Here is a 67526-nt window from a genome sequence, read left to right on the forward strand (position 1 = left end):
CCACTCTACTTAACTACACACAGCTATGTAAGCGCTTTTATTACTATAATAATATTAATTATAATTTTCAGCAAAAACAACATTCAACATTGATGCAATAAACTTGACAGTGAAATTGTAGAGAGTAGCATTCAACATCCACAAAAAAAAGAGAAAGAAAAATAGATCGATAGACGAATCGTGTACTTGGACCTGGCGAAATCGTAGAGTTTTCTGGTGCTGGAGAAAATCATAACTCCGACTTTGAGAACGTGATCCTCCTTATCACGATCTTTCCTCTCCCCATACCATACCCTAACAATCAAATCCTTTCGATTTAGAAAAGCACTCGTTGTAAAACAGATCCACAAACAAAACTTCAATTAGACGAAGAAAAAAAACAAAAAAAGCAAAAATCAAAACAACACAGTTGCGAAAGAGAAAATAGAAGAGGCTTGGATCCACATGCGGTGGTGACGAAGGAAGACCAATTAAGTAACTAACTACTTAATAAGTTAGTAAGCAATGATAACAAAAACATGTTTAATTCAAGAGAAAACAGGGTAGTTACCTGTAAGTTGTGTTTAATCAAATTAATAGATTGGGCTACAGCGGCGATATGACTCTTCCAATCATCATCGTTTTCGTCCAAAATGTTCCAATTACTGGCCAGAAATTTTTGGACTGTGAGCCCATCAGAGGTTGAAGGCTCAGTGGCGGCGACCTTAGAGACCCAAAAGCGAATTTGGAAAAGTATCATTAGGGTTTACTCTGTGAAGATGCGAGTGATGGCTAGGTTAAACAAAGAAGAAATTTGGAGATTGGAAAAGACAAAGAAATAAAGGATTTTTAGAATATGTTTTTAAAGGATTTTCGAATTTGGGAGGATCAGGGGATGAAGATGAGAATAGGGTTTTGGGAAATCAAATATTTGAGAAAGTGTGGGAAATGTAGAAAGCGAACGAGTGACTTGCAGAGATGATGGAGAGTGGAGAGTGAAACAAGAGCGAGAAAACGGGTTTGTTTCAAAAAACTCCACCTCGAACGAAGTCGACGGTGGATGTGGTAGAGAGAAATGATGAGTGGTGGAGAGAATATGGTGAACTGCAGAGAGAAGATGGTGGATGTGGTAGAGAGAAGAGAGAAGGCAGAGAGAAGAAAGGAGGCAGAGAGCAGTAGGGAGAAGACAGTGAGTAGCAGAGAGAAGAAGAGAGGGTTTCGAAAAGAAGAGGGAGTTCAAAGGTTTTAGGGAATAAATTTGGGAATTATACGGAGGGAACGAAAAGTGGGAGAATATTTTATTTCGGAAGCTAATTATGGCACTTCTAAATGCCACATTTCGAAAGAACATTATGGCGTCTACGAAATTGTCGTATTATACAGCTAGTTGTGACAGTTTTTAATAACCGTCATATTATAACCGCCACCACATACACGTTTTTTTGTAGTGGCTTTTGGCTAGAAATAGTAAATGCTAAATATGGTTCATGGAGAAGTTTAGAAAGGATGTTTGATAGGTCAAATGAGTCATGGTGGTCGGGATATCTAAGGAGGGTATGTGAAGGAAAAAAGTGGGAGGTGATTCAATAAAAATATGAAATGCAAGGTAGAGGATGGGGAAAAACACTAAGTTGTGGCAAGATAAGTTGTTGAGGGAGATGCTTTGATGAACAAATATCCTAAAATATTTAGTAATTCCAACCAGAAAGAAGAAAAATAGAAAACGTTTGGGATTGAGAATTAAATTGGAGAATGGAATGGTTTGTCTGGGAGGTTGATCAAGTAAATGAGCTACAATATATACTGTCAAATACCAATATGAGAAGGTCATAAAGGGATACGTGGATTTGGATTACAAGTGGTACAAACACGTACACTGTAAAATTAGCTTATGAGTGTATAATGGAATCTGAAGTTGGGGGTAATAAAGAAATATATAGGGTTCTTTGGGATATCAAAGCCTCACCAACAATATTATTTGTTTCTTGGAGAGTATTACAAGATAGGCTTTCAACTAGGGACAAACTGGTACAAAAAAGGGTCTTGGTTCTAATCCTATGTGTGTCATGTGTGATGAGGCTGGGGAAACAATAGAGCACATTTTCTTTACATGTAGGGTAGCAATTGGGATGTGGAATATGTGTTATGTGTGGATAAAAGTCCAAATTGTACAACATTACAAACTTGATCCACATTTCAAACAATTCTTATCACCAAACCTAACCAAAAAGGCAATCTAATATGAAAGAGTATGTGGTAAGTAGTCGTATGAATCATATGGAAGATGAGAAATCATGTAATTTTTAAGGATGAAAAAGTGGATGAGGAGAAGATCTTTACCAAGGCACAATTAAATGTATGAGCTTAGATTGTCAACAAACATCATATGGTCGGATTCTCATATTCTGATTGGTGCTTATGTCCAATTGTGTGCATAAAATACTTGTCTTAAAGAATATTGAACTAAAGAACTGGAGGTAAGTCAATAGAATGTGATTCATATAAATGCACACATGTGAGTGACAGGTGGATGGTAATTAGGGAGTGATATCCAAATGTTGGAGTCCAACAAAGAAGCGTAGCAGGAATATAAAGAAGCTAAAACCACAATGCAAGCCCTTTGATTTAGTTTTTATGGGCAGGGGGTCTACAGTGTGCATGCTTGTGTAATTGGGGCAATTGAATACATCATTTGGAATGGAGGAATTGTATCAATGGTGCTTGTATATAGATTTCAATAAGTCTAATGTACTCACATATGGTTGAGGTTTTGGTTTTTTGAATGTAATATGTCACTAAATGGGACATGGAAGAAGGGTATATTACATGGGAATGATGATTATGTAGCCATATTATTTTTTGTATAAGGATTGAAATATCCCTCAAATGTTTGAATTGTAGATAAAGATTTGAATTTGATCAAGTTGATAGAGATAGAGAATGGAATGAACAAATTGGTTATGGCAATGTTGTGTGATGCAGTACTAGTGGTATTTTGTATTACGAGTTACAAAGACCGCTCCACCATCAAAATCTCCCAACACAACTCCTCTGTTGTCACAAAACCTATGTATATGTTGAGTCTGATCCATGTAATATGTGAGTTGTTGTCTTGTTGGTAGTGAATAGTCTTTTAAGCTAATTCAGATTGTTTTAAACTAACTAAAGAGCAAGTGAGAGACCATATAATTGGAGGAGACTATTTTTTATTTTAATAATAGTTCATGAGATTAGTGTTGTACTTTCATCGTGATTTTTTACATGGATTGAAGCACTCCTTTATACTTATTAATTTTATTAAAATACTTATTAATTTTATTATTTTAATGATAAAAAAATTAATAGTTATAATCTTTAATCTTTATGGTTAATAAAATTCTAATTTTTTTAATCTTAAACCTCTAACCGTCTTCACATAAAAAAAAAAACATTGAAATAACGTTAGAATTAAAGGAAGAACACTATTGGATAAATCAAAACAAAATAGATGTTAACAAAGAAACATTATTTCGATAAATCAAAAGAATCCAAGTGGTTATTGAAGCATGTTATATGCAACATGGGTACTACTAACCTAAAAAAACATAGTTGATTTGACATGTATCATCCAAACTTATTAAGAGAATTTATAAACTTATCTCTAATGATTATCTCAAATCCTTCACTTAACTGAGATTTTTTTTTAGAAATGTTTAAATTTTTTATATTAAGTTTTATGGAAGAACATTTTAAAGATTATTTCAAATATAACATGGTAAAATTTAATGAAATATTAAGTAAATTTCTTAATTAACACAAAATAGTTAATTTTATTTAAATTTGATTTCTCCCTCCGATCTCAATTATTAAAAAAAAAAACAGGCTAAAAGTAATTAATTACAATAGTTGTATTAAAAAAAACTATTGTGGACAGAGTGTCCTATTTTTATTATGTTTTTATAATTATATATAATTTTATTTTATTTATTTTATTATATGAATATAAAATAATTAAATATATATTGTATTGAAATTATGTAATAATTAATAAAAAAAATAACTGTAGCTATTTTATTTATTTATTTTTCTTTATTTTTTTTAATTGATATCCTTTTGTATTTTGTATTGTAATTTTTTTAAAAAAAATTAAGGCTAAAATATAAAAAAAAAAAATTGTATCAAATGCAATCATTCCTATTATATATTGTTATAAACATATTTTATTAAAATCATTTATCTCTTAATAAATACATTAATTTTATCTGTTTTAATAAATATATTACTTTTATTTGTTGTAAATGAAATCATTGCGATAATTTATCTCATGATAAATTAATAAAAAAATTATTTCGTGTTTCATGGAAAATAAAAAAATAAAATATCTTTCAAAGGTTAAAAACTTTATTAATTTTGAGACAGGGGTAAAAATGTTTATTCAATGAAAACACATAAAATGTTTGTCACATTTTTCAAGCCTTGGAGTGTGATCTAAAATTCCTGACACCCCATGACTTTCATCAAAAGCTATACTCAATCATTACAAAAATCCAAACTTCCCAAACAAATAAATCATTCTCATTATTGAAAATAAATAATTGAGCTAACATTAACACATCTTAAATTTAAATATGAAGCAACTAAGTCAATGAAATTTAAGTTTAAGTTTGAGTTTCTTCAATAAAAAAAATATATTTTGTGTTCAAGAGTAAATAATGAGTAGTATAATCTTCTTCACCAATTTATTATAGATAGTATTAATTATTCTATGATAGAAGAAATTAGTAGGTTAAATCATAATAGAATAATAATGTTAAATTATTATATTATAATTTTAAATAGAAAGAATGTTGGAGATCCACATCGACTAGAGATTAGAGCCTTTCATTATATATAAGTGGGTGCAAACCTCAACCTCATGAGCCGGTTTTATGGGGTTGAGTTAGGCTTAAAGTCCACTTCGTAATATGGTATCAGAGCCATTTTGAGTTTATCCTAGCGAGTATTTGTGTTGGACCTATCGTGTCACCCGCTATTGGGCCGCTATCGGACCACTTAACATATATAGTCTCACGCACGAATTAACAGTCTCGGGCGTGAGGGGTGCAAACCTCAACCTCATGTCTCTAGTCGATGTGGAATCTCCAACAAAGAATTTAATATACTTTTTATAATAATAATGTTAAATTATTATATTATAATTTGAAATAAAAAGAATGTAATATTTTTTATAAGTGAAGCAGAATTTAACTATTAACTTTGTTATAATAATATTTACTTAATTCAATATTTTTTGTATAATTTTTTATCAATAAATAAGAGTATTTAAAGATAATTCAACTTCATAAAAAAACTATTAAATATAACTTATCAAAGAATCTAGTACATATATTTTCATATAAAATCCACATTATCCAAATTTTTACAATTTTAAAAGATAAAATAAATTCAATAAAATTAATCTAAACTGACATAAATACCAATCAAAACTATTAAAAAAATATATACATCCATAAGAAATTAATATATCCGATGATAATTCAAAAGTTTTAATATTGATTAATTCTTTTGTAGACTCTGTTCTATCTTTTCATCTATTGCTACTGTGATCTCCATCAGATCAAAATTATGAGTTTAATCTATTTCAATGTTTAATTTTTTGCAAGATTATCCTTATGATGAAATCAAAATAGCATTAATAGCTTAATACATTATTTAAAATTTGTTACATGTAAATGTAAAGAATGAGAGGAGGGATTATCCATAATTAATGTACTCAAACTTGATCAATAAAATCCAATAAAAATGAGGATGATTATTAAAGCTCACAGATACTTAATTATTATACTTAATTATCATACTTAATTACACTAATTAAAGTGTTGATGAACAGAGAAAGTTTTTGAGTGCAAACTGGTTTGAAACACCTGCACTTGCCTTCTGTTCTTGGCCAACCTGTTCAACAACTCAACCAAGTTCTTCCTTTTCTTTGACCCTTCTTCGGCATCTGAAGATGGTGACAATGATGAATAAGATTCCAACGTGCTTTCTTTCGAAGTTTTGCTTATTCTAACGGGCTTCATAGCCATATCAGAGTCAATAAGATGAGGAAAATTCAGCTTAGCTTTGTTACCACGCATCTCAAATGCAGCTTTATCATAAGCCAAACCAGCTTCTTCTTCACTTTCATAAGTTCCAAGCCAAATTCTCGCACCGTTCTTCTTTGGATCCCTTATCTCTGCCGCGAACTTCCCCCACGGCCTCCTCCTCACACCACGGAAACGCTTCCACACCGGCGGCGCGTGACCCTCACGCGCTTTCACCTCTGCATCGTGGACACCCTGCAAAGTAGGGCTCGGGAACGGCTTGCACATTGGAGAGTAGAAAACTTGGGGGCTGTAAACAACGTTCATGAGGGTGTTGGAATCTGGTTCAAGCTCAAGGAGATAGTGTTGAATTGATTCCAACGATGAGAAATCGCATGATGTTGTTGTTGTGGTGGCCATGTTTTGGAAGGTGATGTTTTTGTTTATTTTGGTTACTTTGGATGGAGAATACTGTGATGTGTCTTTATACCACTAGGTTTTGGAGTTGTTGTTGTTGTTTTTTGTATTTTTTTATGTTTTGAAAGTTTGAACAACGTGATACTAATTTCTTTCTTTAATGTTGTTTTCATGTGGGATGTTTCTTAGAAGGTACAATGAGTATTTGAAATAGCTTTGAAACTTGAAGAACCAGAATTTTCCCCCACGTGTGGTTACTTCGTATTATGTTATTGTTTTCTTCTTTTTCAATAGACACGAATATTTAGATAGTGTCACAATATTATAAAATTGGTGACAAACAAATCTTATTTGACTCCTATATGAGAAAAGGCACACATAAAGAGAGAGACTAGTAGTATAATATAATATATAATTGAAAATTGATATGAAATGAGAGAGATATTGAAAAGAAATATTAATTTGAGATAAAAAAAAATAGATTTTAGTTATTAAATTTTTATCTTTCATTTTCTATAGTTTGATCTCTCCATTGGGTGAGAGTTAGTAATTTCTTTAAACTATATTTTGACCATAAAAAGTGGTTTGTGAACACAAAATATTCCTTCATGACTTAAAAAACACTCTTATGCTTAAAATGATAATAAAAAATGAGCATCTTTTGATGGCATTAGTTGTAGTTGAAGGCAAGTAATTTTTTTAATCATTTTCACCATTCACAAAGCAAAAGGTTAAGATGTCCAATGGAAAGAAAATGAAAACATTCCTTAAATGGAAGAAGGAAGCAACTTAAGGTTTAACACAATGTGAAAACTTCCCCCAAGTAGTCAACAAGATGAAGTGTGAATTATGACCCAAAATATTAATTGTTGACCCTTCAATGCAATCTTGTGTGCATTTTATATAATAATTAACTACATATATAAAAAGGGACATTCTTTCTAACCTTAGGGTTCAAAAAATCTTGCCCACCATTTTTGAACTATAAAATAGTAGTAGTCAATGGTTGACCAAGGGTCCTCTACAAAATTATTATGTTCATAGATAAACTTTTGATACAACAATTGATTGGTTTCAAGAAATATAAGAATATTATGCATAACAAACATGTGTGAACATGACTTTTTTTAATTATAAATATATACTTGTAGAATAAAGAGTGTTACTAAACATTAATTTTAAAATTATAAAAAAATAAAATCGGACTAATTGCCTTTAAATCTTTCATTCCAAATTCTGATCAGATAACTTAAAAGACTGAAAACGTATCTCAATAAAAATACGTTGGGAAATAAATATTGTTTACCCATAATTGGCTTAGTTGTAATTTTGATATTTACTATTTTAATTATCTTTCTTATTTTCAATTATTCGTGTATTTTTGTTGTTGTTTTGTACGTGATAATTTAAGAATGGAAGAAAAACACGTTATATTTGTGATGGTAAATGATTGTTGTTATTTGAGGTGTCAGCTTAACTGCGATCAAGTTATTTAAATAAAAATTAAAAAGTGTGTAAAAAGCTGAAAACCAAAAAGTACATTTAATTATAAAAACTAAGAAACTAAAAATTCAGAAATAAAAATTAAAGACCACAATTACAAACTTGATAAAATATTGAAACTATAATTACAATTAAGTCTATATAATATATATTTTGGTTGAACAATAATTTGAACTATTTATATTTTGTTTCACCTATCCTACTATATACGCGTCTTCTATAAATAGTATTTTGTCTTAGTTACAAATGTAGAAAATATTCCACTGAAATTATTTCTGTGTATTCACCATAGGAAGGTGTAAATATTTGACTAAATTAAAATAGTTCACTTACGGTTTATTTTAATAGTCATTATCACATATTTTATTATTTCCTAATTTTATTTAAAAGGATGGTAAATGCATTTATCTCTTAAATCCTTCCACCATTAGGATTCATCTCTTTTGCACCCAACCTCATTAAGACTTCTCCTAGAGCCATACATTAGATTCTAGTATGTCTTTCCACCACAATCTTTATTTCCACTTTTCCAACAATGCTTTATTAAAAGTCTCTGTATTTAATACCTAATCTCCCCCTTGGCACTTTTGGATTTGCATTGTTCTCATTTTATCCAAAATACCTTACTACATTCATTGCCTTTACTCCGTAGAAAATTTCATTGCCGAGAGTGACAACTCGTGTGTGGGATAACATATTATAGGTGATTCAATAACGGTTGACCTGATAAGCCCAACAAGCACTCATTAGGATAGACTCGATATGGCTCTAATATCATATTAAGAAGTGGACTTTAAGCCTAACTCAACCCCATAAAACTAGCTCATGAGGTGAGGTTTGCACCCACTTATATACAATGAATTGTCCTCATCTCTAGTTGATGTGGGATCTCCAACATGAACCGATTTGTGGGGTTGAGTTAGGCTTAAAGTCCACTTTATAATATGGTATCAGAGTCATTTAGATCCTATCCTGACGAGTGTTTGTTGGGCTTATCAAGTCACCAGAGGGTCATTATCAGACCACTCATAATATGTTATCCCACGCACGAGCTGGCTGTCACACTCGGCGTAAGTGGGTGCGTTGGAGATCTCACATCGACTAGAAATAAAGACAATTCATTGTATATAAGTGGGTGCAAACCTCTTCCCATATGCCAATTTTACGGGATTGAGTTAAACTTAAAGTTTCATTTGTAATAATTATCTACACCTAAAGTTATGATATTACTCTTATGAAAATTAACCTACTGTTTGCATTGACTTCTTTCTGCAGAATATCGTGACATCAAAAAAATGTGTGAATGAACAAAATTTCATTTCAAATTTGTTTACGAAAGCGTGTGACAGATCAAATCAAAGAAAAAGAAAGTCCTACTAATTCCTTTTGTTTTTTTTCAATCATCACAAAGAATTCCTGTTACTTCGTCATGATATCACCCAACTTTTTTAATTATTCTTAGTAGTAATAATTCTATCACCATTTTTTTAATTTGGTTTCGTTTTGAGTGATTTTGATTTAATTTCACTCCGTTTTGGAAAATAAGTTCAGATATTAATTTCTATCAAAATGATGATGACATATTATTACAATTTATATGTCATCCACTATTTTCATTGCATGTTATTTTCATTAATAAATTAAATTTAAATGATAAAACCATGTCCACTTTGAATATTAATGTAACAAATATCTTTATTATTAACTTAATAAAAAGTTATTTATTATATTAATTTTATTTTTGAAAAATATGAGATCTAATTAAAAACAGTGAAACAAAATTTTAAAAAAACTACCTAAAAATTAAATAAAAAAATTAACAAACATTATTATTATTATTATTATTAATTATTGTATATTTTTCATGCTGATATAGACGTTATAATACAACAATATAGTCTAGATAATAAATTCGTTTGTTACCTTAAACAAAAGCTCATTTTAATAGTTTCATCACTATAAATATTTAGAAGGTGTAAAAATAAAATTAATTTAATTATAATACATATATCATTAAAGAAAAACATGAAATAAAAACTAATTTTAGAGACAACAATAATTAATTGTTATAATAACTAAATTAAAGACCATTTTAAAAAAAATGGTTTATAAATTAGTTTATATTGTTAAATAGTTTCTAAATTAGTATCTAATTAATTATCAAGTTTTAACTACCAATTATTTAGTTTCTAAATTTGGTAGCAAAAATCTTGGTTACTAACTAGATACCAATTTAAAAATCATTTAACAATAATAAAAACTAATTTAAAAACCAAAATTTTTGTAATCTCTAAAATGTTTTTAATTTAGTATTATAATTATTGTAGTGTATAAAATATATTTAATTTTTTATTTATTTATTATTATTATAGCATGGGATTGAAAAGTTTTGGTGAGTAAAAAATTGACTAAAAACTCATTTGACACGTGCTTAAAAAGTCAAGGATGGTTCTACGAAATGCCCCCCAACAAAAGGCGAAAAAGCAACCACATTTGACTAACAAAAGAGCAACACGATATTTGGTATAAATAATAGACATCACAATACTCCTGAAACAAACACACTTCATTTTCAACTTCCAAAAGACCAAAATCAAATGAACTTCAACACCACTCTTCACTCCCATGATCATGCTCTTCTTCAATCCATTCAACATTTCCTCCTCGACGATACCCAAGACTTAAATGCTCTCGCGGCGGTTTTGGCCTCACCCGACGGCGTTTCACCTCGGCAGAGCGACGGCGGATCCACCTCCACCCTTTTCACCTCCGCCGTTAACTCTCCATCAGCCTCGCTAGGACAGTCAACAACCACCTCCACGGCGGCGCGTGGAGAATATACGGTGGCGCGTGGCGGTAACGCGCCTTACCAGAACTTCAAGGGAGTGAGACGCAGACCTTGGGGGAAGTTTGCGGCTGAGATTAGAGATCCGAAGAGAAACGGCGCCAGAGTTTGGCTTGGGACTTACGAGTCGGCTGAGAGTGCGGCTTTGGCTTATGATCGAGCCGCTTTTGAAATGCGTGGCTCCAAAGCTAAGCTTAATTTTCCTCATTTAATTGGAAGCCATGAGCCAAGCCATGAGCCAAGCTAAGATATAATACTATTTTTTTAATGAGAAAGGATAAAAATATCGATTCCAAGAAAATGATACATTACCATTCTATTCACAAATGCTGTACAATTATTTAAGTTAATCATTATTAGTTTTGTTAAGCAAAGGGCAAATGAATATTATTATTAGATCTCACTGGAGGAACTTGGGGAAGTATGTAAAATTTGAGCTTCGTTAATTTGAAAAGAATGCATTATTATTTTAACCTTAATTAAATTTTATAAAATTGATAAAAATAAAATTTATATTCATTTATATACTATCAAATATTATAATTTTAATATAAGTGAGATTTACAAATTGTAAATCTAAGTCCCCTAAAAAAAATAAAGCAACAGACCATCAGAACTTCATCACTTTCTTTTTTTCTTTTTCTTTTACGCCGCTCTCTTCTAAAGTTTCTCTCTTTTTAATTTCTTTCTCATATCTCATCTATTTCAAAATCTGATCACATTATACTGTAGCTGAGGAATCAAACTACATTTTTACTCAATCAGATTTTCAAACAGAGTAAGTTTATTTTTACTTTAAAAATCCCTTATTATCTGTTTTTCTCTATGATTTAATTATCAATCCTAGTGGGGTCAGTTGAGATAAGTGTTTTCCTCAACTTGATTAAGTTCATACTAAAATTTGGTAATTTTTGGATAACTTGCTTTAGATTCCTAAATTTTGTAGTGGTTCCCCTTGGTGAGGTAGAATTTCCATCAGAACAAGGAATTTCAGGTAAGGGAAACTAAATTTATTTTTTAATAGCACCCTAGGCTAGAAGAGTTGGATGTGGAGTGAACGTGGTCCCAATATTCAATTTATCTTGTAGGGATGTTGTTTCTTTATATATCATGTTTGTTTTTACATTGTTTAAACTTGTAAAAATATTAGATTTTGATGGTTTAGTATTTAAGTGTTAAATAAGATTTAAATATCGTGGATTGTGTTTTGAATGATACTATATGATGAAAATGATATGGAATTGAATTCATACATTTGGGACAATGTATAGACTGATGTTTGGTTGTGTATTAAGTATTGATGCGTATGTAGTAAGAGAGATCTCCGAGCTTCACTGATAATCTAAGTCACCACTACAAAAAAAATATGTTTATTAGGATGGGCCAAAAACGGACGCTAACCATAAAAAACGAACGCAACAGTGTAACTATCGTGGGCTTAACGTTAATGGAAATTTCGAAGCTAATGTGCTCGATGTAAAAATATTGGCGGGTGAGGGCGACACATTGATGTCTTTTTTGCGTAGGTCAAGCCTACAAGGAGGTGACACAATTTTTAAACTAGCGTGGGTTTGACCTACATGTTGTCCACACAAAATGATATTTATTTAAAGGAGCGTGGGCTTAGCCTTCAAGGTGTCCACACATTTTTAAAGAAGCATGGGCTTAGCCCTTGTGAGTGTCACACATTTTTAATGAAGCGTGGGCTTAGCCCACGTGAGTGCAACACAATTTTTAAACTAGCGAGTGTTAAGCCTTCATGTTGGCCACAAATTAGTGTGGGCTTAGCCTTCAAAATATATTTTATATTATTTGTTTAAAGAAGTGTAGGCTTAGCCTATAAGTTTGCCACACAAAGAAGCGTGGGCTTAACCTACACTTTCATAAGCTCAAATAACGGGTAGTCCAGTTTCCAGTTTCATCTGATTATAATTAAAAAGAAAAATATTTTTTTATTAAAATAAATCAAAATTACATTAACTAATGTGGTAAATAGTAGTCTACAACTGTTCTCGCCGATTGACTAAGCGACTGGTTAACTCAAGGTTGAATGCTCCCTCCTGAATCTATCCCTTCTGAAACTGAATTCGTGAATCTTTGTCGCACCAAAATTAGGCTCCGCTGAGACAGAGAGCGCCCTACCTGTTGATTAGACTCCGACGATCAAGTCAGTTAGGGCTCACTCAAAAGTAACTAGTCAAAAAAGTGCGTAAAAAATAATATACCTTTATTTGGAGACTCACTCTCCTTTTATTGTCGTACATGCCACATGAAACTATTCTCACTGGAGATAAGTAAATCTTAACCGAAAATATTCTAAACATATTAATCTTTTTACATGTAACAGAAAAACTACCTGCCATGGTCACCAGTGATCTTCAGGTACCATCCGCAGGCCCTATTCTATTACCTCCGCATAACCCTATTTCAACTTCAACGGAGTGAGTTACAACAACTAGCCTCGTGTAACAAATATGCAACAAAAAATATGCAATGGGAAATATCTCATATATTCACAACAAACATGTCAAATGTAACAACATTATATTTACTGCCCCCAAATATATTTATAAGCGGGTGCACATATAAATTATTATTGGCAACGTCCCTAACGTGCACCATGGTCCTTCCCTGAAAGGGGCCATCTGCACAGGTCCATCTAAGACCATCGATCGAGCTGACCTCTCATACCTCAAAGAATCGAGCACACGAAAATGGTACTGAGAGCTGAACACTGGTCAATACAACAACCAATAACCTAAGTTTTTTTTTTAAATTGAAAAGGTTATCCATTTCCAATAACATTATCGAACCAAACTTATCACGGCTAAAAAATTTTCAAAGCCAATAAATTTTCACCGTCCAGAATGTTTTGAACATAAATCTTCTCATTTCACACACTTTTTTTCCACTTTTTAATACACAACCCACAACCATTTCCTACATAATTGCTTTAATATATATTATATACACGCAAAAGTGTATATATAATATTGACACCTTTCTTATTAACATCATGATATTACACTTATTGCAAATATAAACTACTTTTTCTAGTTTAAAACGGGATTGCGGTGATGGGCCATGTTCTTGCCGGTTGACTTGGTCGTCGGTAGACTTCTGCAAACGAGCTCGGACTATGTCTGCATCGTGGTGGAACTTGTGCTTTCCTTAATGTCTGGATGTTGTTCCTGTTGAGACAAAGGGCGCCCTAACGGCCGATCGGACTCCGACAATCAAGTCAGTACAGGAGTTATAAGAAACAAGAAGTATCTAATATAATGCTTAATAAAGTGTTAGCCAAGCGTTAGAAACAATGTACCTTCACCTAGGGTTTCAACCCTTTTTTATAACCGCACATGCAGCAGTTGCACTTGAGATAAACAAATATTAACTGACAATAAGCACATTATCTTATATCTTTAACAGAAAATCACCTGCCACATGCACCAATGACCTTTAGATGCTAAACTGCAGGCCACATTCTGTTATACATACACCTCTCTATCTTTTTAGGGTTAACAACAGGTATTTTATGTGCAACAAACAGATAAAATATCTGTTTATCTTTTATCTCCAAAATCACAACAGATAAAATATCTCTTTATATTTTATCTTATATCTTTATAAAATATCTCTTTATATTTTATCTTATATCTTTATAAAATATCTCCTTATATTTTATCTTTAAACACATGCAACTTGAATTTAAATCATAGCACATCATTAGAAAACTAGGCCCATTAACCAAACAGGCCCAACACCGCTACCTTGACTCTAAGTCCATGGCCGAGTTGACCTTTGTCCTACCCGAGAACCAAGTAGTAGCCGGTCCAAGACCGAGGACCGAGTTCCTATCCGGTACAGGCCAGAATAAGGGATGAACCCTAGTTCTATTGCAAGACGACCATGCATAGATGTGTGAACTCCACGCCTAGCATTGTTATGTTTGATAACAAAATCATCCCTTCCTCTAGTCCTAGGCATTTCTCCTGGAAAAAAAATGGCATCATCAATTAAGTTAGGTACATTTTCATATTAGTTGTCGAATAATAAAAACATATTATACATTAGTCATCAGTGTTTTCAAAGTCCCAATTGTCCATGTCATTGTCATCATGTTCTTCATCATCTTGACTTGATTCATTGACCTCATCTTCATCGTCATCATCACATACTATTTCGATAACATCATCATTGACGAGTTCAACCATTAATGTGTCAGCTAAGTCTTCTACTTCCTCAATTCTTGTAATTGGTAACACGTTAGGCATTTCATCAAACTAATAAGGTAAATCATGTTGTATGTTATCAACTTCAACATGACCTCAGGGTTTTGTTGTGATTACCACGCTCCACCCACGCAAGTTCCTACATATCTTTGGATAAGGAACATAGTAAAGTTGTCTTACTTTTTGTGGAAGAATGAAGGGATCATATGGAATATATCTTCTACTCATCTTGAATGTTATATTCTGAATGAACTTTGGTGCCTCTATTATTGGTTGGATCAAACCAATCAAAAAAGAAAAGAGGATTCTTCTTACTTAAACCAAGATATTCTAATTTATAAATATGTTTGATGGGACCAAAGAAGTCATCTTGTCCTCCTTCAGTTACACCTTTTACATGCACCCCACAATTTGTGGTTTTCTTGCCTTCACTCCATGACTTTGTATGGAACTTGTATCCATTAACGAAGTACATGTTCCACGATGTTGTAGATGAATTAGGTCCCCAAGCTAATGCTTTCCTGTTTGGGTCAATTACCCTATTCCTCTCATCATAAACCTATGAAATAGTCACATAGTTGTTAAACTAAATAACACTTACTAAGTTGTTAATTAAATAACACTTACGTAGTTTTTAAACCATTCTGGAAAATGTCTATGTATACTTTCCTCTTCGTTGTTGTTGTTAACTTGTAAGAACAATCTTGAAATAAATAAGTAATCAATCATACACTGTAATTTAAACATATTCAATACAAATTGTGTTGTACTTAACTTACTCAAGTATTGGTTTAACTTCATAGAAATTGATGACGATATGTACATGGGCAAAATGATATTCATCATCATTTAGCCAATACTTTTTGCATGATCCACTAGGGCGGCCACATTTGTTGAGAACGAACAATATTGATTCAACTCCCTCATTTGAACTAGTCCGAGGATCATTTCTCAAACTTGTATTTGACAACAAACTTACATGTTGGAAATAATGAGAACAAAAATAAGTTATTTCACGGTGTACGTAGAATGCACATATTGAACCTTCTACCCTTGCTAAATTAGCCACTGATCATTTTGCATCTCTCATCAACCTACACCACATGTCAAGTTTTAAGTATTGAACAATAATTATGAACAATAAAATTGAGGATTGGGTGATTACCTTTCAAATGGATACATCCATCTGTATTGGACAGGACCACCAAGTATTGCCTCAGTAGGAAGATGAATAACCAAGTGTTCCGTTGAATCAAAGAAACCTGGTGGGAAAATTCTTTCCAATTTACATATAATGATAAATATATTTGCTTTCATTCGAATTAAATCATCCATCCTCAAAGAGTTACAACATAAATCTCTGAAAAATTGACTTATTTCAGCTATCGCACTCCAAACAAATTATGGTAATGACCGAAATGCAATTGGTAGTAAACATTCCATGAAGACATGACAATCATGACTTTTCATACTATGCATACTCCCTTTATCAATGTTTGCACACTTGACAATGTTAGAGGCATATCCATAAGGAATTTTTAACTTTGTAATCCATTTATAAATTGATTTTGCATCTTTTTTTGTGAAAGTGTAGTTTGTCTTTGGCTTTCCTAACTTCCAATTTCGTAGCTGAACCAATTCCAAGTCACCACGTCCACAAAATTCAGCAACATCCATTCTTGCCTTGTGATTGTCCTTTGTTTTATCCTTGACATCCATCACAGTATTGAAGACATTATCAAAAAAGTTTTTTTCAATGTGCATGACATCAAGATTGTGTCTTAGCAAATTGTGTTTCCAATATGGCAGATCCCAAAAGATTGATCTTTTTTTCCAATTATGATATTGTCCATACCTTAATAAGGTATTAAATGGACCATCAATCACCTTTGGAAAGTCTTGGATAAATTCCCACAATTGCTCTCCATTTAGGAAATTGGGAGGCTCATCCAATTCAATCTTGTTTTTCGTAAATCTCCTCTTGCTTCTCCTAAATGGATGATCAGTAGGCAAGAATCGACGATGACAGTCAAACCAACTACTTTTACCACCATGTGATAATGTAAAAGCTTTTGTGTCCTCCATACAATGTGTACATGCTAATTTCCCTTTTGTCCCCCATCTTGACAACATGTCATAAGCTGGAAAATCATTAATTGCCCACATCAAGCAAGCTCGCATGACAAAGTTTTCTCTTGTAGAGATGTCATATGTCATTACACCTTCATTCCATAATTGCTTAAGATCATCAATAAGAGGTTGCAAGTAGACACTATTTTTTTAGTTGGGTTACTTGGGCCAGGTATGAGACAAGTTAGAAACATGTATGGTTTGATCATACACATTTCAGGGGGAAAATTATAAGGAGTAAGAAATACTGGCCAACAAGAATATGGGGATGTTGAAGCTTGGACATTAGGAGTGAACCCATCAGAACATAAACCAAGTCTCACATGTCGCGGGTCAACAACAAAACTTGGATATATCTTATCAAAGTGCTTACAGGCTTCCCCGTCACATGGATGTCGCAGTATGCCATCTTCCTTTTTGTTTTCAAAATGCCATCTCATTTGCTTAGCAGATTCCACTGATGCATACAGTCTATGTAATCTTGGGATGATTGGCAAATAAAACATTATCTTCATTGGAATTTGTTTGTATCTTCCCTTGTCACCCTTAGGAGGAAAATACCGAGGAAGATGACAAAATTTGCATTCAGTTAAATGGTTGCCATCCTTGTAATATAACATGCACCCAACTTCACAACAATCAATTTTTTGGGCTTTCAACCCAAGACTTGATGCAATTTTTTTAGCTTCATAGTAGTTCTTTGGTATACAATTGTCTTTGGGAGCTACATCAACTAACAATTTTATGAAATTGTCTAAACATTTTTCAAGAGTATGCCAATTGGTTCTAACTACTAGTAGTCTGATGGCTATAGATAATTTTGTTTGGTGGCACCATCATAAATGGGTTCATTTGCAATTTCTAACATATCATAAAACCTTTGGGCTTCTGCATTAGGTGACTCTTCTACATATTCATCATCGTTGTCCATGTGACCATAATGACTTGTTATGTCTGCTTCTTGCATGTATGCATCATACACCATATTGGTCATTGAACCAATGTTATCAACAAGTATCGTTCTTCCATGGCTACTGGATGCATAATCAACATTGTCCTCACTTGACATCTCTTTTCCATGTTGAACCCATGCAGTGTAGTTAGGTTTAAAACCATGTTGTAGCAAATGAGCCCTCACATGTGATGGTGGAAGGATTTTCTCACATACACACTTTATACAAGGACACCTTATCCCTCCTTCTAAAGTATAAAAAGTTTGATCCATTACCTTTGAAACAAATTCACTCACTCCAGTAATGAATTGTTTGCTAAGTCTCCTTGAAGGATCAAGTCGTTCATACATCCAACTTCAATCCATTTTTCTACATAGAATATATGTATATAGTAGTGATGAAATTATTAGTCAATATAACACCGCTCTGTGAGTAGTGATATATAAGAATTATCAAACAAAACTATCATACCATATCCTAATGGTGTGAAATTAGCTCCAATTAAATCAGTTTTTTTAATTGAACGGGTCTTGTGAAGTCATAGGATTTGTGTGTTTGCTTCAATAATATATTAGATGGAATAAACAAAACCCAAATACTTATCTCACCAGAAAAACTACAAAATTGACCTAAAGGGTCTTACCACTGGAGGAATCTTAAAAGTGATTTTTGAAGGAGCTGAAGTCCTTATGTGTTTATGAGAGTCAACGGTCACTTCAAATTTGCACAAGCACAAACAAGATATATACAATTTAGCACAATGGAAAATATCAATTATATTCAACTTTTAAGTTTAATTATTAACCCAATTATAAGATCAACAACATGAAGTTCAAGGAAAGAAAGAGATATATTGTTGGATATTAAAAATTAAGGAGAAATAGATTAAATTTTGAAATAATTATATTATTATATTTTAAAATTAAAAAAATGCAACGTTAGTACAATGTTAAGATTGAGATATTGCATTGAACTTTTACTAAACAAAATAAAATGATAGAAGAAAGGTAAATAAGTCAAATTTTGTATCCTAGAAAAAAAAATTATGATCTAAGTTAGATTCTAAATAGCTAAACCACGCTGCTTTGAGGTCATTCTTTAATTTCATGAATAGAATACCCTAATCACATTCTTTAAGATAAATTTTGGAGTGCATGACATGTGGACATGGATACTCAATCTTTTATATGTCCTTTATTTGTGTTTACAGTGTACTAATATCACAAACTGCATGAATCATTTTTTTAGAGTAAACTTTTTTAGGTTTTTACTAAAAATAGTGATTAATTGATATTGAGAATGGATGGATTTTCACACACTCTCTCTCAAATCATTCTCTTAATATATACATAACTTTTTATTTATATAATCTTACTATATTTTCTAAATTTTATGTAGTTTGTGCTTACACACAGTACTTGCCATATGAGATTTAGCACAATTTAGGAGAATCACAAATTGACTAAAACAGATGTTGAAATAAGGGTGTAAATACTGCAGATTGATTGTACGGTAAATATAGAATGATTGAATAATAAATCTATATTTGTTTGTAAGAAATCCTAAAGTTAGGGAATTGGAATTATGAATTTATTTAGTAGATTTGCTCCAGATTTAAAGTCTTTATATCTAGAGATTATTTCTTTTATTTGAGGACATTTAATGCAGATTTTTTTCATTAGGTATTAGAGTTCTAGTCATTGTCTCTGTTTTTATCACTTATGGCCTTTAAGAGTGTGCAACCTTAATTGATGCACTTATTGTAACAGTCTTTATTGTTGTTTTCTCATAAAATCACCTATTACACAATCAATTGCTGATTTGCATCTCCATAATGTCTAATCCAAAATCAACAGAGGTAGGATTCAATATTAAAAAGGCTGAAAAACCTCCTGGGAACACTTTGAGAAACTCTTAAAAATATTTCCCTCACTTCAAGAAGATCCCAAATGGCCTCATTTATAGAATATTTGGGTTCACAACTTTTGTATATATCCACAATCCAAATAGAGACAAACTTCATCTAAAAAAGGTTGCTAGATTTCTTGGTTATTCAATTTTTTTTATCGACAAAGAATAAATCAAATTAAAAGGGGACACTTTAAGGGTGTCCCAACCTTTTAACATAAGTAATTTTAGGCTTTGTGATAGTATTATGAATGACACACATCATTCTTATCATAGATACATAAGCCCAAAAACTTACCCACCAACTTACTAAAAACACACCAGAGCAACCCAAAGTTACAAATCCCTACTGCATAGTAAGAATGCCTCTGCCTACATCAAGATATCATTGCAATAGCTATTACTTCATGGTTCTGCAACACTTTATGCAGCTAAAAAAAACATCTAAACACCAAAAAGCTTCTCCTAACAAATAGTAGACCATGCACCCTTCATACCACTACATTGCATCAATGTTAGACTTGCAGAAATGTTCAAAAAATCCACATAAAAGTCCTTGCAATCGGACCAAAAAAGATAATCTTCTAGGCACACTTAAACCTTGAGCGTGTGTCAAGACCTTCTAAAGAAAAGGCATGTAAACCACCCATATGCATTATAATCATCCAATACTACACCAAGAGCTACACTAGCTGTAGTAAAGCAAAACCAATAAATACCAAAAACATAAACCCCTAAGAATTGTTATAGCTGTAACGGGTATGAGCCAGAATATATACCATTTGTACTGGACCCAAAAAAGAGACATAACACCTATTGGTTATCTACTTAACACCACCAATCAACAAAAGAGGAATCAACTTGATGGTAAGCCAACTGGTCCACCATGCAAATGAACCTAATTTTTCAGTTTTCCTTTGTACTATACCACCAATAGCATGAATATAGGCTCCAGACATATGTTATTCCTTAATCTTCTATGCCTCTTAACCAACCCCAATCCCTTAACCAGCAAGACCTTACAACTTCTTGAACTAGCATTCTGGTCCATCTAGCTGCCCACACCATACAACAATATCACCTCATCAGCTTCTTACCTCCACAACCTCTTCTCATGAGCCATCCTGCACTAATCTAACCAGCGCCTGCACAATCTAACCACCCAACACAAATCAGCATGTGCACCAATCTAACCGTTAACATAGGCCTTCAATAAGTTCCACCTATACCAACCCCTACAAGGTGCATAACTCCATAGTCTAAGTTCACAACTCCAACCAATGTTTCGTTCAGCACTATGGTCCATCCATAACCTTCCTACTCATTACCCAACATAAGTAGCACCTGCACCAAGCTAGTTGCTGCCTTGGTAAACACTGCATGATCCTTCCATCAACCATTCCAGACCTTCTGATATCCCTCTGCTAGTATGGGAAAATGCTAAGGCTTCTTGGTTATTCAATAACTCATTCATAAAGTCTTTTGTTTTTCCATATGCTCCAACTAAAGCCTCCAAGAATAAACTTACAGTTAATATAATTATTGTTGGGGCAGAATTAGAAATTGAAACTAATAATATCATTGATGCTACTGAACTACAATAAAAAAACACTGGAATATGGCAACATATAAAAGCAAATATGCACCCTCTATAAAGAGAATATGGCAACACAAAAAAATTCACATATCCATCAAGTTGGCACCACAATCCTCTCATCAAAAAAACCAGCTTAATACTACCCCTCCAATACCTACACCAACCCCTACCTTGTCTTCTAAGCCCCTGCACAATCACACTTCATGAACCACAACACTCACTTTCTCCTTCAGTTCCCTAAGCAATAACAATTCTGCAGCAACCAAAAGACTAGAAAGCCTTCTATTTAATTGTTGCAACATGTCTAATTCACCAAAGGTCCATACTAGTTTCAAAGCCTTGCCACTGGTTTTGCTCCACCCAAAGAGTGGATCTCACAGTCCACACCAAACCTCTTCCTATACAAAATCCTCCGTAGCCTCCAGAACCCAAAATTCTTGGTCCAAGGATTAAGTTGTTTCTACCATGGTGAATTACAAACCTAGGGTAAAATAAAATTACACAATATACATAAAAAGAAAGAAATTGGGAAAACCTAGGGTTGAGATTGAAAAATGAAGGAAATGTGAAACTCACGGTCACAGTTCCACGGTTACACGGTCGCACATTCCCACGATCGCGTTCTCATGTTCGCACGCTCTCGACTACTCCATCGCTGTTGAGTACGAAGGTTCTCACGCACTGCTCAAGCTCGCACCACGCATTGCTCAACGACTCTGCTGAAGCTTCGAAAAGTTTAAAAGTATCGTGGAGTACAAACGTTTTCCACGCATCTGGAACATATTTGAAATAAATAAAAATTAATTATTTGCGTAGGCTCAACCTTCACAATTTTATTATTATTTAAATTTAATTTTAAAATGGATAGTGTGGGCTTAGTCTTCGAATTTTTAAATTTTTATTATTATTTATATTTTCAGGAGTGACGGTTTGACCAACGCAACCCTTTTTTTTTTAAGTTTACGTGAGTATAAGCCACGCTTTCTCACGTTTTATATGTTTTTTTAATAACGAAGGTTTGGTTGATGCTATTTAGTGTCCACATTACGACCCTCTTTTTTTTTTTTTTTTGCAGCTAAATCTAGTTTTTGGCGTAGTGCACATAGACTAAGATATCAGGTGGTGAGAAACTGATGGGGTAGTTCATGCACACCGTGACATATGAGATGCACAACTTGGGTTGTATTGAACTTACCCTTATCCTTTTTGTTGGATTCGCTAGTAATCTTTGGATTAAGTGTTAGTCTCTGGTAGGACTTACTTAATACGGGTCTTCTGGAAGGCGTTAGTTATTATTATGTTTGTTGAATATCCTGGATGTGTAGATCATGTGAGATTTATGTGATTGTTTTATGTTGGGATTTAAAGAAGATTGAATATTTCTGAAATTGATTCATGTAATTTGATTTTCTCTTTTGATTTAATTGTGCATATTATAAAATTTTATTTTCACTAGCTTACCATCGTTTTTCTTGTTGTGTTGTGAACTGGGATGACTGTACTATGTACATAAACAGATGATCATACAGGTGTAGGAGGTGTTGGAAAGCTTTAGGATGTTTTAAACCTTATATTGTAAATGTTTGTATTTCTATAAGCCATAATCTTGTAATGGAAATGTTTTGAAATACTCCAAGTTTGTATAGAAATATGTAGAACGTGTATTCTAATAGTTAGATGTATTTTCTGGGTGTTACATCCATACTCCTCTTCGTACAGATATATTTATACTTTCAAATATTAATTAAATAATTTTTAATAAAAATTACAACAACAAAAATTTAATATTATTAAAATATTTTTAATGTTAAATATTAATAAAATTATAATTATATCAATATATAATAATAAATATTAAATAAAAATTGAATAAAAATTAAATAATTAAAAATAATAATAAAATTGATAAAATATATGATAAAAATAAGTTAGAAAACTAAGGACCAAATAAAATTTAATATAATTTTTTTAAGTTATATAATAAATTAAAATTATATTAATAATTTAAAATATAGATGTGTATGAGGATGAGAATATTTATTAAGACGAAAATTGGTATTAGGATAAGTATGAGGATGATGAGAAGAGGTGAATATGTACATATTCATTTTCATCCTAATATCTAATTTTAAAAAACTAGGTATTATCCCGAGTCTAACATATATAGTAAATGTAGGAATTCTTCATCAAAACAAGTTCAGATAGTATATATAGGAACAAGTTCATTTATTATTTCTACTTACAATGATTTGAGTTTCTACATAAAATATATATATATATATATATGAGAAATTTATAATTACATGTGAGAAATATTCTGGAGATAAATAAGTTTTTTCCATGAAAAAATATAGTGAGAAATATTCTATGAATAATTTAATTTTTATTGTAGTGTATATATTCTGAAAAATTTATTCTAAAAGGAATTTGGAATTGGTAATTGAAAAGAGTGTTATATCTGATTGAATGAAATAAGAACAATGTTTGGAATTGGTTCACTATTATGTAAGTATATTACAAGAAAATCATGAAATAAAAACCAATTTTAGAGACAAAAAATAATTACTTGCTATAGTGACTAAATTAGAGACCATTTTAGAAACTAAAAAAAAAACTTTTGGTTTCTAAATTAGTTTCTATTTTAGTTAAATGGTTTCTAAATTGGTATCTAATTAGCTACTAAGGTTTTTGCTACCAAATTTAAAATCTAAATAAGTGGTAGTTAAAACTTTGGTAGCTAATTAGATATCAATTTAGAAACTATTTAATCATAATAGAAACTAATTTAGAAAAAGTAGTCTCTAAAATGGTTTCTAATTTAGTTACTATAACAACTAATTATTTTTTTGTTTCTAAAATTGGTTTTTATTTCATGATTTTCTTGTAGTGTTAGGAATGAATTACAATTTGAGTAAAATATGAGTGATGAATCCTTTAAAGAATTTTAGATTTTAGTGATACTTGTGTTATGGTTTTCTTTCTTTTGATAACTAGTGTTTATTAGAAACAAATGATAATATTAACAAAATAAAATTACTAGAAAAAAAAAGTACAAAACCCAATTAAGGCCTTCAAAGTACATGAGCACAATAGTTTGTAAAAAGTATATAATTCATAAAATTACAATCTAATATTTTAGACAAAATTCAAAAATTCGTTCGACTTAAAGTGACATATATAGAGCAATCTATTTGACATTTTAGGAATTTATTTTAATCTTTTAATTTAAAATATGAATGTAATAGTATTCTATTTTTTTAGACCAAAGTTGTGTTTTACTAAAAACAAATAGGGAAATGAATGAATTTTTAATTGAGATTAAGAATTAAAAGAAAATAAACAAATTGTAATGAGTATTTAGATTAATTACTATATTCATTAAATTGGATATTATTTTAGATAAAAAAAATTATTGATATATAAATTAATCTCTAGTATTGATAAATATAGTTTCTAAATAAGTATTTAATTTACTACCAATGTTTTAACTACTAATCATCCGGATTTTAGAGTTTGTAATTAAACTTTACTAGTTAATTAGATACAAATTTAGAAACTTTTTATTAATAATATAAACTAATTTAGATATCAATATTTTTATTAGTATTCAAAATAATATCTATGGCAAATATAATAACTAATTATTTTTTATTTTTTAAAATTAATTTTTATTTAATTATTTTCTAGTTGTCTAAAAGCTTAAAGTATTACACGAATACTTGAAAATGATTTTTTTAATGCAAAATTTTAAAGAAATCACTTTCCCCCCATTTTAATAGAATGGAAGGTGAGAATGATTATGTTATGGATAGTTTCATAGTTTATTGTGATGTACTTATCACCATATACTATTTCTTGTTTTTATTTGCATCACCAAATTCACTTAAGAAAGAAAAAATATTAGACGATTCAAAATTATTCTATCTCAAAAAATAATATTCAAAACTTTCAATTTTATGACAATTTAATCATGGATTCACCATTTTCTTGACTAATTTAGCTTTCAAATTTGGTCAAAGACACTAAATTATATATTTGTAAATTTTCAAGATTAGATAAACTTTTGAGGATGAAATTATAAAATATTTGTCACCCAACAAGTTGTAAGCACAATAATGGCCTTAGATAAGTTCTAGGTTATTTTGGAACATAGTGTTTTAATATAATGAGACTATTTTTAATAATGTTTATAATAACACAACTATTGACATTACATTTGAGACCATTTTTTTAGTTCAAAAGTGATTTTTTTGTCATATTCTTTTCCCTTTTTTGTTAGTTTGTGGTTGGACACAAGATCAAGATGGCAAAGAAATTCTTGTGAGTGTTGTCTATTTTTGGCATGGTTCTTGTTGAAAACAAAATTAGTATATTAGAGCTACATAAAATAATGTATAAATTCTTATGAATGCATTATTTAGTGTTGTATTGATGGTATCATTGCGTGAGTTTCTATATTGAATTCAAGACACCACTTAGCATTTTCTTCAATTTATTTTACTATTTTTCAGAAGCTTGAATACTTTAACAATGGAACATCTTGAAATGATCGTAACAATCTACCATTTAGAGACCTAAACACTTGGATTTTGTCACATTATGAGAGATACCGTGTTGAATAAATACTAGCATCTTATTTATTTTTTCAGAATAATAAAATAAAAGTGTTATTAGTTCATTATTATTCTCAAATTGTATGAGAACTCCAAGTTTAGTTGCCAACTTTTTATTTAATGGAACATTAGCATTGCCATATTTTAAAGTAAAATACTTATACATATTTATAACTATAGAAATTTAAAATAAACTTGATTTTGACTATTCAAATAAAAATATATTTTAGTCTCTTAAATTTAAATCAAAATTTATTTTTTAATTTATAAATTTATTGTTTAAGAGAGTAAAATAGTTTCAATTATTTTCCTAATTTAGTGTTTAGGGATTGAAAATGTACTCTCTTTTTTTCTAAATTTGAGAGAGTAAGATATTTAAAATTTTTTTTGAAGAATTAAACCACATTCATTCTAAATTTTAAGAACTAATTTTTTTTTTAATAATATATAATATAATATTTTAACTTCAATGGAAAAATAATTGTCATGAAAAATTATAGAAATTGAGTTTGACGGAATGAGTCAATCTAATATAATAAATTCAAATTTTCATTTGAATGTGTGTCTATCATTAATGTTAAAATTTTCATTAATTAAGATTATATATATATATATATATATATATATATATATATTAAAAAGCACATAAAAATAAATCTAATATAATATAATAAAATGCTATAAAATTTTGATTATCTATTATAAAGTGAATTTTAAATCTAATTCAACTCCATAAAATTGATTTATGGGTTACCTCACTTCTATACAATAAAATACTATAATCTTTAGTCGATGTAAGATCTCCGACATTATCTAAAATAGTTTTTCAACTTTTTCTGTACTTCAATTTACCCTCGCCTCAAACTTACATACTTGTGTGTCTATTCTATATAGTTAAATTAATATAATAATTTTACATATTGTTAAACACCATTTAAGCAAAGAAATTTCAAATATCTTTGCTTTCATATCATTAAACACCATTTAAGCAAAGATATTTACTTTTTTAGGAACTTCATCCTTCCATATATCCTGAAATATTTTTTTTTCTTATTGCATTCACATTTTAGCTTAGTTTTAAAGTAGGATGATTTAACAATGGATATTCTCCTCCTCTCTCTCTCACTTTGTTATCAAGTGGACTTTAAGCCTAACTCAACTCCATAAAACCGGCTCATAGGGGTTGAGGTTTGCACTCACTTATATACTATAAAAGGCTCTAATCTCTAGTCGATGTGGGATCTCCAACACACTTATACCCATTCACCATCTTCATCTCTTACTATTGTTGTTCTTTGCAAATTTAAGAAGGTTTTTCCTTCTACATCCTAATAATTTCTAACTGCATCTCTATAAGTTTTTAAAATGATCACTTTATTTTTTGGAACAAGGTTTCTGAAATTTCTAGAATATAATTTTTGGGATAGAATTTCTGGAACAAAAATACATGATACCTTTTGAAAGGAGTTTTCCATAATAAACTTTTGAAAATATATTAAATGTGTTTTAGAACAAGCTTTCTGGATTCCATGATGAGTTTTTTTTTCTCTCGAACGAGCTTTCTCTCCTCTTCTTCATATTAAAGAGTGCAATGAAGAACAAAAATTCAATAACAATGGCACAACGGTAGCATTGATGAAAACAACAATGATGATGGTGATGTAGTGAAGGAGGGTATTTTTATCTTTTTATGTTAATATAGGATGGAATTAGTAATAATGGGATTCAAGAAGAAAATGTCATCTAGGAATATGTTTTGTAGTGCAACCCAATCCCATTTAAATAACTCTTCTCCATGCAAACCCCGACCCCCAATTTTTGCCCATTCATATTAACCCATACTAGCCATAGATTCCTCTTTTTTTTCATATATCAAGTAAAACTTTTTTTTCTTTTTCCACAACAGTTCTTCCATATGAGTCCTTATAGAGTTTTTTTTTTATAAAGTTTTCATGTTAGATATTATTATGCAACTTGACATTCCAGATATGCTGACACTCTAATTAACAACAATCATCTATGAAAAAGTATTATTAAAAGAAAAAAAAACAAAAAAATATGGGGGATTAGACCAAAACTCGTATGTTAACAAAAACGATATATACGTAAACTATATTTATTCATAAAGAACTCTAAGAATAGACTAGATGGAAACCTATTATACCAATGAAAATAGTCTCTATGAATAAATCCTAAGTTAGCCAGCTTATCCGCACACGTATTCCCTTCACGAAAAAATATGAGTAGCCTTAAACCTTATTTTCCCACAGTAATTAAGACAAGTGTTCCACCAATTACGAAGCATCCACGAAACCTTAATCCTAGTAGTAAATGCACCACTAACCAAGGCAAAATCACATTCAAGTCATACATTAGTAAGATCCATCTTTTGAGTTTTCTTCATAGCATATATAACTCGATAAAACTCAACAACCAAAGCAGTTTGAACGTTAATAAATGCAGAAAAACTACCAATAAACTCTATCATACGACCACAGAAAATACCTCCACAAGTAGCAAGACCAGGATAACCCCTAGCTGCACCATTAGTGTTAATTTTAACTCAGCCTGGTGAAGAAAACCCCCATCTAATAGGAAGAGGACGAAGAACTTTACCACTACGAGTATTAATACCAAAAAACTTAATCACGTTGAAATCTAACATATCATTTTTCATTGAAGATTTAGACGAATTTCCTATTAAACACGTGAGATCTTTAATGACCGAAATAGTCACGTGAGATCTTTATAGAGATTAATTTAAAATTTAAAATAGTTGATAACTTATAACCTTTGTAACTAATGTTAAATATCAATTTAGAAACTAATTTATAATTTTTTATTAATAATAAAAATTAGTTTAGATACCAATATTTTTTTAATTTATAAAATAGTATCTCATTTGGTTAATATAGTAATTAATTATTTTTCTTTATAAGATTAGTTTCTATTTAGTAATTTTTTTATATTGTAAATATGTTTTTAATAGGTATAAATATGGTTCCATTTATTTTTAGCCCTGTAACTTATTATTTTAAATTATTGACATTTTCAAGTTTTCATTTTTTAATACCTATAACTAATAATAGTTAATATAAAATTAAAGATGAAAAATGTTGATTGACATAATTAATATAATAAAATAAATTCAAATTAACTAATTATTTGTGAGTATGTAATTATTCCATGTCTCAGTCATATAAATGAAAAATAAAGTTAACATGACATGTTTTTTTTTAAATATGCTAAAAGATGCATTATTTGATCATCCTTTAACTATTTTCTAATCTTTAAAATAGTTGACATGAATAATTATGATAATATAAAATTATAACTTAAAGAGTAAAATTCATTCATATAAAATTATTGACTATGTGAACATATTGTTGAAAGAAATATATTTATATAATTTCATACGTTTTAGGGTGTTTCTTCCTGCACTCCCAACAAATAATATCATTTTTAAAAATATTTCCAAATTACTTTTTTTGGAATGTTTCTATAACATACTTTTTCGAATTCATGAAATATATTTTTAGAAAACATTTTTCAAAACAGAATTTAGGGAATAAACTTTTTGGAATGTACTATATACATTCCGGAATAAACTTTCCCGAATAATTTTTTTTTCAAAGTATAGTTTAGAAAGAACTTCCAAAATAATGACAAATTAAGCATTTTGATCATTTCAGGTGAAATGGGTTGCAGGAATAGATTTGATGGGGGGTGGAGGAAGAAACAGCATCTCTTTTAAGTATATGTGTGTGTGAATCCTTGAGACATTCTTGTAAAACATTGGAGAAGAAGATATGCAACACTTGATTTAAAAGCAGTGTATGTGTGACTGGTTGAATTAAAATGGTATATTTTACTAACTATACAAATATATATATATATATATATATATATATATATATATATATATGTGAGTGATAAAGTACAGATGCAAGAATAAGATGTACGGATGAATATTCATTATTTTATTTCATTTGATTTTGCATGGCCAAATGGCAATGAACTTTGTATTCAAAAGTAAACAAATTAAGATGGCGGCAAAAAAAGGCCAATGTTTGAGTGTAACTCTATAGCTTTGTTTAATACACCCATTTTCCATTGTAGAAGCTGGCCGGCGGAGTTACACATGCATATGCCACTTTTTGTACCTTTCTACTCCTTTTCTAGTTTCTGTCATTCTTGTTATTCTAAGCTCATCTTGTTCACTGTGTCACATTTCTCTCTTTATGTGTATATATATCTATATATAAACATGTCATTCTTAAGGTCATCTTTCATTTGAGTTTCACAGAGTGTTCTGAGGATTTGGAGAGATTATCAAACCTCTTTGAGAGGTGGATTTCTGGTAATGCTCACAAACTCTATATGTGAACTAGGAAAGTTGTAAATCTGCATTTTTATCTGTTGTTTCAGATCTTTTTTGTTATCTCAACTCAACTGCAATATGTTGTGGGGCATTGGCACATTTTTATCATATTTTGCTGATATAGTTCATCAATATCTACATTTAAAAGTTTCTAATTGACTCAGAGCTCAAAAGTGCATATTATATAAAGGAAGATAAAGCAGCTTCAAAATGGGAGAGGGATCTGTGGAACTTGATGCTATTATAAAGGAAGCTGTTGATCTGGTATGTGAATAAAAAATAAAACAATTGTTGCATGATGGTTCTTTTGTGTAGCAGTTATTTGTTCCTCCTCAATTTGGAGATGAAAACATGTTTCAGTTTCTTAAATGCAAAGTATCAGTTAGTATTTCAATGTTGGTTAATCAGCTGGGGAATTACTCAGAAGCTGTTTGGCTTTTGTTAAAAAAAAATGTGTTTGAATTTCTTGTTGCTAGCTTGGAAAATAAAATAATCTATCTAAATGGATGTCTTAGTGAGAAGAGGAGATTGCATGGTTTATTCTTGTGAAAAAAAAAGGAAAGAAAGGTAAAAACGAAAATTAGAGAAATCTTCAACAAAAAAATCTCTTAATGAATAATATCTCTAACTTTGTGTTTCGGATAGGATATTTTAATAGGATAAAATTTATTCTTTTTGAAATGATTTACGACAATATTTTGGGTAAGAAATTCAAATTTTAAAATTTTATTAAAGTACTTAGATTACTTACATTTAAAGAGTTTTAAATTTCGCACACAAAAAAAAAGTAATAATTTGAAATTCTTCGTATTCTCAAATTTATATTTTGGTATTCATAGTTTGTTTTGACTTGGACTTGGACTGATTTGACTCGATCTAGGTTCGGGTAGATTTGGCTTGTTGGATCAACTCAACTTAGTTTGATATGACCCTGACTTGATGTCTCGATTCAACATGAGCCCAACTTGATTTGATCAAACCCAACCTGATTTGTCTCAATCCCACCTAGATCCAACCCAACCTTGACCCAATGGAACTTGACTCGACATGGACCTAGCCCAACTCGACTAAACGTGATCCCTGCTCCACTCAACTTAACTTGGGTCCAGGTCAACTCAACTTGACATGGACTTGGTGGGTCAACTCTACTCATATGAGCCCATACCAACTCAAGTCAACCTGTGCCCAAATCATCTTAGCTTGACCTTGGCCTGGGTCGACTCAACTCGAATCAGTTTGCCCGGGCCGACTTGACTCGACCTGGGCCAAGCAGACTCCATTCGATTCGACCTGAGTCTAAGCCAACTCAACTCAATCTAGCTCTGGGCCAACTTAGTTTGACCAGGACCCGAGCCCACTCGGCTCAACATGGACCCAAATTGACTCGACTCAATATGATACTAGCTCGACTAGACTTCACTCGACTTGGGTTCGAGTTGACTTGGCTTGACTCTGACCCTGGTCGACTAAACTCAACTTTGCATGAGCCCGACTCAGTGCTATTTTACTTGCATCTACCTAATCTAGCATTTCATAACTTGAAAGTAATCTTGTTTAACGTAAATTCAGAACAAGTTTTGCAAATATAATATGAAAAAATATTGAAGAATTTAAAAAAAAAATAACATCAGTCAAGATCTACTACAAAAAGATTATCAATATTGATATTTTTGAATTTTTAACAATTATTTGATATTTAAATAAATTTTGAATTTTCTAGCAATTAAAATACTTTATCCAAACAAAAAAAATTAAAATTTATTAAATTGGAATTACCTTATCCAAACCAAACATTTAAAAAATGAACCGATGTGAAATAAGATCAATTCAAGTTGTATTTGAATGTCTTATAAATTGTACCAAACTCCAAACACGAGGTAAGGAGTTGGTCTTTCAATAGAATCCAATGGCATCATGTAACCAACCTTACTCAATGGGATAAAACTTATGTTGTGTCGTGTGTATCTTCTAGAGTCCAAACTCAGAAGTTGAAGAAATATGTATGGTGAAAATTTTAAATTTATTTCTATAATGATTAGTAGTACATAGGAGGTAAAAACCAATTTAGTCTAGGCATTTGATGAACTTGGAATTTGAAATGCAGGAGAACATTCCTCTTGAAGAGGTTTTTGATAATCTCAAATGCACAAGAGAAGGTTTAAGCTCTGAGAAAGTACAAGAGAGACTAGACTTGTTTGGATACAATAAGCTTGAAGAAAAGAAGGTGAAAAGCCAAACTTCAATGCTTTTTAGTTTCTTATTTCCTTTTCAAATTGTTGCTCAGTTTTCTCATGAAATGCTTCTGTATAAACTTTTTAATGCTTGAACAGGAAAGTAAGATACTGAAGTTTTTGGGCTTTATGTGGAATCCTCTGTCATGGGTTATGGAAGCTGCTGCTATCATGGCCATAGGCATGGCTCATGGAGGGGTAACTCTTCACCATTTCTTTTTTATTTAAAACTATTTTCCATGATTTTGCCAAGTTTAATTCAATTAATGAAGAAAACAACAATTTAACAGCTATGGATCAATTTGGTCCCTAATCTTACAATAAAAAAAATAAATAAATTTTGTTTATGACTATTTGACAATTGTTAGAAAATTTGGTTCTTGATGTTACAAAATAAAAATTTAGTACATGATTATTTGACAATTGTCAATAAGTTTGATTCATAACATTGACATCACTGGTTCATTTGATTCTTAACATTACTAAATCAACCAACACAGACCCCAAATTTAAATACACAATCTCTGACATGAGGGACAAAGTTGGCTATGAAGTTGGCACCAGTTTGACTAAAGGTACCAAAATTAGGAATTCAATTGGCAAACCCTAATGTCAGAGGCTAAAATGACTAATAGTTTCCAATTTCATGTTTTTATTTTATTTCAGACTAAAATATCAACTATTAAAATTTCAAGGATAGATTTGATGTTTTACACTTTTCATGGCAAATTTTATTCTATTCCTTTTGCTACTTTTAATTTGGAAGTTATAGATACTATTAATTTTCAAAGGACTGAAGATTAATTTTTGGTGGTAAGTAGTTACTATCATAGATTTGAATGTAAAAGTCATATTTCAATAATTTTCTCAGAACTGTTTTACAATTTATAATCCATTATTCAGTACATTTGATTTCACAATAACAAGTACTTAATTCTGCAGAATGAAAGAGGAGATTATCAAGATTTTGTTGGCATAGTTCTTTTGCTACTTATAAACTCCACCATCAGTTTCATAGAAGAAAACAATGCTGGCAATGCAGCTGCTGCCCTTATGGCCAGATTAGCCCCTAAAGCAAAGGTCCTTTCCTTTCCCTCTTCAACTGATTTAACTGTGGCTTCCTGCATCATAATTGCATGTTTTTTTTGTTTTCCTTTCAGATTTCTCTTCCAATGTCTTTGTTATACTGTTTTGTTTACATTTCCTTTGACATCCAATTACATTTGCAGGTACTTCGTGATGGAAAATGGAGTGAAGAAGATGCTTCAGTGTTGGTTCCTGGAGACATAATTAGCATCAAGCTTGGTGACATCATTCCTGCTGATGCACGTCTCCTTGAAGGTGATCCTTTGAAGATTGATCAGGTAAAATTGGCTGTCAATGGCTGAGGTTGATTCATAAGGCTCTTCTTATTGTTGTTGATGCATATATAGATGACATGTGACATTAACTTCATCATCATTCCATTCCATACATGCCCAAGAGTTGAACTAAGAAATAGATTTTAGAAGCTAGAAAAGGGTATCCTATATAATTTCAATAATAGGATTCATTGATATTTTTAGTGATATCACACATTCAATCATACTTAATTCGATGGAGTTGTTTGATATGAAAGGGATCTTCTATAATTTTGCACGTGACTCAGTCATTAATAACTTGATTCCAGGAGTCCTATTGAAACCAAGAAATATAAGTCTGTCTGCCATCCACACCATAATAAATGAAGTTTTTCGAAAAAACATGCTAGTTCTCCTTTGGATAAGAGAGATAGGACTAAAGAGAGAGTCAAATAAGGATCTTTCGTGTATAATTATATATGTTTATGTGTTTTTCAGTCTGCTCTTACTGGAGAGTCACTTCCTGTCAGCAAACATCCTGGAGAAGGAGTGTATTCTGGTTCAACTTGCAAGCAAGGAGAGATTGAGGCAGTAGTTATTGCAACCGGAGTTCACACCTTTTTTGGAAAGGCAGCCCATCTTGTGGAGAACACAACACATGTTGGACATTTCCAGAAGGTTCTCATATATAGGATTCTTAGTGCTGTTAATGTTGTGCAAATGAATGTTGTCTCAAGTAAAGTCATTTCCTTGTGAAATATTGTCAAGATAATGCTGAATGACATCACATAATTGTTACAGGTTCTAACATCTATTGGAAACTTCTGCATCTGTTCAATTGCTGTTGGTATGGTCATTGAAATCATTGTGATATATGCAATCCATAGAAAGGGATACAGAAATGGTATTGATAACCTCCTGGTTCTATTAATTGGTGGCATCCCTATTGCAATGCCCACTGTCCTTTCTGTTACAATGGCTATTGGTTCACACCGCTTGTCTCAGCAGGTTTGTGATCCAAATATTTCAATGGCTTTTATAAGACCATTAATCTCTGTGCTGTTGAGGTAATAACTAACATGGGTGTATCCTTTGCAGGGTGCCATAACAAAGAGAATGACTGCCATTGAAGAGATGGCTGGAATGGATGTGTTATGCAGTGACAAGACAGGCACATTAACTCTTAACAAGCTTTCAGTGGACAAGAATATCATTGAGGTCTAAATTTTTTTCTTAGTTCCTACAATAAAACTGAACATAGCAAATGGTTTGACATAAATTTCATATGGGCCAAATGTCTGGAAACATGTAGATCAGAATTCCAATGTCTTGTAACGTGCAAAGGTGAATTGGACATGACATGGGAGATTCCTTCAAGCAATGCTAATAATTAGACTACTCAACTTCCTAAAGAAACATATTATGGGAAAGTAATGAGCAACGCTAATAATTGACATCAACTTACAATTTATGATAAAGCACTCAAAAAATCCTTTTCATATATTGCACCTTTAAATTTTGCATACATAAATAGATATTAATGAATATGAGTGATGGTGTTATGCTAACTTTGTTTTTCCAAACAACTATCAATATCTGGTAGGTTTTTGTTAAAAACGTTGACAGTGACATGGTTGTACTTATGGCTGCAAGAGCATCAAGGCTTGAGAACCAGGATGCAATTGATTGTGCTATAGTTTCAATGTTAGCAGACCCAAAGGAGGTACAAGTTTAAAGATACCTTATTACTGAAAATACTAAAGCTTTTTTGCCATTGCATTTTCCAAAATTTTATAAATTTGCAGATGCTAGCTTAACTAATATCCTATATTAGCAGACACTAAATTTTCAATATTCTAACTGTAGCATTCAGCAAATCAAGTTTCCACCATCTTCTGTAGTTGAAATTTGATTAGTCTACTAATAGGCCTTTACTTTTGCTAGGCACGAGTTGGAATAGAAGAAGTTCACTTCCTTCCATTCAATCCAACTGATAAAAGAACTGCACTAACATACCTTGATGCTGCTGGTAAGATGCACAGGGTTAGCAAAGGAGCACCAGAGCAGGTAGTACATAATCCAATTCTAAAGAATCATGTTACCAACTAGAGTAACATTGTTTGATCATTATTTAACTATGTTTTGTAGATTCTCAATCTTGCACATAACAAATCAGAAATACAACAAAAGGTTCATGCAATTATTGAGAAGTTTGCAGAACGTGGACTTCGTTCTCTTGCAGTTGCCCGCCAGGTTTAAGCCCTGTGAATTCTCCATCATCTCGTTGGTATACAGTGTGTGCATTTTTTTATAGAAATTAAATTTTTCTCCAATTTAGGAAGTGCCTGAGAGAACTAAAGACAGTCCAGGAGGACCATGGGAGTTTGTTGGCCTTCTCCCTCTTTTCGATCCACCTCGTCATGATAGTGCAGAAACAATCAGAAGAGCCCTTGATCTTGGCGTGAGTGTCAAAATGATCACTGGTATGTGTCACTATTACTTTATGTTCATTTATTAAGAGTATTGCAAATATCTTGATTGCGTTTACAATATGAACTTTATTGTAAACTTTAAGGAAATGCCTCTAAGTGAACAAACAAGTTCTAGACATAAAACTATGTAAGTTAATTAAATTGTGTTGAGTGGAAACTGGAAAACATTATAAATGGCATCTTCTGTTTGGAAAAATAATTCATGCATTATCACTGTTTAGTGTTCTTCTTACTGTTAGTTTTCTTTAAAGAAATTGTCTTCATGCATAGAACGACTAAATAAATAGTCTTAATTGTTACCTTGATTTCTTCTATGCTTTAATTGTTATTGTTTAGACTGTTCTTACCAAACAATGTGTCCTAGAAAATGAAGAAGTGAAGAAAATGCATTATCAATTTAAAATTGCATGGCTGAACATGACATCTAGCTACCTTTCCAACACCCTGAATTTTTCAAATTCTAAACTAAAGCCTATCTCATTGAGTATTATGGTGAACATAGAAAAAAGTCTGTGATGGTTTCTATCTACTAGTGAGAGATTCTACCTATATAATAGAGTTGTCCTCGTATTCTTCACTGTTTTATTTCTAGTGTACACAAGAAAGAGAAGCTCATGTTATGTAACAAAAAACCCTTTCAGGTGATCAACTTGCAATAGGTAAGGAAACAGGAAGACGTCTCGGGATGGGAACTAACATGTATCCTTCTTCATCACTACTTGGTGAAAATAAAGATGGATTGGGCACTGTCGCTGTTGATGATCTCATTGAGAATGCTGATGGTTTTGCTGGAGTCTTTCCTGGTAAGCCAATAAAGCAGTAATAAAAAAGAAGCTGTAGTTTAATGTGATGTTGTTGATAATGTGTGTTTCCCTCAGAGCACAAGTATGAGATTGTGAAGAGGTTACAAGCTAGAAAACACATTTGTGGGATGACTGGTGATGGGGTGAACGATGCACCTGCCTTGAAGATAGCAGACATAGGTATTGCTGTAGCAGATGCTACAGATGCTGCCAGAAGCGCATCTGACATAGTCCTAACAGAACCTGGGTTGAGTGTGATCATAAGTGCAGTTTTAACTAGCCGTGCAATTTTCCAGAGGATGAAAAATTACACAGTAATCCCACAACTATCTACATATGTAAAAGAAAATATTTCCAATTTTTCTGTGTGACAACAAATCATGATTATTATATTCCTTTTCCTTTGCAGATATATGCTATATCTATCACTATTCGTATTGTGGTAAGCTTTTTTGTACATGAAGAGTATATTCAGAATAAACCTGATCACATCATCGACCTTCTTCTCATTTTCAGTTTTTTTTTTTTTCATTTCAGCTTGGTTTCATGTTACTGAACAGCTTTTGGAAATTTGACTTTCCTCCCTTTATGGTTCTTGTCATTGCCATTCTCAATGATGGTAATATTAACTTCTTTCTAGTATCTTAATCTCAAGTCTCATTATAATTTGATGGTTATTACATGAAATGCTTTCTTTCTTGTCCACTTACTCGTTAGCATCCTTGTAGGTACCATCATGACAATATCTAAAGATAGGGTTAAGCCCTCTCCAATTCCTGATAGTTGGAAGCTTAGTGAAATTTTTACAACTGGGATTGTTCTTGGAAGCTATCTGGCTCTAATGACTGTGATCTTCTTCTATATAGTTGTTGAAACAAACTTCTTTCCTGTAAGTATCTTCTTTCCAGTTGTCCACTACTTCGTTTTTCTTTCACTCAATGATATGATATGAAATATTTTGCCCCAGAACCATTTTGGCGTGAGACACTTTCATTATAATCCAGATGCTGAGGACAGTGATCCAACAAATAGAATGTTGGGATCTGCTGTCTATCTTCAAGTTAGTACCATTAGTCAAGCCTTAATTTTCGTGACAAGGTCAAGGGGTTGGTCCTACACAGAAAGACCTGGTCTTTTGCTTGTCATTGCCTTCATCATTGCTCAAGCGGTACATGGTTTTCTTAACCTCCCTGAATTACTTATTCAAACCTCTAAAACCATTTGAACTTGCTTATTTCATTTTGCTATAATTTTGACAGATTGCAACTGTTATATCTGCCACTGTCACTTGGGATGTTGCTGGGATCAAAAGTATCGGTTGGGGCTGGACAGGTGCCATTTGGCTATACAATACTGTAACTTATTTATTTCTAGATCCTTTGAAGTTTGCAGTTCGTTATGCACTAAGTGGAAGGGCTTGGAATCTGGTGGTAAACCAAAGGGTTAGTACTATGACTGAACCTCTCATAAATTCAGCAAAAAAATTGTGGAGAATGAATGAAGCTATGTCTAACAAGAAATAGGTTGAAAACATAAAGAAGTCTGCCACATGATTTATCATATATTTATAATCTCTAAGACTCAGAATGACTAGAGTGCTTATATAGTTATGTAACATCTTGCTGATGCAAATTAACAGACCGCATTCATCAACAAAAACGACTTTGGTAGAGAAGCTCGTGAGGCTGCATGGGCTACTGAGCAGAGAACCTTACATGGCCTCCACTCTGCTGAGCCAAAAGGGTTTACAGATAAGCACACCTTCAGAGAAATTAATACATTGGCAGAAGAGGCAAGGAGGCGAGCAGAGATAGCAAGGTCACTGTCTTTGTTCATCTTCAAACTCTTTTAATTTTAATTTACCTTTAAATGGTTTTTCTTTTCCCCCTTATTAATATTTTCTTCCTTGTGATGCAGGCTGAGAGAGCTTCACACTCTGAAAGGTAGAGTGGAATCATTTGCCAAGCTAAGGGGGTTGGACATAGATGCGATGAACGGACACTACACTGTCTAAGACTTCATGACTATTATCTATCATGATTGTTATATCATGTGGTTCTTGTATTATGGCTTTGTCTCGAGTCAGACTACATGTTTTTCTTCAACAATGTATCTGCTGAATTTTCATGTACTTTTCATTCAAACCATTGGTTGCTGTTTGCTCTTTTTTGTCTTTCTTCTTCGGGATAATTGTATTTATTTTTATAATAATGTTATATACACATATCACTCTTTGAAAAGTAAAATATTTAATTTGTAAACTTTTCTTAGTTTTACAAGAAAACATGCATGGAAATACTTCTAAACAATACATTCAAGTAATATACAAATCATTGGGTGTCATTTTCTTCTACCAGAGGTGTAAAATGGTCAAAACTTCTGTTTCATGGCATGATATCAACTCAAATTAAAAGATTTTACAGCTGACCCAGAATTTAGTGGCAAGTGGTTTGTGATAGGAAATAATATTACGGTGGCTTAATAGAGAAAATATTCGGAAGACAGTGCTCTGATAATAACAAAGGTAATGTGCAGAAAATAAGGAACTGAGAATGAAACAACAAATCAGAGAAGGAAAACTTCTCTTCCCTGAGGCAACAACTAGCCTCAACTACCTAAATGATCATCAAACCCTTTTCCCTTGATCCCACGCAGACTCTAGCTTTATCACCATGCTTCTCACAGGTGTTGCCAGATATGCAAATTTGTTATAGACTGCATAATCTCCTTCTTTACTCGTACATATATAGGAGTGTGTAAAATTTTAACTTTTAAGTGTCTGAGGTGCAGTTGAGTTGCTATCGGGTGAGGTTAATCACAAGTAATAAATGAAATGACCTCAAACTAAAACTGTTACTGTTAATAGTTTCATATGAAACACATCAAGAACACTCGCTGTGAAAGCAACATCCTATGGGTGTTTTTACAAATACATGTATGAGTTATTTAAACTCTGCATTTTACTCTCTAAAGTGCAGGGTTCAAGTCAGAGGAGCCAAATTCATACACAAATGTACCAGACGTAAAATAAGATAACCTAATTGCTAGAATGAGCAATAAGATCTACTACATCCCATGTAGCTCCTACGCTTTCTTCTAGTTGATGAAGTAATTGAACAGTGAGGATCTCTCTGGGCATGACTTATTCAGAAAGGTCTTCAGATCAACATCTCTTATCTTCTCTTGGAGCTCATTCACCAGAGGCTTGGGGACTTGCTGATGCACATAATAAATGGAAGACACCAGAGAAAGAAATTCAACTAAGCAATCTTAAAATGGAAAGCTTAATGGACATATAATCTACATACCACTTTCAACCACAGAATGTAACAGGCAGAATGTGCAGCTTGTGCTTGGACATCCACAAAATCATCATCAACAAAAGTTGAGCAGGAGTGGAGAAGACACAATTCATTCTGCAGAAAGGTGCCAAAGTCATGATACAAGCCGGTTGCCTCCTTCGAATGGTAGGACTCATCACCAGAATCAGGTACAAAATTATTTATCCAGCACATGGAAAGGAAGCGACGATGAAGCCATAGAGCCTGTTAAAAATCAGCGCCATTAAACATCTAATTCTAAACCTTTAAGAAAACTACTGAGGTAGAAAAACCACTTGCATTCAAGGAACCAAAAATCACTAAAAGGCAACAATCTGATGGGATGTCATAAGACAAGAAAATGATATTCTCGAATTTCAAGAATCCAAAAAAAATCCTGTAAATAATGGATAGAGATTATTTATAAAACTCCAGTTAATCACTGACTTTAGTGAGTAATATGATGACCAATTATGAAATTAATAACAAAGGTCACCTACCTCTCTTCCAACATAACGTTTTATCAGTGTTTCATTCCAATCAAGCTCGTCCTGTCAAACCATAGTTGTCACATAATTAAAAACTAAATTTATGTGCATCTCATATAAGGTCAAGGTGATACAGTAATGTCAATTACATCAGTCAACGTGCAGTTCTTGTATTATAAAAGAGGTACATGCTGCATAATTTATTGTGCAGTAAGTAGTACATTGAATATTCCATTGATAAAGAGTTGTCAAAACCAAGGCCCGACATAGATTACTATCATCAATACCATAAATTGAAGTAGCAAAGCAAGTATGCAATAACAAAAATTATGCAAATTCAGAAACATGACCAGTATGATCATGATGTTATAGTAAGTGAAGCATATATTGCAGGTGGGAGCCTAATAAATTGAGGTATGATATGATTGTTTGGAGCAGTTCACTAGTTTGCAAATTTTACAAGCGTTATTGTCTTCCAACTAACTTGCCTTTCAGTTTTCAATTAACAACTTTTTTTGCATAAATCGTTTTCAGCCCTAAAAAATGTAATTAATTGTTAAGACAAATATTGTGTGAATAATATTTCTAAGAACTTGGTCCCTAACAGAGCCCAATGATGTTGTATAATCCATGTGGCCAATCCCATCAAGTGGGATAAGACTTATATTGTTGTATAAGCACTAATGAATTTTACAATAAACCCAAATCAGTCATTTGGTAAAATGCCATATCTCATATTGTTGTTTGAGTTGTTCTAAAAAAAAGTTCTGCTGCTTTATGTCACATTTCTTGAACATCTGGAACTCGTGGCTCTTGTAAAACAGAACTGAAAGGGAACTTTTTAATGTCTTCGCACATTCTGCTACCATTTCTGCCATTAGATGAGATTGAGGCTATATTTGAATATCAAATGACAAGTCTAATTAAATGGAAAGAAGACTGGAACAACCATAATCACTGCCTATTGTCATTCTATTTCATTGCAAAGCATACCTTCCCTTTCTTTCAATTCAAACATAGTATGACAGACTCAAAATAAAGATACTACCAGATCATGCACAACATTGAAATAAATAAGCATAAATATTACCTTCAAGGCTTGGACTATATTAACATTATGACCACAAGATACAACATCATCCAGACAACTTTGACCCTCCATCATTTTCAGTAATAGTTTCTGCAACATAATGGAAACCATGATTGGCAAAAGAGAAAAATTCTATGCTCGTCAAAGGACACACAACATACTGTATTTTTACTCAATGTTTTTACAGCATGGAAACTATAACTAGTCAGGTTAAAGAAGGTAATCAAAACTTACTCTGCGATAATGAAAACAACAATTATCAGCAACATGCAGTGCAGCCCAACTTCTGGATTTCTTTAACTCACACAGAACCTAAATAGATACAGCTTCATGAGAACCATTCATTATATCATTGACAAGCAAGGTCATATTTAATTTAATTAAAAAGATTTATGGAATGGCAATGGGAGAGGAAATAGGAACGGAATTGAATGTTCAATTGTTGACTCAACTTCATTTTTATATTTGATATACTATAATTAAAATAAAAACACAATAAATAATAATTTAAGATTTTTTTTCAGTCAAATATGCTTAGCTCGTAACACTTGCAACAAAAGAACATCACAGAATCAAAACCTGTTCAATGGTCATGTATGAGACTAACCAGCAACGGTGATTCCATGCACGATAATTCATTTTTGATCTCTGCAAATGATGAGGTAACAAAAAGGAATAAATCAATATTTAATTCAAAAATGAAAATATGATGTCACAATGATGGCAAAAAGGTGAAGCATTATATAAATCCACAATTAAAATCATCACCAGTCCCCCTCCCCATCATTTTCCTTCTCTAGGATGATGTTTTGGAGATTATTTCACATTCACAATACATAATGGATTGAAATAGCAAAGGTGTTAAGAAGATAATGTAAATTATACTGTCAAATGTTACCATAGAATCTTGTATAATATGTCCTTGTATTGAGAAAAGGTCAGAACAAAGGTAAAAGTAACAATTATCCTTCTCTCATGTATGAATGCCCACCAATCATACAAACATAAAATAAAACATTTCCAATTTAAACAGCATGATGTTCCCATACTGAAATTAGACCTCAGCTATTTTTTCCACCAGCTCAGATTCTTTTCCCAATATCTCTTTGAAATTTGAACAGTTTCCAGAGATTGACTTGATCACCCATCGCCTAAATAAAATACTTCTATACATTAGATTGCTATTCGTGTTCCAAAGCCTCAGGAGGATCAATTATTATTCAAAATTAAAACCTATACAAAACTAATCTAGAAAATATTCATTCTTTTAGTGATGAGGACAAAGCCATTAGAAGAGTCACATTCAATACCTATGATTCCAAGCTTGTTCGCTTTTGGGTGAATATGAGAGTACAAGTTCTGACAGGAGAAGTTCATCTACAAACATTGAGAGCTGCTGCTTCTTGGACACTATTAACTTTCTGCAATTGCACAGAAAAAATTAAGAACTTGGTAACAAAAATCAAATTCCTAACAAATTCCCTCAGTAGAGATTATCCCTACTTTTTCTTAGTACGTTCATTACAAATCCTATCCTGTATGTTCCCTCATACATCACAACACTTTGTGTAACACTAAGCTTATGTTGTTGTTGACTCTTGAGCACCTAACATTTAGACTATATAGTACCGCAGGTCTTGTGACTGCAGTAAAATTTTACTTTCATCTCTCAAGAGGCACGTTTCTATCATAAGAAGATTATGCGATCATTTAGACATTTGAACAAAGGAAAATGCTGTCAAATAAATCTGTTATCATGAGCAGTTAAAACAATTCACTGGAATCTATCAACTTACAAGATCGTCTTATAGATCTCAACAACAAAAACATTAAAAAAAAATCATTAATAGATAAGAGGAGAACCTGCAATTCCAAGCTGTCATAAAATCACAGCTTAGCACCAGAAGAGACTTGCTGTGTCTCAGAAGGGTACTCTCAAGATGATCACAAGAAGAGGCAGGTAAACAAATTCCAACTTTGTCAGATTGGTTGTCACACATTCTGTATTGTTTAAATGTAATCATAAATGCATGTTTAACTGTTCTATATAACGGTAGAAGAACATGAGTTGAAATTCCCAATTTATGATCTCTGTTCCAGAAATATATGTTGTCTTGTTTGGAAGATTCCACGGAGCTTACTATTCCATCTTCTGATTGATGGCTAGCTTCATAAGATAAACTAGACGAAATGTCTGATTCTTCCTTTAGCAAGGGAAATTGTGAGGGGTGAATAAAGCCCAGCTCGTCACTAGATAAAAAAACATAAGGTAAAACATATTTAAAGGAGGAAACATAATATAGTTAAATCAAGCAACAAAGAAACAAGATTGACCTTAACCAAGTGACATTGCTTACAGGGTGTTATTCCATCATCAAGGTTATATTTTACAATATTTTATATCATCCAGAGACTTCATATGAAGGAAGCTCACAAAATTTACTAAAATAAATTAGAATTAGTTTTTATACAAATTAAAAATCTTACTATTAGGCCTCCGTTATGAAAAGGTTAAAACTAGAATAGAAAGCAGCATATTGATTAACGGGAATGATAGAAAAATTTACAAGTTTCTAAAGCAACCATCAGGGCAAGTATTATACGAGTTTTTATGCATGAAATCACTAAACCTTACATTAGAGCATCAGATTCAAGGATATCCTCCAACTGGCGTAAGAGATCCATAGCCTCAACTTTAGAATCAGACTCTTCACTCATATTTGTTAACCTGTATCAAGCCAAAGGTGCTGACTTCAAGCAAAACAAAAAAGGATGGAATCAATTGTCAAATCAATCTCATTAAATACTAGATGAGGAACAAAGTCATTACATCACAAAAAGAAAGTCTTCACACGTAAGAAGGAAAATCATTAACTATCGATAATCCATTTCTTTTAACTAAAGCACCAGTTACAAATAGCCTCAAACTCACAGAAACTATTTACAAAACCAACAAGGCAAATAAAGCTCACAAGACTTGCACATCCCTCAATTTTTCATACATGAAATCCATTTCATACACTACTGCAGCAATGTCTTACGGGAATTTTCACAAGCAGGTCACGGGCACTACCAATTCACACTTTTTGAGCAAGACCCAGATGAGATTATGAGCACGTGAAGTTGTTTCGGTTTCAAAAACAAAAAGAAAGAGTTTTTTTTCTTCTGGGTTTCACAAACTTGCAGGTTCCTTTGGGAATAAAAGGGTTACCATTATCATTCAAACTAAAGCAAACCAAATTGTAGACAAACAAAGCAAATTGAAAAGCAGTGATGCAATTGCAAAGAGAGAAAGATAAGAAATGAATCAAAGTTCAGTTTGAAAAAATCACCTTTCCCACTCTGATCGCTGTTCCTCAACAACTTGACCACAAATCATACAAACTCACCAAAGCTGAATTAATCTCATAATAATTAACTAATCATTTTGAAAACAAAGGAGTTTAATTTTAATATTTGGTAAGTGTATCAAGTTATTAAAAATTAATTTAAAATATAACTTTTGAAGTAACTATCATAGTTGGTAAGAAAAAATAACTATGATGAGAAAAGTAGCTGAAAGTTATCAAACCAAAAAATTATTGAAAGATTATCAACTAAAGAAACTAATAAAAGTAAAAGACAAAATTAAATATATTTATACAAAAAAAAAATCTACAAATACTAACTCTTATAATATTTTAGTTATATTTGGCATTCTGTATTTATTAGTAATCTTATACTATATTTTTATCATATTTAAAAAAAACTTATTTTTAAATAGACATAAGATATTTAAAATAAAGTAAAAATGGATTTGAAAACACAATCTAATATGAAAAATGTTTTAAAAAAATAAAAAAAAATAAAGGAAATTTACCAACAATCAATATTAATATATTAAAATATAATTCTAAAATAATAAAGCAAATATTTTAAATGATATGGTAGTTAAAAGTAAATTATATAGTGTAAAAGTACCTAAGTAATAATAATAAACTCATTTTCTATTATTTTCAATGACTTATTTAGTAAAAGATTAAGAGAAAAACAAATTTACTTTATTCAAAAAATAAAAAATAGGGAATTAAGAAAATAAAATAATTTCTCAAGTAGAAAATATTTAAAAAGAAACTTAATAAATATTTGAAGAACAAAGCAAAAGTAAATAAAAAAGTTTAGAAGGTTAATTCTAATTGTATTGTAGAAAATGTTACAAGCTAATAAGACTTCTTTAACAAACCTAGTAATAGAGTTACACAATTTTTTCGGTTAGTAAAAAAGTTTTGGGTATTTTTTCCTGCACCCCTACATTCTATACAATACAAGAATTATCTTGACAATTTTGGATAATTTCAAAATAAGGGTTTTTGTAAGCAAAAGATATTTATCGAACAGGAGTTCTGTAAATTTTCAAAATATATTTTTTTAATTTCTTAAATGATAAATCTAAAATCCATAAAATTTATTTTTTTAATTTTTTAAATGATAAATCTAGAATTCATAAAATGTGTTATGGAAAGTATGTTTCAGAAATAGTAATCCATGTTATTTTTAAAAAAGGTAAAATAGTCTTTTTCAAGAATAATGGAATGCAGGAAATCATTTGTTTGGGTGCAGGGAGAAACAACCAAAAGTTTTAAACTAACTAAAATGAAATATCAAACATATTCATAAAAAAATAATATAATTATTACTTGAATTTTTTCTTAAATGTAATTAGGATTGGATTTAGTCACATGAAGCACACCTAGGTCATGCTTGCAATGTGACTATATTTACGTGTCATTTTCAAACCCATTACATTTGAATTTTCCCACCTATTTTTGTATTGAATGGTCAAACCTAGGGGTGGCAAAGTGGGGCGGACTGTGCGGGCCGGCCCGCGACCTGCTGAAAAAAACGTAGGACGGGGTTGCTTATTTTAACCCGTTGGCCCGCTTAGGCCCGTCTCGCATAACCCACAACCCGCGCGGGGCGAGGCGGGTTGGCCCACATAACTCACATAACTTTAAAATGTATAATTTTTTTTCTACACCCCATATTTTCTTCATGTAGTCTCATATTTTACATTCCAAAAAATTTAATAACATCTTACAACGCATGTTTCATGAAAATAATATTATGAGACCGTTTACATAATACATCTAAATAAAAAAAATTCAAAAATTTTATTTAAAAAATTGTTTTTAATAAATATTTCTTATGCGGGGCAGGCCAACCCAGCCCGCTTTTTGCGGGCTAAGTGCGGGGCGGGCCAGCCACGCATTGCCACCCCTAGTCAGACCTCTAGGCTATACAAGTGAATTGTTATTAAGATTGCATTTTTCTCACTTTCTTAACTAACCTCTCTAGGATATATACCTTAATCTTCTTTTTCACCTTTTTCAGGTGATATGGCCCAACCAATCACTCTCCATACCTCTCGTGCACCTTGAAGGAAATCATAGCTCCATTGGAGCCATCCTTGTTCGTTCCAACCATTAGCTTCCACCAATCCACATCTCAATTCTCCAAGGAACCAATTCGGAAATGGAGCCAACACCATCAACATCTTTGACAAATATTAAATGCGCCCAACAATCACATCTCTCCTCGGGAAGCCCAAACGACCATTTTACGTCTCTTCAGAATTTAATCTCTTCGAGCCTAGAGGCAAGTGTACCAGTCCGGACGAGTCAGTTTCTGGCCTGGTGACTGGCCGACCGAGTCAAAGAACACCTCAAGTCACACAATAAGTAACAATAACAACAGTTACAGTAACACTTAATGATTCATATTCATATCCCGAATATGTGGGAAATATCTTCGACAAATCAGCTAAATACTAATTAACTAAAAGATGTTACAAATATTCTCCAGATATTCCAACATGCCAATATATCTCCCTATTAATCAGGGATCACGATGCATATCAGTAAATAACTGATATTCGACCCATCATGACAAGGGCCCATAACCAACACTATAAATAAAATCCTATGTGGAAGGGTAAGGTACGCTTGAATCAGCTTTACAATATACATTTTTTACACAGAGTACTTACTTGAGCATCAAAGTATATTTTTCAGTCCATCCCGACCGAGTACTAATAACAAAAGGAGAAGACTTGAAGAAAGGAACGAGAAGACAACCAACACATCAACAATTGTACAATCAGTTCCAAGTACTATCTAAACTCATCTTTATCCATACAAGTAAAATTGACATAAATAAATAAATAAATAAATAAATAATTTTAGAATTTTTGTAACCTCTCGTTGAGAAAGGATAAAAAAGAGGTAGTTATTGGAAGGGAAGCACGTGAGCTACATCAACGGCTACCAACTCGTCGTTCCATCACTTTCAATACTTAAATTCATTTTGTCTTTTTTCCACCCCAGCCACAAGATTATGTTACAACTAGGATGAATTTAAAAAGTAATAAATATTAAAATTTTAATTTATATTAAGTATATACTTTACAATTTTAATACTTTTTAGTATTTTCTTTCTTTCTAATTTTTTAAAATTGATTATCATTATTCTCTCAATAAAAAAATATAATGAAGCACGGATTAAATGAATATAATTTATGACATATGAAAATTTTAATTTAAGTTAGTTTTCCTCTTCCCTTATGATATTTAAGTTTTTTTCTTCTTTTAAATTGCATGTCAGAAATGGTGTAAGAATATAGTTTGATTGATTATATTATTATAAAAAAATCATTAAATAATAATTAAATTTAGAAAAAAATAATTATTATATTAATTAAATTGGATATTATTTTAAAAATTAAAAAAAAAATTATTAGTATAGGGTTTAAGATTTAGTTAGTAGTTAAAACTTTAATAATTAATTAGATACCATTTTAGAAATTAATTTATAAATTTTATTAGTAATAGAAACTAAGTGAATTTTTTCTAAAATTAATTTTTATTTAATAATTTTTTTATAATGTAATTTTTTTTATATATAATATGAAACTTATAAGTTTTTTACCCATAAGGATACGATTAATATAAAGTTTGGAAAACTTGCATTTAGGTTCAAATCTTTGTTGTTGTCATTACAACAATTATACATCAAGAAAACTTGCAAAATTTTATGTATAATATACATATTTTTAAATTTAAGTAAATTTATAAAAAATCAAAGAAATATAATTTATATATTTCATACACATGAGATTACGTAACACATTATTTATAAAACTTATATCTAACTATACACACCAAACATTAAAAAAATGACATTTTCGTAATGTCATCAAGCATATGGTCTTAGATTTATATATAATAAATATTTACAAAACAACACAAATAAAAATGATAAAGTAACCATTTCAAATATTTCTTATCAATTAAATAAATTGAAAATCAACAAATATTCACCTTCCAAATGAATAAAAAAACATAAATTATAATTTGCATTTAATTTATGTTTAAACTTAAAGAAGTTAAAGTTAAAGTTAAAGTAAAATTAAAAAATAAAATATTCAATGTAAAAGAAGTTACACAACTTATTAAATAAAAGATATTAAATATTTATTATTTACTTACAAAGACTTAAATTTATAATATAGAAGCACGCAATAGTTGAATTCGAGTACGATCACACTACTAATAATTAGGTCATGGGATTAAATTTTGATAGGTGTTTTTTAATAAGTCATTTTGAAATGATACAACTCTCACTAATGCTATGTTGCTTCGAGTAAAATAAAATTTCATTCTTAAAATTAAATTTTGGATTTAATTAGTATTATGAATAAAAAAAAACACAATTAAAATGATATTTCATATTAAATATTTTTTCATAAATTAGTCATTGACAATATATATATATATATATATATATATATATATATATATATATATCCCTACAAGAAAATTATTAAATATAAATTAAATTTTGAGATAAAAAATAATTAATTATTATATTGACTAAATTAGATACTATTGTAGAGAATAAAAAAAATAGTGGTATTTAAATTAGTTTTTATTGTTGATAAATAGTTTTCTAAATTGATATTTAATTAACTATCAAAGTTTTAGCTACCAACTTTAAAATCTAAATAATTGATAGTTAAAACTTTGATAATTAATTAGATAGAAATCTATATATAAACTATTTATTAATAATATAAATCAATTTAGATATTAATAATTTTTTTATCTCTATAATAATATTTAATTTTATTAATAGAATAATCATTTTTTTTCTAAAATTGATTTATATTTAATGATTTTTTAGTCTGGAGTTTGATTTTTTTTTTTTTACTTTTACTACATATGAACTTTATATTATAAAATAGTAACAATAATAATATAATATAATATTTATAAAACAATAATAGTAATGAGTTGAATGAGACAAGTTGAAGTTGGCCTAAATTATTAAGAAAAAAATATTATACAAATAATATTTGGATGCAATGAATAGAAATGAGTGATTGAATCTATAAATAGCAAGGTGGAGAACAATTTTAGAGTGTGTTGACATAGACAAGAGAGACATTATTGAGAAGAGAAGAAATATAGAAGAGAAGAACTCAAAATGAGTAAGATTTTCTCTCCTTCATTGTAAATTTTTTGTTGTTTATAGAAGTGCTTTTCAACTTTGTGAGAAATAGAAAATGAAGATGTGAAGGATGAAAATGCTCCACCCTTTAACAAAGTCCTAAGAAAGATTAGAAAATAAAGTATTATTAATTTTATATCATATTGAAACATTTATCAGTTTGGCTAATGATTAATCTTTATTAAAGAATCTAATTGATTATTTTTTGAGTTTTTCTTTTCTTTTCTATTAGAATTCGTCTCTACTCTTTTTAATATATATTAAAAACCCTTATATTAAAAACCTTATTAAAGAAAATTGAATTTAGAACATTCAGCCAATAATTTATTAGTATATATCTAATTCTTTATATGTTCTTCACTTAGGTAATATACATTAATATTTAATAACCTATATAAGGTTTGTTTTTATACGCTTATTATTTTTTTCCTTTTTATATTAGAATTCGTCTCTACTCTTTTTAATATATATTAAAAACCCTTATATAATTTCTTACCCTGTAAACAAGTCATACTCTTCCAACCAAATTATAAATACTCTCAAAATATTTATTATTTTAATAACAAAAAAAAGTAATATTTTTTAAATGTGAAATGTCTAAAAGGAGCCCTCTAAACATGCCACAAATCATCATTATAGCTTAATCTCTTAATGGATGATTAAAAAATTAAATTACCATGTTGTACCGTCATCTCTTAATATTTTTGCTCTGGTCTTCTTTTCTTGGTTATTCTTTATTTATCTATTGTGTTATAAATGAACTTAAGGAACAAAGTATTTTGAATTATACAATCTAGAAGGTACTTTTGAATTTTGTAATCTAAAAAGTACTTATGAATTGTGTAATCTGAAATGTACTTCTATATTTTGTAATAAGGAACACACTTTTAGATTACATAATCTAAAAGTCAAAAAATGACTTTCAAATTGTACAATTTAAAAGAGTCTTGAATTACACAATTTGAAAAAAAAAAAGAAAAAAATGACTTCTAAATTATGTAATGCATAAACTTTGTTTTCATGAAAAAAGACTTATAATAAATTGCACAATTCAAAATTTTAAAAAAATTGAATTGTACAATTTAAAAGTAAAAAATATTTTTGAATTGTGCAATTTGAAAACTTTTTTTCTGATAAAAAAATGACTTCTAAATTGTATAATCTAAATTGTATAATCTGTTTCATAAACCAAAAGAAGAAAGTGAAAATTTTCATGAGGTACAAAAAGAAATTATGGGGGTGCAAACAAAATCCCGTAATTTAACTCCCAGATTAGATGGGTCTTGTGTCCAATTAAATGTGCAAACACAGATCACGTGCGTATATGTAAATGACTTAATTATTAGGATTAATTACTCTTTTAGTTTTCATTATTATTTTAATTTATTGTTAAGTTAAAATTTGATATTTGATAAAAAAAATTGTTTTTAAAATTGATAGAATTTTATTGAAATAATAAAATTTGGTAAATCTCACTCCTTGAAGAGAGAAACCAATTAAAAAAGTACTGAAATTTATCAAATTTTAAAAATTTCAGTAAATAATAAAATAAATGTTGTTAAGAGTAAAAAAATGGTATGATAGTGTAGGACAATCTCATACATTAGAGATTTCTATACTTTTTTTTCATTTCTTGTAATTTTTTAATTCATTTAAAAATAATTTCTGACAAAGACAATGCCAATTTTTTTATGAGTACAAAATAAATTATCAAATAAGCCCAGATACATGTATAAGTTTTGCCTAATAAATGAAAGTGTGTCTAAAAAACTTTATTGTGCCATTTTTTTTTATAAAAACTTTGATGTTAATTGTGGCATTTTTATTTTCTATCACAAATTACCAACCATAAATTATTATTACTTTTGTTTTCTATGTGTTGGAGAAAACAAAGAAACACCAAGAAACCATTGTTTTGAAGATCTTCTTATGGTTTTATTCTCAAATCAATTTGGGTTTCACATCTAAATGGTATGAGCATCTAAAGAAAGATAGAGAAGAAACAAAAATTATATATGTGATGAAAAAAGTGAGAAAGAAAAACTAATTTGGGTGTGGAAGTTTAAAATGTCCAAAAATAAAATTATTTTTCCATAACTATTATTTTTCATCATCATAATTTTATTCCTTGTTGTCATCATTTCATATATATAATGTCACATTTATGATTGTTATAATAATCATTAGTGTATATTGCCATCATTAGTTTCATCAAGATATAATAAACTATTGTTGTTTAATTTTTTATTACTATTTTGACAACTACCACTTATCACAAGAAGAATATATTGGAGTGATGATAATAAAGAAGAAAAAAACTATATATTTTTATTAATCATTATTGATACAAAATTGATGATACCATTCCTATCAAGACAATGTTACTAGAAAAAAAATTGTATGTTTGATTAAACCTAAATTAGGAAAACTTAAAAAGAGAGAGCAAAAGTTAACATTTTTCTTGAATCTTGTTTTATTTTTATTTTTTTAATTTTAGGAGAAAAATAGGAAAAAAAAACTTAGAATTAATTTCTTTGAATTTTTTTTATATAGTTTCTCTAAATTTTATTTTTAACTTGTGTATATTCTAATTTTGAAAAGCTTGTTTTATTTTTATTTTTTACTTTCGTTTTTACAAGCTTTTATAAAAAAAAAACTACTCCAAAAATATTAATATTATAATTAATTAAATATTATGATGGAATATGCATAAAGTGCATAAAGTTTTGAAGTAATGGAGCACTAATTTCTAGATTTGGAATTCCATTAACAAAGAAATATTGTGCGATATTTTATTGTGCCATCTATGGCTTTGCCATCTTTTATTGTGCGATCCTACTCTACACTCTGTCATATACTAACATTCTACTCCACTCTCATAAATCAACCAAATCAAAAGTTAATTTTTATTTTATTTCATCAGTAAAAAAGTATAAATTAATTTTACAAAATTAAAAAATAGTTACTATATTTATTAAATTAGATATTATTTTATAAATTAAAAATTTATTGATATAAAATATTAATTAGTTATCTATCAAAATTTTAGCTGAAATTTAAGTAATTAATTAGATATCAATTTAGAAATTAGTTTTTAAATTTTTATTAATAATAGAAACTATTTTATATACTAATAATTTTTAGTCTATAAAATAATATCTAATTTAATCAATATAATAATTAATTATTATTTTTTATTTAATAAATTTTTTTTAGTGAATGGATATATAATATTATTTTGAACTTTAAAAAACAATTTCAAAACATTTTCAATGAAAATACAAAAAGGAGAGGGAGGGTTAAATTTTACAATGGCATTATCAATTTAATTTTTACTTAATTAAGTTTTAAAAATGCCCTAAATTAGTATATTTTTTGATTGGATGTCTATTAGAAATATCTCAAAAAGAAATATTTTCAACATTCAATCAAAACAAAAATTGTTGATTGGTATTTAATTAAAAATACCCAAATTTATAAATACTTAGAACCTAATTAAACTTTCAGTTTTGATCATAAAAAATATTATATCAAGTGGTGTTTGATATTTTTTAGTTAAATTTCAGAATTCTTGATTGCATGAATTGTTGAAAGTGACAAGACTTAAAATAATATGTTGAGTGTAATACTTGGTAATCAATACTAGTTTACCCTTCTACTTTTGGGATAGTGCGCAATGTTCATACTTACACTATAAGCACTTAATCACCCACTAAAAAAGCCACACAAAAACTCCTTTAAAACCCTCATCATCACACTCAAATAGGTCAAAATCAGAGCTTCAGGTAATGAAGATTTTCTCACTCAATATCTCTTGCATTTTCCTATTCTGCTAAATTGTTCTTCTTACTTCCTTATGCACATGTCATGCAAGTGTTTTATACTATTCAAAGATGGATAGGGTAGATGTATCTTTTGTTATGATAACGATCTCCGTTTTAATGCTATGTTAATGATATGGTTTTGGAAGTAATCTTTTAGAGTGATGTATGGACTTTTTACGTAAGTTCTTGGATATGTTATATAGATGTTTCATATTAGGAGGTATGCTGCAAAGATTAATTAATGTTCTCTTGTGGACTTTTTGTTAATTTTTGTATCTATATTTATTAATTTAGGTTGTTTTGTATAAGGGTTTGAACATCCCTTATGTGTTTCAATTTATTTAATTTATTCATGCATTGCCGTTAAAAATCAAGACATTAGAATTAGACTTTTCAATCAATTGAAAACCTTTCAAATACAACTATATCTCATTTTATCGGTAGGAATACATTTTCTACTCAAGGTCACTTGTTATAAATCATCTTGGTGTTAATTATTTGGTTTCACATTTCAGGGGTTAGCATTTGACTTATAATAGTTAAAGAAGAGAAAAGAAAAGAAGAGAAAAAGATGGAGTTTTGGAAGCTTTTTGTTGTTGCATTAATGCCAGTTTTGAAAGTGTTGTTAATTACTGCATTGGGTACAATTCTTGCAATTAATCGCTTTCACATACTTGGAGAAAATACCAGGAAAAATCTCAACACTGTAAGTTTAATAATTTTCTTTCTTAATTTTTTTTTTATTTCCAAGGTTTTATATTCATTCAAAGCTACAATTTATTAATTGTTAGCAAGTCATTATTCATTGTTTTAATAAAAAATATTTCCTTATGTTGTTTCATTCTTTAATCTTCCCAATTTAATCATTTTCCTTTCCAATTTGCTAGGAACATTGCATATGCTCCTTGAAGTTCACATGATTTCATTGAATTTTCAAATTAAAATTCATGATAAATAAACATCTTTTAAACATTCAAATTATATTACAGTTACACTTGTAATAAATAAATACGTTAGAATTTATAAATTATTTTTTGAATTCATGGCACATAATTTACATTGTGTGTTATTTAAAAAAAATAAAGAAATGGTTTAAAAATAAGATAAAAAAAGAGATTAAAAAAATACAAAATTTTCTTAACAAACATCTAATATAATTTCAAATAATGTTATCAAAATAGCATAGTTATTCTAATTTATACAAAAAGTGGATTATTCCCGTGTAGTTTCAAGTTTCAAGCATGACAATTTTTCAACTCTTTTCAAGAATCAAACTCACATGCCAACAAAAGGTTTTAAAAAATAACTTAAACCTAATTCAATCTTATAAAAGTTACTTATAAACTGAGATTTGTATATATTTATATACTGTAAAATATTGTTAGTTTTAGTCAATATGTGATTTTCAATACAGTCTATAGTTGCTATTAATATGATATGACTAACTAATATGATTTTTTTTTGTGACAGCTGGTATATTTTGTCTTCAGTCCAGCTCTAGTTTGTAGCAGCCTAGCTGAAACAATAACTCTAAGAAGTGTGGTTATACTGTAAGTTCGTTTCTTGCTTCTTTTGCATTTTTTTTATAATCAAACAATAATTCTCCATAGATGAATTATCAAAGATGGTTCACAAATTTTTGTAGGTGGTTCATGCCTGTGAACATTCTTCTCACATTTGTTATTGGATCACTTCTTGGATTCTTACTTGTTAAACTAACTAAAGTTCCTCATCATCTTCAAGGCCTTGTGTTGGGATGTTGTGCATCAGGTAGCTATCACCATTTGTGTATTTCAAACTCTCTCTCTCATATATATATATATATTATATTGATTCTGGATTTGAATGTTTGATGTGATAGGAAATCTTGGAAATTTGCCTATAATTATAGTTCCAGCACTGTGTAAACAAAGTGGCAATCCTTTTGGAGATGTGAATGTTTGCTCCAAAAATGCATTAGCATATGCTTCTTTATCAATGGCAGTAAGACACTAACTTTGGACATTTGAAAATTTAAGGACCCTTTGACCTAAAAAGTATTAATTTTTTAATTTAAATTTCTAAATAAATGTAAAAACAAAAAAAAAGCATCTAATTTTGTTGTTTTTTAATATATAATTAAAAAAATGAAACAATACAAACATATGTCATGAGATTTTATAACTAAATTTAAATTTGGTTTTAGTTTGTTAAATTTGAGTTAAACTTAGATTTATTCTTTAAATTTAAAATTGTTCCTTTGGTTATTGCAGTTTAAAAAACTTGTTTTAGTCCTTATGCTTCATTTTGAAAGAAAGCAAATTTGAACATGACATTTCATATTTAGAATGTAAAATTAAACTATAGTTTGTAATTAATAATTATATAAGTGAAATTTTAAACAACATTTGAGGTAAGAAAAATGATTAAAAATACCAGGTTTTTTACTAAACAGGTGAAATTTCACATATTAATTATTGAAATGGGTAAAATTTTAAAAAATTATGGAAATGGATAAGTCGTGTCAAGGTGACATGACTTCATTTTGGCGGAGTCACGCCAAAGTGGCACAACTTCCGTGAGTGTAATCAGATTTCAACTGAAGTCGTGTCACTTTTGCACGAGATATCCATTTTGATAATTTTTTTACCCATTTTAGTAATTAACATGTGAAATTGCACTTGGTTGATAAAAAATTCAAAAAATATCAATTACAAAAACTAAACTTATCTCAAATTTAAAGAAACAATGTTTTATTTAAGCTTTATAACTATTTAAAGTTTAACTTATGTTTTTTTGGATTTTTCAGCTTGGTTCAGTTTATATTTGGTCTTATGCATACAACCTTGTTCGATTATATGCACCAAAGATTTGCAACGAAGCCAAAATTGTAGAAAATTCTATGAAAAATTCAATGTCCATAACAAAATCTGATCTAGAGAACCCTTCAACATGTTCCAAAGGATTACCAGTTGTTAGTGTTATTGATGATAAATCACAATCTGAAGATCATGTGAAGCACTTTGAGATTCACTGTACAAAGTGTGATGATGGAAAAACAGAGGAGGTATGCATATTACATTTGTTCCAATAAATATGCATTGTGTTAACTTCTTTGCATGAGATTACAAATTATAGTCTTTGAATCGTTTGTGGAAAACACTTTTTATGTTGAAAAAACAATAATATTTGACTGTAGTTATATATGATCACAAATTTAAGAGTTTTACAGGCACAAAAAGTGGAAATGATTATGAAACAACTAAAAAGATTGATAAAAAAAATCAACCTGAAGATACTATTCACACCCTCCACAATTGGAGCTGTAAGTAATATGTTATTGCGTTTAATTATTTCATACTCTTTCTATTATTTTCATTCAATTCATTTCATATTTATCAGTTCTTATTTTCTTTTTCATCTGTTTGCATGCAGATTGTGGGTTTAATAATTGGTGTAGTCCCTCAATTTCGAAAACTTCTAATTGGGGATAAAGCTCCTTTCCATGTGGTTGAAGACTCTATAGTGATGGTAGGGTAAGTGTTCCTTTCACCCATATTTGGCTATAAAATGAAACTAAGAAGAAACAACTTTATATGAATATGTACATTTATATTTTTCCTGATTTCTAGGTATGCATGCATTCCAGTAATGACTTTGTTGGTTGGAGCAAATCTTATGAAAGGTAAATGTTAGGCATTCAAAGTATTATCTCCTTTAGACTTCAGAGCTCGGTCACGATTTTGATCTTAAAAGATGCCTCAAAGGATTAAGGAAGAAAAATATATTTAAATTGTTATTAGTCTCGACTCATAAAAGATGTGAGACTATTGAACAGACCAGTAAATTTTTTTTTTAGATACCTAACATGGAAATGAATGTAATGTTAAAACTCCATGTATATGTTGATGTCTCGACTCCTAAAAGATGTGAGACTATTCGATGTATCAGAACATGAAATATTGTTTTTGTTAGATTTCTAACATGAAAATGAATGTAATGTTAATACTATATGTCTCGACTTTTAACAGATGTGTGATTATAAATATTTTTTTGTTAGATTTGAAAATGAATGTAATGCTAAAACTCCATGAATTTGTTGATGTTTTTGTTCAGGTTTGAATGGATTTGGAAAGGGACTTCCAATGATTGTTGGCATCACTGTGATTAGATGTATTGTCTTGCCAGGAATTGGTGTAGGCATAGTGAAATGTGTTGTTCATTTAGGATTGATCCACCCTGATCCATTGTATGAGTTTGTTCTGCTGCTTCAGTTTGCAGTTCCTCCTGCAGTATCACTCAGTAAGTTCTTTATCAAACCTAAACCATTTCTGTTAAAAACTCAAACAATGATTTGCTTAATCCAAGTGAGTTTCTTTGCATTTTGTTTGAGGATTTTATGACAAAGTTGAAAACAATATCAAAGTCTAATAAAGATTTAAATATAATTTGTAATCCTTAAATTTTGAAAGTTTCATTTTTATTTATACGGGAGTTTCACAATAAGCCACACTATGTTGAAAATGATAATCCAAGTTATTTAAAATCCAAATATGTTTATAAATTTGTTTTTACTTATATTGAAGATTAATTGTTTAGTATATATATATATATATATAATTGTCTTAAATATTGATAAAGATTCACCTTGTACAACACATTGTTATAATAATTTTATTTTATATTTTTATTATCAAATATTCAATCAAATACTTATTTTTCTTTGAAATCATTTATTTATGACAATGTTTAAATACAAGGTGTTGGTTAGGGAAAATAAAATAATTTATGGTTGAAGATATCACGTTAATTATAGGAAAATGACATTTTATAATATATAACTGAGTGTAAATCTCATCTTTTGAGCTGATTTTGTAAGGTTGAATTACGCTTAAAATCCACTTTCTAATGTGGTATCAGAACCTTTTTGAGTCTATCATAGCTAAAGTTTGTTGGGCTTATGAGGTCACCTGTTATCGGGCTGCTACTGGACCACCCATAGATATATAGTCTCATGTACGAGTTCACAAATCCCGGCTCGAGATTTATGTTAAAGATCCCACATCAAAAAAATATAAAAGTATTTCATAGCATATAAATATATGCAATTACTGTCTTATGAGCTAATTTTGTAAGATTAAGTTAAGTTAGACTTAAGTCCACTTTCTAATATTTATTTTTTCAAATTACATATACTAAAAAATATCAATTTTAAATTTAAACAACAAAAAAACCTAGAAAACTACAAGTCTTTTGTTAAATATGTATAATGAAGGCATATGAGTAAATCTTAGCAAGTAATCATATATATATATATATAGTATTTATTTAATTTCAAATATATCCATATAAATGTGTGGTTAGAAAAATCTGAAGAATTATTGCTTTAGACTTTAGTCTAAAATTATATTATGAATGTACCAGGTACAATCACTCAATTATTTGGAGTTGGTGAGGGTGAATGCTCAGTTATTATGTTGGCAACTTATTCTTGTGCAGCAGTTTCAGTAACACTTTGGTCTACATTTTATATGTGGCTTGTACTATAGTTCATTTTTAGACTTAGATATTGAAGCTTCATAAATGCCCCATTATGAAAAAAAATCTCTTACTAATTAGTGTCCTGAGATTATTGCTTAAAAAAATTAAAAGGAGAAATTATTGAAAATTATATGAAAATGCATTAAAAAATAGAAAATGTATTTTTTTTTATATATATTTCAATAAAAAAAATTCTTTTAATTTCTTAACCAATCTCTTAGAACATAGTTAAAATTTACCAAAAGCTGCATGTAATCTATGACTCTATACAAAGTTAACTAAATTAGAAGTTGGAAGTTTAGGCTATAGTATTAATATGTATCAAAGAAAAAAAAGAACAAAATGGAGGATGAAAAAGAAAAAAATGAGGAAAAAGAAAAAAGTGGTAAATATTACTATTGGGCCAAATGTATTTTTTGGGCAATTACTTTTTGCACCCCAAAGTTTCTTCTTGCCTCTATGGAGTGTTAGAAAAGTCTAAAAATGTTTATACTATAAAATTTCATATTGTGAAATTTAGGAGCATGTTTTGAATTTCACCATCCCGAATATATTTTTATCCACAAAATACATTTTAAATTCTAAAAATGTATTTTTAGATGCAAAAACATATTTTAGATTACATAATCCAAAATATATTTTTAATTGTTTTAATTTAAAATTAAGTTTTAGATTATTAAATTCATAATATATTTTTGGATTATGCCTATTTAAATTGTACAATTTAGAATGTATATTTTTGGATTTTCCAATCTTGAAACATATTTTGTTTGTTTAATTCAAAATATATTTATAGATTACATAATTTAAAACATATTCTAGATATTTTAGATTGTAGAATCTAGAAATCTAGAATATTGTGTAATCTAAAATACGTTTTGGGATTGTATTACGGGTTATACAATTTGTAATAGGTTTTTAGATTGTACAATATAAAATAATTTTTTTAGTTTTAGATTATACAACTCATAATATATTTTGATATTATGAAATCTAGAATTTTTTTACATGGACAATTTAGACTATTTTCACATATATGGAGTTGAGGAAGAATGTATAGAGGTGTTAAAAGAAATTACCTATATTTTATTTGTTTAAGAGTATTTCAAGACTTTTGCATTCCACAACCCATAAGTGTTAAATATTCAAAAATATCCAACTTTACATATAATTCATTAAACTTATTTTTTATAGAACTCAAATTTTGAATTTTGAGTTTCAAGATCATGATTTGAGGGTCCAAAATGAGAAAGTGATATTTTACAAAAATGAACTAATTATTCTCTTTGTTCACAAGTTTCTTCTCAACACATGTCTCTTCCAATAGATAAGGTCTATGATTATCTTTTAATAATATTTAGAAAATAATTGATCCTGCCGGCAACTCGATCGTGGAGGAATCGCTCCGTAGCACTCTCTGCCCTGTCTACGCGACTGCGTCTTCTGCAGAATCACCCTCAGAACCTTCTCTTGCTTCTCCAAACGTGGCCTGCAAAACACACAGACGGCGCCTCTAGCGGCCGTTTGCACTCCGACGATCAAGTTAGTCCACAGAACCACCAAAGACTAGAAAACTAGTAATGTGTGTGAAAAACTCTTGCTCTCTCTTTTTTTTCTCCCCCCACTCTCACCCTGATTCTCTCTTTTATCTCTCTTTCCCTGCTTCTGGGCATAACAAAATTCTGTTATGCTTTTTTGGCATGTGTCAGAACCCTGTTATGCTTTTCAGAGAAAGCGTACCTTCAGAATCAGCAGTGGGAGCGTGAGAGTCTGTGCATGTCTGCGCGTCTCTGCGCTTGGCTGCACCTGTCTGTACCTTTAGTGGTACGTAGTGCTCTTTTGTCTGGACCGCACCCCTCTCAGATGATGACACGTGGAGGCCTGCAACTCACATCTAACCACACACGTGTCACTTACTGGAAGGGCTCTAGCGCCTCTCTTTGTGTGCCTAAGTTACGCCCTTGCGGAGTAACTTAGGATGTTTCTCTTATCTGGGCAGATCGCATACTCTTGGGAGAACGTCGGGTGTGGCTGGTCTAGGCACACTCATCAGACGTTGCTCTCTGCGTATACATCTTACCCTTCACGATGCCATGCACGTAATGGGTTGAGGGAATCACCAACCACTGACTGGTTTACTAGTTCCCTCAGGCCACTCTCGTGCATGATTCCCTGAGGTGTGCTCATGCGAGATCCATGCGTAACGCTCTCGCTGGGAACCTCATTCCCAGTTTAACTGCGTGTAACACGAGACCCCGATGACAATACCCCGATGACTGATCAGTGTTTATCTGTTTCTCGCGTTCTGCCTTCAGGCGTTAGTTTGAGAACTGGTCTGTTGGTGGTCACTTGGTTACTGACCACCGATCACCTCTCTTGGCGATCGTCCCCCTGACCTCTCTGCCACCTGGTCCACGTGTCACCCTGCGAGTGGTCCACGTGGTTCTCTGATGCTGACGTCATCGACTACCGATGACCGATCGGATCACAAGCCCCCCAGTCTCGAGTCGAGAACTCGTTCTCAACGAAGAGACTAAGTGGTCGTGCCCTCAGTCCACGTGGCAAGTGGGGCCGCCTCACGTGCCACCTCACGTGCTGCTTCTTTAACGTTTGGACTTCTTCTCTTAATCTCGCGACACGTGGCCCCATCAACGGCCAGCGCTGTGCGTCGCTAGCGCTTCTCTTATTCAAATTGGCGCGCCCTTTCACTGTTCCTCCATCTTCTTCATTCGACTCCCAGACTCTCTGCGAACTTCTCCTCTGCGCACCCATCTTTCTTCAAATTCTCTGCTTCCCAAACTCTTGCGATCATCCAAAGGTATGGTTTTTCTTCTCCCTGGCCCCTTTTTGGTCATCTTTACCGATTGCATTTATCATTCTGGTTATCATGCATTCATCTTCTCTATTTCCCTCTCTCGAACCCGCGCTAAGGTTTTTTCATGCCCTCGCTCTGACTTCTACTTCTTCTTCTTTCTCTTTTCACCTGGGCATCTCCTTCTCCTTTCCCCTCTCTGTTTTCACCGAAACATTCATCATTCCCTCTTCTTCCATTCATTCTGACCCTTTCGTTTTTTCTCCATTTGCAGCTATCTCACGATGGCTCGCTTGAAACAAACTGCGCGCATCATTGCCTCTTCTTCTGGTGCACAGCCTTCCGCGAGTGCGCCAGCTCCACCACCGCCTGTGGCTACCTCCTTCCACGACAATGCCAGGGTCTACGAATGGGCTCCCCTGGCATTGCTCGCTGAAACCTCCACTCTACTGCCCGAGGGCCATCTCAAGTCCCTGCTAAGTCGCAATCCTGATGAGCCTTCCTGCTCCGTCGACAGGGAGAATGACTTCAACATTCAAATCCGCATCCCTCCTCGAGGGATGCCTATCTGCGCGGATGACAGGGCCACCAATGGGGTGCCCTTCGTCTTTGTCTACTCCGCTATCTTCAAGACGTTGAAGCTGCGTCTCCCTTTCACCTTCTTCGAAAAGGAGCTGATGATGGAGCTAAACGTCGCGCCCTGCCAACTCCATCCAAATGCCTGGGCCTTCATCCGGGCATTTCAAATCCTCTGCAGCTATTTCGGGCACAACGCCTCTATGGACGTGTTCCTCTACTTCTTCGAAGCGAAGAACCCTGGGGACAGGTCCTGGGTCAGCCTGAACGGGGTTGCTGGGCGGGTGCTCCTGGGTCTGTACCAGCAATCCTTCAAAGATTGGAAGGGCAGATTCTACATGATATCTGCTACCCCTCAAAGTCCAAGTCTGCTCGAGGGGTACCCCCTCTACTGGGTTCCTGGAGTTGAGTTCAAGAAATCCAGGGACCTTGAAGTTATGGCCCCTTATGAGCGCGAGCTGTGCGGGCTGCTCCTGGGGGCCAAGTACAATTCTGCTCGTCTCATCAAAGACGAGTTCGATGTGGTGGCCTTAAAGAAGTATATAGGTAGCCCTTCATTTCCCTCTTAGGATACCTGCACCTTTCCATGCATGCTTTTATGTGTTTTTTAACTTACTTGCATACCTTGGTCATCTAACTCTTCCTTTTTCCATCTATGCAGACTCAATGTCGGGGAAGGACAGGAAGCTAGCTTTACTGGAGCTTGCCAAACGTAGGGGAGCCAAGGGCACTGGCTCCTCTTCCTCTACAACTGAGCCCATCGCAGCCCCCCCCACTCTCGGTCGCGCCAGCTGGGGGCCCCGAGCAAGGGAAGAAAAGGAAAAGGCTGGTGAAGGGTTCCACTTCAACTGCTGCTGCTGCTGCTTCAACTGAAGAGGAGAGCTCAGGTTCTCCTCTTGTACACCGCCAGAGGAAGAGAGCAGCAGTCGAGGGGGCCTCATCTCTCCAGCCTGGAGAGATTGAGGTGGTGGAAGTAGAGGAAGGGTCTTCCCCTCCTCCCTGCGCTCAAACTGCCTCTGAACCCATCAACCTTCCTTCTCCAGGCCAGCAGTTGCCTCCAACTACCAAACTGCCATCTTCCCCCCCAGCAGGCCAATCACCTGGTCCATCCGCTCATCCTGCTGGGGGTGCTTCTGCCCAAACTGGGGGTGCACCACCACCACTACTGCCAATCCCCACCGCCACTGCTGAATGTGGTGGGTCTAGCTCGCGCCCAAGCGCTTCTGGGGCCACCCACGAGAATTTCAGCAGGGTCATCACCCTAGTTCGACAGCTCATAAGTAACCGGGAGCTCGTCGAGTGGAATGGTGATGAGGTTGACATGCACCTGGCAAGGCAGGTGGTGCTCTCTCTAGAATTCTCCACCCAGCATCGCAAGTAAATAGCCCTGGAGAAGAGGGTGAAGGAACTTGAGCACGACAAGGAGTCGCTGCGAAGTGACTTCGAAGCTGCTCAAGGGTCCGTTGAACTGATGCGGGGCATGGTGGAGAAGGCTAGGAGGGAATACCTAGCGCAGGTCCAAGAGACCATCAAGACGGAGATCTTGATAGGGCAGATGGTGAGCTCTTTGGACTGCGAGGTGGTGGAGCTTAAGGCCGAGACTTCCTCCCTGCGCCAACAGAACACTCAGCTATTGGGGGAGCTCGAGTCCACCAAAGAAGCAGCTGCTGCTGGGGAGAAGAGACTTGAGGAGGTGGTGGGCAAACTGTCTGAAGCTGCCTCCTCCCTTGCTGCCGTCACCACTGAGAGAGATGCTGCGGAGGCTTCAAAGCAAGAACTGGAGGTGGAGAAGGCTGATTTGATGAACGTGGGTGCTGATGCCCTTACAGATGGATTCGAGCTAGCACTCGAGCAAATCAGATGCGTTCTCCCAGACCTGGACCTCTCGCAGTTCAGCATCTACCATGAAGTGGTGGATGGAAAGCTCATCCCTCCTGCCCCTTAAACCTTTCTCTTCTCTGTAAATTTATCTTCTGCGCAACTTTTCTTTGTACTTTAAAATTGTATAAGACTTGGCTACGAATGTAATATCTCAATGCTTCTTTTCTTGCATAAGTTTCTTCTTTTGCATTTTCTTTGAACTTCACTTATCTTTATGTGCGCGACTAACTGTTAGCTAGCTTAGGTTCAGCGCGATCTTGGGCTTTACCTTTCTTTTCGCACACGACTAAGTGTTAACCAGCTTAGGCTTAGCGCGATCTGCTTCTCTTATTCTTTCGCTTCTACTTGATCACGACTGGCTATTCCCTCAGCTTGGTGTTTAACAGTCCTCGTGCGCTGCTTTGCACCACTAGCCAATTACTGATGACTCATCAGTGGTCGTTCTTTAGTCTTTACTTAGCTTTCTCTGTCGCTCTAGCGCTAAGTGCATAGAGGACTTTGACATCGATCGCTCAAGGTGATGCCTCGTCTTGGGGAAAGAAAAGTGTTTCTCGCTAACCCCTCTTACTTTCCCCAAGGTCATCACCCTTTGGCGGGTTGAGTCGCTCGTTCCCTGCCTCACTCCTGGGGTGAGAAGGGTTTCGGACTAAGAGTCTTACTGGGCCAATATTGGTGCATGCCAAGTGGGTAAGGACGTTTTGTCTAAACCTTTCCTTTCCCTCCCTTGGTCTTACTAGCACCCCTGGCTTTTCAAACCTTTAACTGCTTACGCTCACTCCTGGGGTGAGGAAGACTTAGATCGGTGCCAGTACTTGCGCCTAGGGCAAGTAGGGCCCAACCAATCACCTGCACTTGCACCTGGGGCAAGGAGGATTTCAACTTTAATACTTGAGCACACTTGATATGCTGGAAATTTTTCTTTAATTGGGTGGCCTCGTTAAAAACCCTCCTTAGGGAAAAGAGTGCCCCCTTGTCTGTTCAACTGTTTCCACCACATACAAAGCATGTATCTTTTAGCGCGAGAACGCCATTACTGTACAACTTTAACTGAAATAAAATTTTAAATGGGTGGCGTTCCACGTTCTGGGGATTGCTCCTCCCTCCAAAGTCTCTAGGCGATAGGCTCCGTTCTCCAATGTCTCCACCACTCTGTACGGGCCTGTCCACTTTGGGGATAACTTGTTCTGCATGTCATTCTGATGCGCCTTTCTCATCACCAGATCACCTTCCTGGAAGCGCCTGGGCCTCACTTTAGAGTTGTGCCTCCGCTCTACTCTTCTCTTCACAGCTTCAGCACTGACTCTGGCCTCTTCTCGCACTTCGTCTAGCAGATCCAGATTCACTTTACGCTCTTCGTTGGACTCTTCAGCAACGAAGTTCAAGAACCTGGGGGAGCTCTCCTGTATCTCCACAGGAATCATGGCGTCTGTCCCATAGACAAGGCTGAAAGGTGTCTCATGGGTGCTGGACTGTGGGGTGGTGTGATAAGACCATACAATTCTGGGGACCTCCTCTGCCCAGCCTCCTTTGGCCTTGTCTAGTCTTCGCTTCAGCCCCCTGAGCAGCACTCGATTTGCTGACTCCACCTGCCCATTGGTTTGTGGGTGCTCCACTGAAGCGAAGACCTGTTGTATCTTTAACTATTCACACACCTTCCTCAGCTGATGACTTGTGAACTGGGTGCCATTGTCGGAAACCAGCCTCTTGGGTATTCCGAAGCGGCAGACAATGTTTTTCCAGACGAAGTGTTCGACTTTCTGCGCGGTGATGTGTGCGACTGGCTCTGCCTCCACCCACTTGGTGAAATACTCGATGGCCACGATGAGGAACTTCATCTGCCTTGTCGCCAGGGGAAAGGGTCCTAGGATGTCAATCCCCCATGTATGGAATGGCCACGGGCTATGGATGGACCTCAACTCCTCAGGGGGTGCCTTGTGCCAGTCTGCATGCAGTTGACACTGTTTGCATCGCTGAGCAAACCTTAT

The 67526-nt window shown here is 32.1% G+C and overlaps 5 protein-coding genes across 9 annotated transcripts; 3 read left to right on the forward strand and 2 right to left on the reverse strand.

Moving 5' to 3' along the window:
- Nucleotides 1-5712: 5712 nt before the first annotated feature.
- Nucleotides 5713-6632, reverse strand: LOC137819508 (ethylene-responsive transcription factor 13-like). The gene has a single exon (XM_068623383.1). The coding sequence runs from the start codon at nucleotides 6459-6461 to the stop codon at nucleotides 5826-5828; it is 636 nt and encodes a 211-aa protein (XP_068479484.1). The 5' UTR covers nucleotides 6462-6632; the 3' UTR covers nucleotides 5713-5825.
- A 3926-nt stretch (nucleotides 6633-10558) lies between these two features.
- Nucleotides 10559-11053, forward strand: LOC137813691 (ethylene-responsive transcription factor 13-like). The gene has a single exon (XM_068616070.1). It carries the CDS (start codon nucleotides 10559-10561, stop codon nucleotides 11051-11053), a length of 495 nt encoding a protein of 164 aa, XP_068472171.1.
- Nucleotides 11054-32860: 21807 nt separating this feature from the next.
- Nucleotides 32861-39743, forward strand: LOC137818629 (plasma membrane ATPase 1-like). Its single transcript, XM_068622158.1, has 19 exons — nucleotides 32861-33049; nucleotides 33794-33931; nucleotides 34081-34215; nucleotides 34690-34869; nucleotides 34993-35199; nucleotides 35290-35409; nucleotides 35795-35914; nucleotides 36136-36258; nucleotides 36340-36444; nucleotides 36530-36674; nucleotides 37325-37486; nucleotides 37562-37800; nucleotides 37896-37928; nucleotides 38024-38105; nucleotides 38215-38375; nucleotides 38454-38654; nucleotides 38746-38928; nucleotides 39126-39304; nucleotides 39404-39743. The coding sequence occupies exons 1-19, from the start codon at nucleotides 32912-32914 to the stop codon at nucleotides 39498-39500; spliced, it is 2748 nt and encodes a 915-aa protein (XP_068478259.1). The 5' UTR covers nucleotides 32861-32911; the 3' UTR covers nucleotides 39501-39743.
- Nucleotides 39744-40324: 581 nt separating this feature from the next.
- LOC137818630 (uncharacterized) lies at nucleotides 40325-45852 on the reverse strand. 4 transcript variants are annotated; one of them, XM_068622159.1, is made up of 11 exons: nucleotides 45717-45852; nucleotides 45020-45135; nucleotides 44248-44634; nucleotides 43695-43805; nucleotides 43445-43535; nucleotides 42964-43032; nucleotides 42619-42696; nucleotides 42385-42474; nucleotides 41307-41357; nucleotides 40795-41031; nucleotides 40325-40702 (listed from the first exon to the last, which is right to left on the reverse strand). In XM_068622159.1, exons 2-11 carry the CDS (start codon nucleotides 45100-45102, stop codon nucleotides 40583-40585), a joined length of 1317 nt encoding a protein of 438 aa, XP_068478260.1. In that variant the 5' UTR covers nucleotides 45103-45135; nucleotides 45717-45852; the 3' UTR covers nucleotides 40325-40582. The 4 variants fall into 4 exon arrangements, with proteins under 4 accessions (XP_068478260.1, XP_068478263.1, XP_068478262.1 ...); XM_068622162.1 differs by having other exon boundaries at nucleotides 45020-45131; nucleotides 45717-45818; XM_068622161.1 differs by lacking the exon at nucleotides 45717-45852 and adding an exon at nucleotides 45426-45714.
- Nucleotides 45853-50840: 4988 nt separating this feature from the next.
- On the forward strand, nucleotides 50841-60344 carry LOC137819433 (protein PIN-LIKES 3-like). 2 transcript variants are annotated; one of them, XM_068623288.1, is made up of 11 exons: nucleotides 50841-50908; nucleotides 55268-55458; nucleotides 56223-56302; nucleotides 56398-56522; nucleotides 56614-56735; nucleotides 57541-57798; nucleotides 57964-58056; nucleotides 58167-58267; nucleotides 58364-58416; nucleotides 58848-59033; nucleotides 60156-60344. In XM_068623288.1, the coding sequence occupies exons 2-11, from the start codon at nucleotides 55324-55326 to the stop codon at nucleotides 60278-60280; spliced, it is 1278 nt and encodes a 425-aa protein (XP_068479389.1). In that variant the 5' UTR covers nucleotides 50841-50908; nucleotides 55268-55323; the 3' UTR covers nucleotides 60281-60344. The 2 variants fall into 2 exon arrangements, with proteins under 2 accessions (XP_068479389.1, XP_068479390.1); XM_068623289.1 differs by lacking the exon at nucleotides 50841-50908 and adding an exon at nucleotides 54694-54713.
- Nucleotides 60345-67526: the final 7182 nt, after the last annotated feature.

Source organism: Phaseolus vulgaris, chromosome 10 (assembly GCF_000499845.2).
Source record: "Phaseolus vulgaris cultivar G19833 chromosome 10, P. vulgaris v2.0, whole genome shotgun sequence".
NCBI lineage: Eukaryota > Viridiplantae > Streptophyta > Magnoliopsida > Fabales > Fabaceae > Phaseolus > Phaseolus vulgaris.

Coding starts and splice junctions, on each gene's coding strand:
- LOC137818629 (XM_068622158.1), top strand. CDS start 32,912: ATGAAATGCTTCTGTATAAACTTTTTAATGCTTGAACAGGAAAGTAAG. Junction 37,487..37,561: donor TTTTGCTGGAGTCTTTCCTG/GTAAGCCAATAA, acceptor TGTTTCCCTCAG/AGCACAAGTATGAGATTGTG. Junction 38,106..38,214: donor CATTGCCATTCTCAATGATG/GTAATATTAACT, acceptor GCATCCTTGTAG/GTACCATCATGACAATATCT.
- LOC137818630 (XM_068622159.1), bottom strand. CDS start 45,102: ATGAGTGAAGAGTCTGATTCTAAAGTTGAGGCTATGGATCTCTTACGC. Junction 44,635..45,019: donor CTTGAATCTGATGCTCTAAT/GTAAGGTTTAGT, acceptor TTTTTTATCTAG/TGACGAGCTGGGCTTTATTC. Junction 43,806..44,247: donor ATGACAGCTTGGAATTGCAG/GTTCTCCTCTTA, acceptor GTGCAATTGCAG/AAAGTTAATAGTGTCCAAGA.
- LOC137813691 (XM_068616070.1), top strand. CDS start 10,559: ATGAACTTCAACACCACTCTTCACTCCCATGATCATGCTCTTCTTCAA.
- LOC137819508 (XM_068623383.1), bottom strand. CDS start 6,461: ATGGCCACCACAACAACAACATCATGCGATTTCTCATCGTTGGAATCA.
- LOC137819433 (XM_068623288.1), top strand. CDS start 55,324: ATGGAGTTTTGGAAGCTTTTTGTTGTTGCATTAATGCCAGTTTTGAAA. Junction 58,268..58,363: donor GACTCTATAGTGATGGTAGG/GTAAGTGTTCCT, acceptor CCTGATTTCTAG/GTATGCATGCATTCCAGTAA. Junction 58,417..58,847: donor TGGAGCAAATCTTATGAAAG/GTAAATGTTAGG, acceptor GTTTTTGTTCAG/GTTTGAATGGATTTGGAAAG.